The 60,948-nt window shown below is 41.9% G+C and overlaps 4 protein-coding genes across 6 annotated transcripts; 3 read left to right on the top strand and 1 right to left on the bottom strand.

Annotated features, from left to right (window-relative positions):
• Positions 1–3,884: 3,884 nt before the first annotated feature.
• On the top strand, positions 3,885–30,369 carry bcl9l (bcl9 like). Of its 2 annotated transcripts, XM_041940312.1 has the most exons (10): positions 3,885–4,175; positions 18,026–18,062; positions 21,884–21,957; positions 22,304–22,716; positions 24,736–24,858; positions 25,217–25,391; positions 25,559–25,643; positions 26,032–28,438; positions 28,525–28,779; positions 29,101–30,369. In XM_041940312.1, the coding sequence occupies exons 4-10, from the start codon at positions 22,392–22,394 to the stop codon at positions 30,291–30,293; spliced, it is 4,563 nt and encodes a 1,520-aa protein (XP_041796246.1). In that variant the 5' UTR covers positions 3,885–4,175; positions 18,026–18,062; positions 21,884–21,957; positions 22,304–22,391; the 3' UTR covers positions 30,294–30,369. The 2 variants fall into 2 exon arrangements, with proteins under 2 accessions (XP_041796246.1, XP_041796248.1); XM_041940314.1 differs by lacking the exon at positions 18,026–18,062.
• Positions 30,370–30,960: 591 nt separating this feature from the next.
• On the bottom strand, positions 30,961–33,954 carry LOC121608894 (C-X-C chemokine receptor type 5). Its single transcript, XM_041940315.1, has 2 exons — positions 33,882–33,954; positions 30,961–32,266 (listed from the first exon to the last, which is right to left on the bottom strand). The coding sequence occupies exons 1-2, from the start codon at positions 33,912–33,914 to the stop codon at positions 31,196–31,198; spliced, it is 1,104 nt and encodes a 367-aa protein (XP_041796249.1). The 5' UTR covers positions 33,915–33,954; the 3' UTR covers positions 30,961–31,195.
• Positions 33,955–35,109: 1,155 nt separating this feature from the next.
• Positions 35,110–47,258, top strand: ddx6 (DEAD (Asp-Glu-Ala-Asp) box helicase 6). Of its 2 annotated transcripts, none has more exons than XM_041940977.1 (14): positions 35,110–35,229; positions 36,009–36,631; positions 36,748–36,811; positions 37,675–37,779; positions 38,781–38,910; positions 39,617–39,763; positions 40,110–40,204; positions 40,336–40,458; positions 40,555–40,683; positions 40,968–41,084; positions 41,578–41,641; positions 42,802–42,903; positions 43,022–43,201; positions 44,055–47,258. In XM_041940977.1, exons 2-13 carry the CDS (start codon positions 36,432–36,434, stop codon positions 43,195–43,197), a joined length of 1,452 nt encoding a protein of 483 aa, XP_041796911.1. In that variant the 5' UTR covers positions 35,110–35,229; positions 36,009–36,431; the 3' UTR covers positions 43,198–43,201; positions 44,055–47,258. The 2 variants fall into 2 exon arrangements, with proteins under 2 accessions (XP_041796911.1, XP_041796912.1); XM_041940978.1 differs by having other exon boundaries at positions 35,166–35,220.
• Positions 47,259–47,435: 177 nt separating this feature from the next.
• On the top strand, positions 47,436–54,385 carry treh (trehalase (brush-border membrane glycoprotein)). The gene is made up of 15 exons (XM_041941101.1): positions 47,436–47,518; positions 48,210–48,310; positions 48,397–48,544; positions 48,629–48,716; positions 49,138–49,238; positions 49,397–49,489; positions 49,661–49,777; positions 50,036–50,158; positions 50,238–50,287; positions 50,827–51,027; positions 51,129–51,346; positions 52,731–52,842; positions 53,160–53,272; positions 53,364–53,417; positions 53,743–54,385. Exons 1-15 carry the CDS (start codon positions 47,436–47,438, stop codon positions 53,878–53,880), a joined length of 1,740 nt encoding a protein of 579 aa, XP_041797035.1. The 3' UTR covers positions 53,881–54,385.
• Positions 54,386–60,948: the final 6,563 nt, after the last annotated feature.

The following is a 60,948-nucleotide window of genomic DNA, read 5'->3' as shown; positions in this document are numbered from 1 at the left end:
CCACTCCTACATGGACCTAATCCAAGAAACCAAGCTGTCCTTCTACTGCAGAGAATTGCCCACATGGGCATTTAGGTGTGCCAGCAACCTAGATCATAACACAAACAAGACTGTGGAGATTAGATTGACTTCAGCAAGAACCCAGATGCTCATCTCTCCATGTTAGTCAGCAACCTTGTGCACACAGTCGATTAAATGCATCAAAACCTTTCAAGTTTGCCTGAAAGATGCTTGTCCTGTCTCAGCACTGGCAGCTCAAACATGTCACATTAACTTCTGGTTTAAATCCTTATCAATGAAAATCCGCTCAGCATCCATCACTGCTCGGTCCAGCTCTGCCTCCTTTTCTGAGCAGTTTATCTGCTCTGTGTCTGCTGGCTGCCCTCCATCAAACACCTGCATTATTTTAAAGTGAGGGCAAGAGGAAAACATGATTGTTGCTGACTTTGCCCATCTGGGAAACCACCTGTTTGAGATACCAGACCTGTGCATCAGTGCCTGCACCAGCCACCACGGCAACCGCTTCTACCCAATTAAAATTATGCTCTCACCAAACACACATGCACACACACCACTGTCAGACTGAGTGAGCAAACAAACAAATCTGCACATGGCTGCTGGTTATTAGATTATTCGAGCTATTTATCAGTGTCAGCCACTGATGCATCATTACTGTTTTGTGCTTCACTGCAAACTGAGGTTGACACATTTCTGTTTGAAGAATATATGACTGATAATCACAGTGTTGTATGTCAAGACTGTTGCAGTGTTCCAGTATAGTATTTACTTTCAATGTGATTTCATTTTGTCACCTCAGCTCTTTCTGTGTTACTTCCTTTAATGATATGTGCAGTGTACTGTTTGCAGAGACTGATGCACAGCCTTTTCTTCAACAGCAAATATCATTAAATTATGGCTGAATTTCAGCATGAAAACACATTTCATGCAGTTTCAACATGCACCTTATGCAGAAATACATGTATTGCATACTGGCACCAGCCTGGCACAGTTTCATTTATCTGACTTGGAGAAAACAACCTGAGGATGTATGATACTTTTGTATAAAAGCACACACACACACGCACACACACCAGAGCACCAGCTTTGTCTGTTGAGAACATGGTGTTCTCAGATGTGCTCTGTTTCCAGTTTTGAAAGCAGTGGCAGAGATTGTAGGTGAAGGACTTGACCTCTTGCTACACACAATGGCAGGGGTAGTGTTTGTCACCACGGAAACCATTCGTTTCTTGGCAACATTCCCATCATCGCCAGCTGACTCTAAAATCAAATCTAATGATGGGATTCCAGCAGTTGACTGAAAGAAGAATGTTTGCGAGCAAAGTGCTGGTTATTAATGTGAAAACGCACACAGGTGGAAGGGAAAATAATGATGAGCCACAGACAACTTTTACGGTTCCTCCCCAATGGGTCTGCACGGGCTTCTTGCTACTGCAGTCAGGTGGAAGACAAAAATCAGACATTTGATCTTGAATCCTGTCATCTGTAATGTTCTTGAATGATAAGCATGAGGAGGGCTAACGTATGTCTGCATCACTAAATGTTAACCAGCAGCAGCATGCAGCTGTAGCCACAAGTTGTTTACTTGCATTAGTAATTCACCCATTCAGACTGACCTCTGCACCTCTCAAACTGTTACATTTCTTAATTAGCCATTTTCACCCAACTGTTCAGCCTAAAGAGATGAGGGATGATCCTCCCAGCTGTCTACATCAAGTAGATGTTTGGAGTCTATACAATCAGCCTCTACATTCAAAGATCCACGAGCCATCACTCCCTCTATAACTTCATTTTTGTTTCAGATCTCTTTATTTGCACATAATGTTATGGAAGGTCCTCCCTTAAATACATCTCCCTGCTTATTTCTTCCCTGTAGCGCCATCACATTCCCTAAGGGTAAACCAATTTACATTCTTGTTTTGCTCTTCAGATCCATGCCAGTTTCCATGACAACATAGTTTCACTTTCTCATCCTCTCTGTCTCACTCTTTCTATCTCCCTTCTCTCTCTCTCCTGTTCTCTCATTCCCCACTGCTCCTTTCTTATGTTCTCTTGACCTTCCTCCAATGTTTCATTTTCTTTCTCTCCGAATACCGGGGTCCAAATTCCTCCTCTCCTCTCATTTCCTCACCTAATTGAGCTCATTCCTCTGCTTGCCATATACCAGCAGAGAATAATGGACTCAGATAAAACATATCTCGGGGGGGGTGGTGGGATAGAATTCACAGCATCTTTTTGCATTTTCATCATAAAGTACAAATTCAGCATAGTCTGTCTGTGGGGTGTTTTATTCCCTCTTAAATATCCCCAGGCTGGTCTATTTGCCAGGAGCGATGCCTAGAGCCTAAAATTATAGAATCAAAACAATGAGCAGCAGAGTATTCTCTCGTTTGATTAAAACAATATTCTCGTCTGGCAATTAGTGAGTCTACACAATAGGCATACACAACTCAAAGGGAAAAAGCACAATTAGAAAAAAAACAAGATGCCTCCATACATTTCCTTATCCTTTCATTTAGTTGTTCAAACAACAAAGGAAGCTTTCATCCTAAATCAAGTCCGAGCTCCATTCTGATTCGGCTTATAACAACAGAATAATGTGGAGTGCAGATCTCTACCCAATGGCATAATTAAAATCTCAAGCTATTTAATTACTCAATGATTAAAATGCCTGATGCCAACAGGTGTGATAGCACGTCCTCGGCTGATAAATGCCAGTCCTTTCTGCCCTGTCTGGAAGGAGAAGGTCATGAGGAAGGTGGTCGGTTTCCTGTGCGACTCTGACCAGTCTGTCGCTCCCTGTCTGCAGGTCAGGGAGTCGCAGCAAGTCACCTCTGTGGTTGACATTATTTTTACTGCTCCATTCTGACCCGTATGCACCGTTTCATTCCTCTCCCTCTCAGTGGAAATCATTGCAGCTCTCTCCTCAAGGATCTAGCACTTGTACTGTGTATGTTCTTCCCTGATGTTCAACTGGTTGCCTCGTGAAAAATCAGAGTAGGGTGTCTTACTCATCCTTTCACCTACATTGTGGGTGGTCTAGAAACGTTAGAGGAGCGGCTGTTGCAGGTGCAAATCCTTGCAGCAGTGGAAACATCTGGAGAAGGAAAGCTTATAAGATGTGCTCTCCTGCTGAACAATATGTCAATGTTCCCTTCATTATAGCAATCGGGGTGAAGCGTGTTCTTCACTGTATGAACCGCTGCAGAAAAGCACACGCGCCCTGCCCGCTTTTCACACACATGCATTGTGTGAAATATTTGCTGAACTCACATCTCACACATGTTCACTTGAGGTTATGTTGCCAAGCCCACTCCTGCTACCCACACCACCAGAGGGAGTATTCAACTGAAAAAAAGATCAGGTTTAACAGTGCAACAACTGGATCTTCACTTTGAGCAACTTTATAATGGTTCCCCCAAACCTAAAGCGTCTGAGCTCAGTTTACAGTGTGTCTGATCGACTTCTGTTGAGAATCTGAAATCATACGGCCCTCTTGTGCAGGACGGGGTCCATTAGAAAACTGATCTGAGATCTGAGACGGTAAGGGTGATTTGCTGGATCAGATAGGAATAATCAGATGGTAACAAAACACCTAATATGTGCTTTTTGATTGATTGACTCTCGCGCGTTCCAGGAAAGTCACCCACTGTGCGTTTTAAGTCTAACAAGATTTAATTTCAACGTGTTGCCATCTGCTTTATCTGAAATTAAAAATATTACTATAATAATTTTAAAGAGAGTGGAAAAAAATCCGACCCTCTGCCAGCACACAGGTCCAGTATGACATATCAGTACAGTGACATACGGATGCCCGTGTGGCCACACTAATTATTGTCAGCGGCTGGGAGTGATATGGACTCGCAGAGAAATGCAACGTCCTGCCCTTCTACATCTTGAATAGTGGGAGTCATGAACCGCTGCAAGGTGACGCGTCCTCTGATTTCAAGCGAAACTTCAGCCTAGACACGCCGTGTTATTTATCACCATCTGAACGTCCGTCAAACTGCACCAAGCCCCTTTCTTATCAAACATCGGGATCGGGACCGTCTTGCGCAGTGGTACGGCGAGCGGAGCAAGCGGTGGCGGCGGCCACTCCGGGGAATGTCGACTGGCCGTCAGTCCTGACATCGGCCTCTTCTGATCTCAGACACCAGGTACAGTACACAGCATTTCAAAACACTGTCACTGCCGAAGCATGCTAGCTGTTCGCGTATTTCGGAGCTGTCTTCCTTACGTGTGGACTCGTATAACTTTCTCTTCTTTTTATGAAGTCTTCGGCTCGCTAGCAAGCCAATAACAAAGTTCAAATCCCGTTAGCTAGCATTGGTTCGCTTGCAGATGTGTGCTACGGCAGCGTCAGTTTACGAGCAAGTAGCCTAGCGAAGACATGAATTAGCATGCTAAGTTAGCCCGTGGACCTGGCTGGCGCAGCAAGTCTCCACTCATGAGCGCTGGGGTTCACACCAGGGGCATGTGTCCTTAAATTCTCCTAACAAGAATGCGGTGCTTGCTCCACTTTATGTTTTCGCGGTCTCAGACTGCCGAGAAGAACATTTCAGTCCAGATGTGTAAATTACTAATATTAGCTTGTCAGCAAGCTAATCTGACAGACGCAGCTCGAAGCAGCATTTGAATGGTTTTGTGCTAAGCAGCTAAACCGCGTTCGGAAGGTGACAGACGTAACGATACCTGTCAGTTCAGCACGGACCGGGCATGTGGAGACCGAGGTGCAGTCAGTGCTGCCGCTGCTCGACACCATCTGCCGCTCTGCTGTCTCCGTGGCCAACGTTACCTGAATGTAGAAGAAATACATCGATGTCATTACAACATATGTTATTTTAGTAGGCATTTCCTGCCCCGCTGTGATTCACTTACACAGAAGTCAAGCGCACTGTGTAGCTGGACGTCAAGCCACAAGTCAGGCTTATACCTGACAGCAAAAATGTTATGGTGGTTAAAGTTAGTTGTAAAATTGGCGTGCTGATGCCACTAACAGTTTGTTCCGGTATTAAAATCGTGTTTATTCTTATTTTATAGCTAAATGCTGTCATACAGCTTGTGTTCTCCTCTCTCACACACCCTTTTTTCCCCTCTCCCTCTATCTCTGGATGTATATATGTGTGTGTGTGTGTGTGGTCCCAGTCTAGTGAACTTATGACAGCCCATGACCCTGCTAGTTCAGCCTGTTGAATATGGTGTGATAATGCTGCACTTGAACCTGTTCACAGAGAGAGATACTACAGCTTGTCTCTTTCCGTGTGTGTGCACAGGCGCTTCATGCTGTTTGTGTATCTACAATATCCTGGTGAGCTATATATAGCACAGAACAGAGTTTGCAACTTGATCCGAATTGTCTTTCAGAGCCACAGTACACTGTGCCTTGCTTTCAACTGGACGTGAAATGTCTCCTAGTTCAGAGCATCTTTCTCTTTTCTGGCTTTTATTGTAAAGGGCAGTCCAGTGCCTACATGCAGGCCTTTGTGCAAGCCTGTTTTATTTATTACTTTTGTTTTTCTTGTATGTGTTTAGTCCTGAGGTATCCCTGTAGATGAGGTTGTAGAGGATAATGATGGAAACTTTGTGTGAGACAGGTAATTAGTATGTCAAGGCTTCATAGACCAAATATTATTTTGTTTTTAGTCCATCCAGTGCTCAGCACTTTACAAACTGCTTGGCTATTTTAGTAAACGATAGATAGATAGATAGATAGATAGATAGATAGATAGGTAATTTATTCTACTCTGTTAGGGGAAATTTGTTTTAACAGTGTACACTTCTGTGCACCTTTCTTGGCTAAAAACAAGTGTCAGAACAGGTGATGCTGAATCAGTCTTCCTGTCACAATAAGAGGACCAATATATCTAGAACTGTACAGTAAGTTCCTGCCTCTTTTGTTTTGTCCACAGTTGATTTGAATGCATAAGCAGGTGGCAGCCAGTGCATGTCCACACAGACTGCTCCATTGCAAGCGGAGACAGATTTGGTGAGCTGCTGACAAAGTGTTTCTTATCTGGTTAGGTGATCTGAGAACTTTGGGGTGAGTTACAGCGAGCACTGCTAAGGTGAGCTATGAAAGAATAATGTGATATTGAGAACGTTTCCACACGACAGAATATACTAAGACACGTAAGTGCTGGACTCTATAGGCCCGGTGAGAAAAAAAAAAGCAAGGCCCCAGTCTAATCCCTGAATAGAGAGCACTTGCATTATGGTTCACATTAATATCTGAGTGTGTGGTGTGGTTCTCTACCTTTCTGTGTGCTTATCTTTTGCATATTTTTGCATACAGTTTTTGTCGACAGAAGTACTCTGTACACACTGCTGCTGCTCATCAACCTTTCAGATTACATTAATATATGTAGTCACAGCAGGCATAGTCAGATCAGTGCATTCAGGCACTTTAACTTCAGTTTGTTCCATCAGGTAAGAACAATACCATTTGAACTCAGGTGTGCACCAGATAAGCACACTGAGACCATGTGAGCACGCAGGTCTTGGTCCATTTACAGGCAAACTGTGGTGCTATTTGCTTGGATTTAACCCCCAGACACTATACACAGTTTCATGGTTGCCAGAGGCCAGATGCACATCTCTTTTTGTCAGCACTTATTTATGCTTGGATGACCTTGCATAAGGAATTGAGTCTCAGTGGATGCTTATATTAAGATATTTCTTAACTTTTCAAAACTGATGTGAACACAAGAAAATGTATGATTTACTGTAAAATACAGCCAAGGGCATGGACTGTATAAAAGAAGCTGACGTAGCCTCCTGGGTCTGAAAAGAAGCCAGTGCAGAAATACCTTAAATCTGCGTTCTTTCTAATGGCCAGCAGGGGGCGATTCCACTGGTTGCAAAAAGAAGCTGCAGTGTATAGAAGTCTACTAGGAAAAAGACCCTACTTCTCACTTGATTTATTACTTCAGTGAACATTTTCCTAACGAGTTTATGGTCTCAGTTGCCAGATTCAAGTCTTCATCAACACAGCATGATGTTTATTTTGTAAACTATGGACCTATTTACTGTAAAATAGACAATAAGGCAGGGTGTGCTTTAGAGTGTGGCTGCCTTGTGATTGAAAGGTTGGTACCACGGCAAGCATGTTGCCGGTAGAGGTTTTGCATCTATTGTGTCCTCGGGTTGATGTGTGAGAATATTTTCATTCATTGATGTCATAGTTATCCAAGGAATCAAGGGCAACTGGACCTGGTCGTAGAATCATCCAAGGGGCATCTTCAGTTCTAACTGACTGGTGGGGAGTCCCAGGTATTTAACCTCTGTGTGGTCATTGTTAAGGCCATTGATACCACCTGAGTTGTAAGTTCTCCTGGCTGTGTGATGTTAGTCGTTGGATTCACCTGAGGCGTAGTGAAAAGTGTAAACGACAGTCATTAGAGTTGTCACATGAGGCCAACTGTGAATAGTTGTTTAATCTGCTGGAAAGAGATGAAAGTACAGCATGGAGGATATGTAGAGTTGTAGAACTCATTTTCTGTTGAGGGATAGTTTCTCTATTTTTACATAAGTAGCCTCTCTCAGTCCTCTTTAAAACTATCAGTCCTCCGTATCCAAAATATGCATGTTGTCGTCCTCGCGTGTCGAGTGTCCCTTGTCTTTCAGGTGTAGGTAAACTGCTGAGTGTTGACCTGAGGAGTTGGCCTTCCTGTGTTGAGCCATGCATTTGTTTAATGGTTGTTTAGTTTCCCTGCATCAGGCAGACTGCAGGCACTAGATTGCTTTTCTTGTGATGTGGTGTGCGGTCTTTCAGGTGAAGCAGTTTCTGTGTTAGTGTGTTACCGGGTTTGAAAAGCACAGGGATGCTGTGTTCATTGAAAATCCTCCTGAGCTTCTCAGATACTCCAGCCATGTATGGAATGACATGCATTTGTTCTTCTTTTCTTCACCATCCGCGGTGTTGGTGTTCTTCCTGAATCTGCATACCTCAGATGTTTGTGCTCCTTCTGTGAGGCCTGGACACTTGTTGGTAGACTACCAGCTTGTTGTTGCTGGATTCTGATAACTCTGGTGTTGAGTCTTTGAGTCAAAAGAGTAACTATTGATCTATGTGTGTGGGTTTCCTGTATACTACAATGTGGAGGCGTCTGTCCTCTTTAATGTGTATGGCACAGTTCAAAAAGGCCACGCTGTTCCTGACCTGACCCACGTGTCGTCCACATATCTAAACCTGTGGCTCGGTGCTGTTACCGTAAATGATTTCAGGGCTCTGCCTTCTACTTGTTTAATGTAGAGGTTGGCCAAAATGGGAGATACTGGTGGGGCTTGGCCAGTATGGCTTCACCAAGGTGGGCCATGGGCTCACCTCAGGTTCTTTGTCAGATCCATCCCTCGCTCCTCCCCAGCTCTACCCTCTCGTCCAAGTATGATCACAACCAAGATGACCAAAATGCCAAATTTGAGTTTGCGTAATGAAAAAAAATGTGGGAATGTTTATCAGAGATAACAATGTTGTTGATGGATGGGGGATGTAGTGAATGTCATGGTCATTGTGACTGGACGCCACATTACAACTTTAAAGTGCCTCATACATGTCAAAATACTTTAATTATGTACCAGAATTTGGGTATTTGAATTACTATAAGAGAATATGTGTTTGATTATTATGACATTATATAAAAATCATTTGGACATTCTGCAAAGGCATGGTGCTTTTTCTTTGCACATGCTCAAACTGATGAGCTCAAAACTGCTTTCCTGCTTCCAGCTTTCAAGCAGTACTTGATAATCATGCAGTATCTATTCTTTGGCTAATGGTGCAGGCTATAAACAAAAAAACAAACCAATACATTAAGCAAGTGATAGATAGAATTCTTAACCAAACCTGATAGGAAGCAGACAGATATTTTACATCTGAGTGTTTTGAACAGACCGTTCGTTGTGTATAACTCTTAGCAGGGCTAAAATGCTTGTAACTGAGAAAATGTCGGAGAATCAGTGCACAACATTCGAAGTCATGCACTGACTGCAGAAAATCACTAAGTTACTTATCGGTATGTGAATGCTGAACCCTTCACAAACTGGTAGGTGCTTGTTTGACTTGTACTGTCTGCTGTATGAATGCACAATAGTATTTTCTCTTTGTACGGGTCTCATGGAGCTCTGTGCGGCTTTAACAGTGTATACCATTATTCCCTCTACGCAGTGTGTATTGCAAATTGTATTACATACAAATGCACTAACAAACAGGCTCCAACTGGGATTCTGCATCCAGGTGGCATATCTGTCATCACCTCGATCCCCTTAAGATTTCTTGTCCTATGGTTTGTAATCATATCATTACTTACAGTTGATATGTAATATTGTAAAACCCTCTCACTATTGTACCCAAGAAATAAGTTGGAGAACATCACTTTCAAATTAAGGTTGGTTAGTTTACACTCTCTGTACAGAGTACATACTGTAAATTAGCCGGCAAAGGCCAAACATGTGCAAACATTCTGATGATGTTCAGGTAATTTCCCATCTTGTTTATGTCCGTTGCAATAATTGCATGTATGCTTATTCAATGCAAGTGAGTTCTCCTTTCTTTGGTTTTCTTTCACCTCTTTTCCATCCTAAGATTCTCACAGCTTCCATCATTGCATCAGGTCAGGACACCTACATTCCTACGTCTGCCTTGACCATTTTTATTCAGTCATGACCAGTTAAAACTCGATGTGGGGTCAGGCTGGATTGTGGATTGGACTTGTGTCAATTTTGACATTTCTCAAGTTGTAGTTCTTCTGTCCTTCAATTTGGCTAATGTTAGGGTAAGTTATTTTAGGTAAGGTCGGGTTATGTTTATGTCTAGTTTAGCGTTGTTATGGGAAGAAGATGCTGTGTGCAGCTCCTAATGCTCCCCAGGGGAACAGCCAGATTAAAAAACAAAAACAACAACAACAACAACCAACATTGTATATAAATCATGTGTGGAGGGTGTTCTTACACTGATTTCAGTGATGATGAGCTCTGGCCTTTTGGAAAACCCAAGGCTGCATCTGATTGGACAGACTGGTCTCCTCTCGTGAGCAGACTGGTAGGTGTGTTTTCAGGTTGACACTGAATGGCTTCTGTCCATCAGCCTTCCGTTTTCCAACTGCTTCTGTGCTGTAATGCCTCCCCTCTGTCTGCACCAAGGCTGCAGTTTGGTCTTTTTCCTTGCTCTAGTTGGCTTTCTTCCCAGAATGTGTTGGAAAGGATACAACCCTTGACCCTCTGTACAAAATGAGCCCAGTACTTCCCTGTCCCTGAGCCGAGGCTGAACCATGGACTATAGGTGCCGACAATCTTTTCCATTTTCAGCCTGTTGATGAGATGTTTACCAGTGTTTCGATGGAATTGCCAACAAATCCCCTGTAAATTTGCATGCTTTCCACAAAATTTGCGGTGTCCAGCTGGTCCAGGACACATACGACACATACAAGTGCAATATCCACCATTCTGTGGCAAGCACATATGAATACGAGGTAGTCCTGGCTTCACTGAAGTAGTTAATATTTAATAGTAGTTATCCCTACTTTTTGTATGTTTCATAGTGTTTTCCCCTGGTGTAAAAAGAAGGTAAATCTTTGGTCATCTCTTTTGTCATCACTGTTCAGTGAGGTCTGTTACATCAAAAGGCAGCAATGCTTTGAGATCTTCACAAATGTCTCACTTTTCCTTTTTTTTCTGTGGCCTTTCCTGTGTTGCAGGCCCTTCTTTCTGCACATCGCCTACTGGTTAGCCTATTTACTCAGCCCCATGACATGTTTTGTTGCCACAGCAACCTCCCACAACCCCCCTAGTGTGCTGATTTTTTGTTGGCTGTCACCTGTGTGCTGTCCCATAATGCACTGCAGTGTACCCCCAACAAGTACTACTTTATGAGCAGAGTGAGCATTGTGAGGGAAGCTGTGCAGATCACAGACTTGTAAACAGTTTGTCGATGAACTTCCCCCAAAGAAAATTTTACCCCTCTATCAAAAGTGTAACATTGGACCAACTGATTCCTTCTCATTTTTAGATGTTTATTCAATTTGATGCTGAACTGCAATAATTCCTTGTTATGCTTACAGACTGAAGCCTTCCTATAACACAAGGCCACAGAAGAACAAAGCTCATGTTGAGAGAAGAGAGCAAGTGTGTGATTGAAGGAAAGGGGAAGGAAATAAAAAAAAAAAATGCTATGGCAAGGACTGTAAAAATCAAGAAATAGATATGGAAGGAGGGCTGAATGTGGCCAATAGTCCATGAGCAGGGTTTCCCAGCCTGTTACTCTCTTAGCAGGCCCACTTGAATTCTTTGACCAAAAATGCCAAACACGCATTATATATATATATGTGTTTTTTTTCCTCCTGCAAGACTTTTGAACAAGTTCCAGTTGTGTCCTTTCGCTGCGTACAGTCTCTGACAGCATACAAATATAGTCTCCTCTCCACTTAAAAGTTATGAGTTTTGAATGTGCAGCCTCTGTGCAAGAAGCACTCACATTGGCTGCATCAACACCAGAAGATTCCTCCAGGATGGAGAGTAGTTTCTCACTGCATAATCTGCAATCACTTGCTGCATTGTCAGGCACGGGTGGTTGCTGCTTTCCAATTAAATGACCTTTCAGCGGTGACATTGTTAAGAGAGCCATGAGGGAAACGTTTTTTTTACCCTTTGATTTTGTGTGATTGCTACAGAAGCCTGCAGAATCTGAAATTTCATTCATCAACGAGAGTCGAAAGGCTGTAACTTATTGGGCACAGCCACCAATAATCACTCAAAGTGTGCTGATGGCCGTCACTTGGAAGCAGTTTCATCATTTTTTCTCCCAGTCGGTTTTCCGTGAGTGAAGATTGGCAGGGGCTTGATAGCTGATTTGACTTCTTTAAAGCGAGCAGAGCGCGCCTGTCTTCATCCTTGTTGGTTTTTCTGGTTTCATGCCGTGCAAACAGGGCAGTAGTTGACAGAAGAAGCATTCTGTTTGCCTTAAATTCCAGCTTTGTGTTTTTCCTCTCAAAAATGTGCTGCAGTGATTTCACAACAGCGCACTATAGATGTCAAACAGAGTCAGTTGTGATGTCTGAAATCTATTTGCAAATCTTTTTTCTATGTGCAGACAATTCTCACTGAGTTGAGGTTTTATTTTAATATAGCATTTAATAATGTCATGTACCACTTGAGCATATGTAATTATAAACTCCTTATTAGGCTAATCTTAACTTTCTATGTTGCAGCAGAGAAACCTCGCTTACAGCAGCTGCAGTGTGAACATGGAGGTCCGTGTTTATTTCTACTTTCCAACAAATAACGGCTCTGTCCGTTTCACATCAGATTCACGCTCCACTTCAGAGTTGATTAATTTATTTGAGGAGACTCACAGGTAGATTCACCCGTAGAATCTCAGCGAAACACGCTGCAAACATGCTGCGATTTCTAACTCAGTGATAAGTGGTGAAAAGGGTGACAATTTTGGGCTTGTTTGCGACCTTTGTGTGTGTACATGAAGGAAGTCATTACACCAGCCACATAAACCACATTACATGTGTAACATCAAAACAGGCGAGGACAAAGCCCGTCAGAGGTGTGTTGGATTCTTTATTTGAGCAGGTTGTAACAAACCAGAAGTGTATGTTAACATATTAGGAAGCATTGTGTAGCACGGTGAAAAAGATGTTTACATTAATACTTTTTCCAAAAAAACTAAATCTAGTTAATAAAATTTAATGGTAAAAAACAGATAAGGAAAAAAGGACAGAAGAGGAAAGTTTTAATCTTTAAAGTTATGTTTTTCGGTGAGGAACGTGTACAGTGATAACTGTGATGAATGCATTTTGTTGGACATCTTTTTGGCTTTTTTGTGAGGCAGGTCTGTCTGTGTGTGAGCTGAGCCTGAGTGAATCCTTCTTGAGAATGCAACTCAGAATCAGGAACTTTGTCATCACTTTAAAAGCAGCTAGTTTGCTATTTCCTGCAGCGCATATCCGGCACAGACTTCTTTAATACTTGTCAGAAAATGTATGCACAGTCCTTCTGGAGGATGCTGGCCAGACATTCATCTGAAGTATGGAAACATGTTGATCATGATGTGGTTGAGTGGAAACTATGCATTAGGATGTGGTGGGAACTCATTTCCAGTGAAGACATGAAAACACTCATGGAAACAATGTCAGATATGAATGAGAGAGAGTTCAAATGAGTAAATTTGCATGGTTACCTGAAAACGTTTTGATATGACAGGACTAATCTTTAAAAACATGCTGTTATAGTTACAGCACTGTTTATCAGTCATGTTGTCCACTGGCTCTTTGGAGAAATGGCTGTAATACTCTTGCAGCAGGCTTCTCCCAGCTGTGTACATCACATTGTTTTCATGTATTTGTGCCTGTCACATGAAAGAGTTCCTCTGAAACAGCTGAAACTGCTAACTTTCACTGTCATTACCAGCCTTTAGACAGAAACACACAACCTGGACCTCCAGCTCAACCCAGCAGCTGTCCTGTGGTGAACCTGACGGGAATGACGCCAGTGGTTGTCCTTTTACTTTACTTTACTATAATAATTGATAAAAACTGAAGGAGAACTTTTTAGACCCTGCAGGGATGTGTTTGAGAGTCCATCAGTCATACATGTTGTGTTAGCCATGGCCTTGTCCTGAATTAGAGTACAGAGTGGCCAAGCACATTTAACTTATTTGCCTTCTCTTGGGCTTCATTTCGACTGGCGCCATGTGCAAATGCAGTTTGTTAAGCAGCTGATGTCCAAAAAGTTTCAACTGTGCATCTCTGTGTTACTGTGTGCGCTCCTGCGTCATACACATTATTCATTCATCAGTACTGTTAAACACTTTGGCCTCAGTGTTTACTGGTGTCGGTCCACAGAGCAGCACTGTGGCATCTGTGTTTTGGACTTGGCTTAGTATTTTGTTCTCACTGTTGGCCCTGACTTCCCAGGGCTCTTTGGGTCTATTAATACCAGCTCGCTCTAAAAATACAGAGTACTGTGTGACCCACTGGGACTAAATAGGAGCTCAACCTCTTACCGTAGGCATACTGACATACACACACAGTTATAAATTCTGATATCCTTAGAATACAACATCCCAGAGTGTTCAGCTGAAATAAAACAAATAGAACGTCAGTATTTTCCACGCAAATACCTTTTGGCAAATTCCTTCACCGAACCCTCAGGCCTAACTGAGGACAGCGATGTTTGCTTCCACTGATGTGAAGGAATTTAGGAGTGTGTGTTTGTGTGTGTTTGCCTGCTTTGTGTGTATATGTACTCATCGTCACGGCCCTAAGCGAATTGGCATTGTATGTAAAGACCACATGCTATGGAGACTAAGACTCATTGAATTATTTCCCTAATTTGTTTGGAGCAGTGATTGGATGCATCTGGACAACGTCCAACGGTCAAATTGAATTTGTTTCCCAAACAACTTGTGAAAATGTCAAATGAGGAAAGGGAAATGGAGAACTTTTTATGCCCTAACACATTTGTTGATTGGCTAACAGCTCAGCTTCGACCAGTTGATATCTGCTGTAAAGGGAGCAGCTCCAGCAACATGTTTGATTAAAGGTTTAATAAGCATCTCACATACTTCAAAGAAGACAATAAGACACAGCAATGTGCATCAGAGCATGAACATAATAATGCCAGCCCTCGTGCTTTTGTTTTCATTTTCTCTGCTGGCTCTCGGTCTCGTGAGCACACGCTGATTTGTTTGTGAGTGCGTTAAAATAAACCACCAGTTGGATAATTTCTTTGAATTAATAAAGCTATCAAAGTATGAATGCACTTTGGGAGAGCTGCATTAAAAAACCATGATTAACAGTTTTTAGTTGGACTGGATTCTCTCAACGAGATACTTCTTTTTGATAACACATTATGAACACTGGCTATAATAAGTTGTCATGAGTAAGTTTGTCTGCCTCTGTTCGCTGCACACACAGTGCTGTACGAGGTGTAAGACAAAAACTTTTTTGTTGCAAGCAATGACAGCAGCCTGTTTAATCCTAGCAAACAGCGATTATCTCTCCTGCCTCAGTTGGAGACATCTTTTCTATTTTCTTTTTTAAAGGCTCCACTTTGACATAAAAATGTTGAACAGTGTTTAATTCACTTGTGGTGTGAGACATTCTGAAAGTCTGAGTAAGCTGGCGACTCTTTCCTCCATTTCTTGTACTGCTGCAGAGTACGAGCTGCTATGGAAGATACAGGTGGGACTTTACAGGCCTTGAAAACCTATTTTTGCAAGCAGTTTTAAACTTTGATTCCATGATTGTCCCATGATTTGTTCCGACAGGAACTCCAAACAGAGCTTTCTGTATTTGTTTCTGTCGGAACGATGCATATTGGCCTGAAGTCGATGTTGGAAAAAGGTGATGTAACATACGTCTATTAAAATCAGTCGGTGGGTTGTTTGTGTATGTTGTCAGGCCTATCAGTCAGATCTGGTCGATCCATACTCTCAAAGCCCTGTTACTCAAAATGTATGTTTGATTCTTGTTGGTCATGAATATTCAAGGTGTTTAAGATTTGAAAACGAAGTTTTAACAGTAAGAATTGGCACATTAAATGTAAGACACAAAGATACTGGTTGTAATGTCCATAAAAAGTGAGGCTGGACACACCAGCAATATGCTGAAACATCTGTCTATGTAACATGGGCTTAAATTCCAGGAATGCCATGTAATGTCCATTACCGAGGGTAAATATCCTGTGTTTTTTAGCTACAGCCAGCTCGACTAAAACTGATCAGGAATCAATAAGAAGAATCGATAATGGCATTGGTATCAATGAAATCTTCTCAATTCCCATCCCAACTTTACACTGAGAGCTCTTCCAGGCCGTCAGTCTCTACTCAGTGTGCATTTGGTTTGCGCAGCCTGAGTGAAGAGCAGGGTTTCTTATCACATCTGGATAATTTGGCTTTACAGAAGCAGGTATCAAGAGAAACATTTTTTGATTGTGTGCACAAAATAGTATTTTTCCTCTTAAATTACTGTAATCTTTTGTACCCATAAATATTTTTATGTATATTCATTTTCTCAAATGAATACCATCAAGGTTTCCAGCGGTAGCCACTGAAGCTGCAGGTTGTTGTGGGTAATCTGGACGGTCAGGGAGGAGCACCCTCAGTGTTAGCAGCAACTATGTTTGAGTGGAGTGATGCCTTCAAGTGACTTTTTTTTATTGCTTTGCTTTATTTCGTTCGCTACATCCACTTTTTTTTCCCGTTGACACACTTTCTCTTGATGCCACATGGAGCGTTCAGCTCTACATGGTTGCTCTCTGTTTGCCACTGAATAATGCAGTGCAGAGGCAGTGAAAGTTGTGAAGTTGGTTTAATACAGTTTTATTTACTGTGATGCATGGATGTTTTTTAGTTGTTACGCACTGTGTTTTCTCTGACAGCCCTGAAATGTATTTTACAGGATGGCAGATTGTTTCTGTTCTGTTAATTCATGCACACAAATGGTTAATTGAAGGGCAAACATTGCTAATTTTTGTGCACATTTCGCTTCTCCTTTTCCTACCCCAATATGAAAATAGCTAAATCTCTTCCTCACCCTCTTTTCAGTTGGCAACCAACAGAAATGTGCATCACAGCCAGCATCTGAAAGGGAGTGGGATAGGCGGCCCAGCTGAAGAAATCATTGTTTCATGGTTCATCATCATAGATATATTATAATGACAACAGCTGTGCTGTATTATTGGCTGTACCTACATTAAAAATGTGTAATTAGAGAATAAGCTATCTTCTTAACTCTTTTACTCTGCCTCTGCCTCCCTTCAGTGTCCCCTATACTGTGTTTTGATATAGCTGAATTCACAGCATAGGATGGATCAGCTCCACTGCCATACAGACCTGATGGCTAAGGTCTTTGTTTTGCCAAACGTCCATTCACCCTGATCACACTAAAGCACAGAGCCGGTGTTTTAAGATGTACACGCTCTGGAGGCCGTTTTGGAAAAGCCCCGCTTCTGGGGGACGGAAGCGGCATTTTAGTGTGGGTGAAGGGCTGAAATGGAGAGATAAAGATGCTAATTCACTAATTCAAGTATCTGAATGTGGATGACTCATAATTCTGCTCTGTGACAGGCCCCTGATCTCTTTTTCTACACCACATGAGCCACAGTAAGAGTGGTCTGAGAGCAGGTATGGTCAGGTGCCCCTGCACCTGCAGACCACTTGAGCAGACAAGTGGTAGGTTCTGGTCTGTTTCTGCCTCAGACTTTCACCACATGAGTATCTTTGTTGGTTCTTGTCCTGAGGTCTGTGGGCTTGGTTCAGCATCATTTAGCATCTCATCCACACATGTCCGTGTGCTGTGGGCACACACTACTGGTCTTTAAACCTTGTATCTACCACTGTTGTTACATTAAGCCATGGCATAAGCCATTTTAACAGGCTCAGGATCTCGACCTTCATCATGAAATAGCTTTGGAACACAGTTTAAATCTGAGTATTTAATCAGCGTGAATAGCACAACAGACATTGATGAAGGCACCTGTCTGGGTCTATTTATGAAGTATTGCTGACAGCTAATTCTACCGACTACAGTACAGGGCTGTTGTCTCACACATGAACCAATAAGGTACTCGGCAGCCCTGCACTCATCTGGTTACACCTTAGTATGAATTACGTTCTTATTTTCATCTCGCTACTGTGAACTTGCAGGTTAGCATGTTACCTACTGATCAGTGTACGTTTGAGTAAATCTATGAGTCAAATGTCTTCGCAGTATTTAAGCCGTTAACAGCGTGTGGAATTATTAACATGCAGTAATTTTCATGTGTTTTCTCGGTCATTGGTCACCTGCTCCTCAGTATGGGTGATGCCGGGACCTTGATTAGTCAGTCTCTGTACACACAAAGGTGTGTGTTTGTGTGTGTGTGTGTGTGTGTGTGTGTGTGTGTGTGGATTTGTACATTTCCAAACTGTGTCAGCACGCTCTTTTGCACTGTAAGACTTGTGTCTTAATCAGGTTTCCTCTATCCATCCATCCATTATCTCTTGCTGCTTGTTCTTTTCCAGGTTGCAGGAGCCTGAAGCCTATCCCAGCTCAACTTGGGTGAGAAATTCTTCAAAGACTTTCACATTCAGCGTCAGATGTTGGGTATTTTACCTCTATTCCTGTCTATCTTTTCTATTGGATGAAGGTCTTAAATGGTTGGGTGAAGAAGTGCAGTTAGCATTTTGGACCCGCAGATACAAATATAAGAGCACATTTTCTTGCCATTGAGAAGTTGTTAAACCTTGAGATGAGAACTACAAGAGACCCTGTTTGATAAGGGAAGCCTCAGTCTGTGAGGCCAGATGGAGAGCTGCAAACATGCAACATGAACACAAACCTTGACTGAAAATGAACGTTCAGCCGCGCTTTGGCAGAAAGTGTTTGACTCGATAAGGGGGAGGGAAAGGGAGAACACCTCCCTTAAGGGACATTAACTTTGATTTTACAACCTTGAATTCATTGCAGATTAATTGCATAGCAGCCAGGCTGATTTGATTTAATTCCATCATTCAAATGTCACCATAATTAAGTACCAATCATGTCTCAAGCTTAGCTGTTAAATGTCTTGTGTTCGTGCGTTGAGGTCAGCATGTAATGAATGCAGATGACACCAATTAAGTTTAGTGTTGGTGCCTAAGGTGTGTCTGATTAGTCAACACCTTTTTATAAACACAAATGAGAGCTGATGGCAGAACAGATTTTGCTTGTATCAATATACAGCACAGCACACATAAAACATACTGAACCCCTTTGCATATTTCTGTTTTATAGCATTGACTCAAAGCGAATTTGAGTTGTTTTTTTTTAGTGCCTCCATGCCGGCGACAGCTGTGGCCAGAAGCATTATGCTTCTGGATTGTCTGCCCGTCCATCCATCCCTCCGTCCGTCCATCCGTCCATCCCATTCTCGTGAAAGAGACGTCTCAGCGACAGCGCGAGGGAATTTCTTTAAATTTGGCACAAAAGTTCACTTGGACTCGATAGTTAACGAATTAGATCTCGGTGGTCAAAGGTCACGGTGACCTCACACAACACATTTTTGGCCATATCTTAAGAAGTAATATGCTAATTATGTCAATTTCACACAAATGTCTTATAGGATGGAATGATGTAGTGATGACATTTTAACACTTTTCAGGCCATTATTCAACACTATAACTCAAGCATCCACCTTGAAACTGCGCTCATTGTGTAGATCTTCTGTGTTGCCGGGTTGAAGATGTGTGTGAAGCATCCACGTTTTACAGTTTGTAGCTTCTTGCAGCAACATCCATATTTGAAGCATTGTTATCCACCACAAGCTCATTGTTTTGGCTTGTATTGAGCTTCAGATGATTGTCGTTGCACCATGTGATGAAGCTCTCTGTTCTCCTCTGGAAAAATAGTCTCTAATTAAGGACAGCATGTTTGTCACTAGAAATGATTCACTGGAATCTTAAATTTCAATATAGTGAGAACTTTCATTTAGCTAAAAATAGACTTAAATACCTTTAACTAATTCCTTCTTCACTACATTTTTTTATGATGAGTCTGGACGGACATGGATGTAAACTGCAACTTGACTGGTTGTCTGGAAGACAACCGCGAGGTGGTAATTCTAGTTTACACTGGCCAAGAGAAAAAAAGTCACCAGTGGCGCAACCAGTTATTTTGAGAAGTTTCATAATACGTTGAAAGGAGATCACCTGTGTGTAATCAAGGTGTGACAGAGGAATTGTGGATTAATAGGCCTCAAAGTGATAACCTGTGTCCTCATATTACTTACTAATTTGTGTACTGAAGTTAATTTGTACACTGAAATTATTATTTTTTTAATCTTATGCAAAAACTTCTTTGTAATCTAACCTAAACTCTTATAAAGCGTGACGTTTTTTGATTGTATTCCTCTGTCTGCAGTGCACTGAAGCATTTTTCTCCAGATGTTGCGACAGAAACTGGCTCTTGAGACTCTTCCAAATAAAATAATTTTTGAAGCCTGTAAACAGCACTATACAAATACACTTTCTTGGCTTGAATAGGGAAACCTGCTATGTTTGAGAGATGTGACTGCACAACAGTTCAGTTAAACATTAATGTGCTCACCAAAAATTTCTAGTCTCACCAGCACCAGAAGGTCAAGGAATAACATTTATTACATACCATAACATTCATCAAGGGCAGACTGCTTCGCACAGTTCTAGTCATTTTCATACTTCATTGACCCTAAAAATCACTCAAAACTCTCAAGTAAAAACTGATCCAGTCTGAAAAAGCTGCACTAAAGTCACCGTAATGTTCCTTGTGGCTGATTACTTAAATATAGGCTCCATGCAAGGCCTAACTCCAGGTTTACAAAATGTTCAGATGAGACACAACATTTACATTTATACTTCAATGACTTGTACCTGCTTCAAAGTTCTTTTACAATTCAAACTGGACTCAGTGTGACGTCTTCAGGCTTTTCCCTTGTTGATTATATCAACTACAGAAATGACAGGCTGTCTCTGGGATATCTACTAGACTGGTATTCACTTTAGATAGGCCTATCTTTTCTTAACTGTCCACTTGAAGGTCAGCGACTCACCATATGATTAGTCTGCCTCCACTTTGTGTTGCACAAAGCAAGTGAGTCACACTTTGTCAACAGGAGTGACGTCTGACTGTCCCCGTTTGAGTTAATGAGTGATGAAGTCCTCAGCCGGCGAACAAGGCACCTTTCTGTGCTGACTTGAGCCTGTGTTAGTTAATGACTAATTACAACATTGTGTTTACCGTTACCTGTCAAGGTGAGTTTGTGGTGCAGATGGTTCTGCTACAGCGTTACAGCCGACCTGCCCGACTCGGCTGTGAGCAGTGGTGGGATTGTGTCATCGGCCAAAAATGTAAACCAGTGGAAATGTTTACACGAGATCTGCAATATGTCTGCCAAATATCTCGGCTAGCTGTTTTTGAACAAGCTGTGATGACTGTTTTGACCAACTATTGTTCACCAACAACAGGTGTGGAAGGGTCCTGTTGAGACCTGCAAATACTGAAGAACTGTTTAACGCTCCGTGCATAAGCGCTTTTGTGGGATAGACAGCAAGAAAACTTCTGCACAGCCAGTTTGCACACAAATTCTTCGACACACAGACGTACATGCCAGTTGTAAGCGTGAAAGTCAGAAGCTTGGGGTTATGGACACAGGCAGGTGGCAGTGTCAAGAGGGCGTCAGCTTGCAGCTATGGACTTGAACCCAGATTGAAGCTTCATGTACTGTGACGTGACCTCCATTCTTAATGTTGAGCTTGAGTCCTGCTGAGTTTAAGGTTGTTTGTATTCCTTAACATTACCAGTAAAGCTAGAAGTAGATATCAAAGAGCTTGCGGCATAGACCTCGTCATCTTGGCTTTCAGGTCACACTAAAATAGATTAAAAACAACACCACCAAACCCTTTAGGTCTAAGTTAAATCTGTAATGAGCAGGTAATGAGTTTTTGCCTGTTAGTGTTTAAACTCAAAGTGTGAAACTGAGAGAACGAGCCTCTGTGAGTGAGGGAGGGAGAGACAGGTATTGCTACAGACAGTGTTGTGGAATGTGTGGTGGAGTTTTTGTGGTTTGCACAGTGTTTGGCAGGGGGAGGGACCTAAAACACCGCTGAGCTACTTTTGAGTTACAGATCCCTCCCCCAGCTCAAGCTCAGTCTTTGCTCTCTTTCCCTTAAAGGAACAGTTACCCCACAATGTATCTTTGGCCTCGGTCTCTTATCAGTCTTTTGGCATCTTCTCTATCTATCCGTCTTTGCTCATGAAGTTGATGTTGACCCACAGGCTGAATACGCACACACTGACAGATAGCACTGACTGTAAAGGTTGCTATCTGGCTGTGCTGATGATATTACTCTCTTGGTGTCCCCCAGGTCCCTGTGTGTTCAGTGAAGTGTCCTGGAGAACAGCATGGCAGTGTGTCAGTTGAGCGTCTGGGTGAGATGAGGTGAGTGAACAGACTGCAAAGTTTGCTTTAAAGGCTTGACCCTGAGCCAGAGAGTGTTGCTAATCATCCACTCAGTACAGGCTCAATATCAGGTTTATTTTTTTTGACTAAGACACAGTAAACTAGTAGAACTATATACTTATAAACTCTGTCCAGAAGCAACTTTCAGATGAATTATTTTATTTAATGACGTTTTCAAATTGCTGCTCGTGCAGTGGTCAGATGTGTATTACTCCAAGATCAGTCCTTGTCGAGAAATTATCTGAATTTGTCTTTGAACTCAAGGGCCCAATACAGAATTTTAGTCTGGATTACCACTGATCATGTTTTTTCTTTTCTCCATCAGTGTCGCCTGTTAGCAATGTGAGCTCCACTGACCAACAGGCACAGATATTCTCCATACCAGACCTCTGCTTCAATCACCAGCCAATCAAATGCACCAGGACAATAAACTGGCCAATCATGGCAAGCAGGTCACCACTGACAGCCGGTCACAAATACCCAGTATAACCCAGCAGGCTCAGCAGCAGCAAGGACCTGCTGGCCACCTGGGTCCAAAAGGCGTCAGTGCCGGGAGCCATGGAGTCAAAACCAACCAGATTTCCCCTGGCAACCCTGGACTAAAGGCTGTCATCCAATCAGTGAGCAGTGTCGGAGGGATGCTGAAAACCAAATCCAAGCGGGAGCGGAGCATCTCTGTGGACTCTGGTGAATCAAGAAATGCCATTCCTCCAGCCCTGGAGACAGATGCCAAAGGAGGTAAGGCATGCATGCTGGGATGTATAGACAAGGCGTTTGTGTTTAAAGTAGTTCACTTCCTCACACCCTCCTATCAGCCAAATCTTAACCCAAAATACCAGATTACGTGCATACACCTCCTCCACAGCAGGAAGTGAATGTAAGGACCGAGAGGACAGAAGAACTTGTTTTCTCTCTTGCTGAAATGCCCTGACCTTTCAGTGAAGCGTCAGAATTTCCCCCTGGCTTTTGATAGTTTGCGCCATGCCTGCGCTGCAGTGACGTGTCCCAGATGAAAAAGCATCTGGGCTCTCTGTAGAGCTCAGAGAGAGAGACAGGTCATGAGGTTGCGAAAACTTTGTATGCCTAGAGAGGTTGTTATTAAAGCAGGAGACAGTGGGTGGGAAGACGTGGAGGCCTTTTTGTGAGTGTCAGTAAACATTTGTGTTGATGTGGTTCGGTACAAAGTGTTTGATGTGCATTTGTTTGCTGTTGCTTATTTAAGTGTCAATGTGGTCACATGAGCATTTGACTGCAGAGGACAATGTGATTTTGTGAAACTCATCTGAGCTTCCTGTGCATGACTTCAACCTCCTCTTTAAACACTCACGCACACAAAAACACACACATACTCACACACACACACCTTGACACACTCAGAAGCAGAGGTGTGGCTCCAACACAAAGAGCGACAGAGACTGAAAGAGGGAGAGAATGAAAGATCGGGTGGATCATTTGAAGGGAAATCTCTCCTGGCTCCATTTGACCTCCCCTCTACACACACACACTCACTCACTCACACGCTGTCTCATTCCCTGTGATCTGCATGTGGAAAAACAAAATTGCATTCAAATGAAACACAAGCCCCCCTCCTCTTTACTCCAAATCACTCATCACCACCAAACTGACAAAACCTCGTCAGTGACAAATCGTCTGAACTTGGTAGCAGGCGTGGCTAAATAGCTGACTTTGTTGTTAAGATAAATCAACTGCTGGTAACAAAAACATCACAGAAGACAAGAGGTCAGCTCTTTCACACTGCCTCTGTGTATCAAGGTATGAGTCCTCCCTCTGCTGTCCTTTTCTCTGTATTGTCACTGCAAACTTCCTTCCTTACTGTACATTCACAGCCTGAAGTCTGTGGTTACACAAGCACATCTGGTCTGTTTATTGAAAGATTTCTACCACAAAGTCAGTTAGGTGTTGAGTATTGAAAAATCTTCACTGATTCTTCTCTAAATATGTGACAATAATCAGGGATATTGCCAGTAAAAGAATACTTTTCTTTCCTGTCACCATTCAGAGTTAAACTAACCATTGTATTTGCTGTCAGAAGTTGGTTCTGCCTCTTCCACTGCAGGTTGCCTTATGGAAATGTAAAAGCTGCTACATATTTCTTGTGGCGTTTTGCACCCACTGCTGCACAGCACACAAATTCATAATTACACCACGTGAGAAGGCTCAGCAAATGATTGCAGTGTTTAATTTTCAATGCAATTGATTTATTTTTAACTAATTCAACTGTATAATTTTTAATATATTTTAGTTAAGATAAAAATTATAAATCATCTTATTTCTATATTTATTCATGGAAGCACAGAAAAAAAGATAACATGACTGTTTCAGCATTGGTGCATAAACCAAAGTTTCACCTTATAGCTGAAATATATATTTACATCACATGATATGGTACCTTTTACTAAAATTACTTTATGACAAAGCCCATTTGATGATTGATTTAAAGTGATTCTGACATTTGACAATCTGACGAGATTTAAGGTCATGTGTTACATTTGTCAAGGCAGCTGTAAGATGGGATCCTATAACTTCCAGCAGGTAAGGCAAACTTCATTAGAACAGATTAGAACAGCAATACATTAGCTTCTGGCTCTGGAAAATACAGTGGTGAGTTCAGATTAGTGATTTTTTTGTTATTTAATCATTAGCAGTGAATATTTGATAACACTGGTAATGGCCTTTGAAGGGACAATACTATGACAGTTCTTATCCAAGTGTTGATGTGTGTGTATTATCCTCTAGAGGGTGTTATGCGCAGTAAGCGGCGCTGTGTTCTGGAGAAGAAACAGCCATATAGTGGAGATGAATGGTGCTCCGGACCGGACACGGAGGAAGATGAAGACAAACCACACACTGCGACCCACCGTGAGTCTGGCTACCTCCCCAGAAGGGGAAACACATTGACAAACACAGTTATGTCATTGTGACCACAACTGTGAAGGCCTCATGAACTACATGTAGAAATCCCCTGCTGCAGTTTTATTTTGTCTGACAGCAGCAGGTTAAAGATGTAAATTATCCATAGCTGTTTTCAAATCTTGCACACACACTGAAAGGAGGATGTCAGCCTGGAGTGCTATGCTATCCCTTTACTTTACATGTGTTTTAGCTCCATCTAGTGTTTAGATGTTGTATCCAAAAGGATGTACTGACATTACAATTATAAAACAGCTATAAACCAATTCTAAACAAATCAAACCAGTGTGCTTCTGATTTTTCTCAGGAGAGCGTGGGCTGGCAGGTCCTATCCAGGGGCTCTCTGACCGCCTGTCTGCGGGGCCCATGTCTGAACCTGGGGGTCCTGTATTGGGATGTGGAGTGGGACCAGGGCTAAAGGCAGAGCCACCTCAGCCTTCACAACAAGTGGTGTATGTTTTCACAACCAGCCTAGCCAACAGGTGAGAACTGACAGACTCTGACTCGTCAGAAGAGATGTCTAGATTTTCTTTGTCTTATCAATAGCCTTGATTTGTTTTTTAGATTTTGATTAGATCTCCAGTTCAACACTGAATTATGTAACTGCAGCGACCATTTAATTTGTAATATTGCTCTATTTGTTTGACAGTGCTGCAGAGGCAGTGATGAAAGGACAGACAGATTCCATCCTTCTGTTTCACCAGCAAAATGTTCCACGCACCAAGTTGGAGCAGGTCAGACATCTACAGCTCAGCAGCAAATTCAACAAAATGTCAAGTTTGTGTTAAAACTGTTAAACCATTAGAAAGTAAAAGTGATTTACCACAAGAGAGACCACAGGTGCGAAGTATGTGGGAAACTTAATTTCCTTAGCTATTTTGATCTCAGATACCTCTTTGTTCCTGTTTTTGTTAGCAATTGTTATGACTGCTGTGAATATTTGTACAGAGAAAATGAAATGCACTGTGTTGTTTTGGAAAATGAACAAATTGACAATATGCTATGAAATATCATAACAGTAATAAACAATAACACCAATACTACTAATAAAGATAACAATAATATATTTGTCAGCATAATAATAGCATTTTAATAGCCTTTAATAACTTTTGTCTGCCACAGGGTCACCCATCAGGGAAGCTCCCTAACCTATCTGAGAAGGTAAACTGCAGCAGCTCTCCACCCACAGGCACCCCTAAATCCCAAAGTGGAACGCCACGGCCAGCCTCTGCAGGAGTTGGAGGCCCATTGCATCCTATAGGGACACCGTCATCAGTAGGACACTCTGATAATGAATCCTCTCAGACCAGACCTGGTGGAGCCTCCAGCAATAACAGCATTATCACCCATAGGTTAGAGGGAGGGAGCGCTGCCACACCTGCAGGCCCAATCCCTGGAACTGGAGATGGGGAGGTTGCAGGGGGTATGAGTCTTCCTGATGCTAATGTTTCTCCCTCGGAGAGTCCCTCCATCCTCTCTGCACACCTACAGAGTGATACAGGCCAGCGGAGTGTCCCAGGGAAGTCAGATGGTCTTTCCAAAGAGCAGCTGGAACACAGGGAGCGCTCTTTGCAGACATTGAGAGATATAGAGAGGCTGCTTCTGCGCAGTGGGACAAGTGGAGGCCCTGGAGAGACAGGAGGCTCCAATAACAATGCTAGTAATAATTCCTCCAACCTAAATAATAACAACAATTCTGATAGGGGTGCTATTCTTGAGGACAGTGACAATGGTACAAATAACTCTGGAAATCGCAGTAGTGGTAATATGCTATCCTCAGCCTTGGCTCCGATTGGTGGGATGAAGAGATATGAAGAACCCCTCCAGTCCATCATTTCTCAAACACAGTCCCTTGGTGGACCTGCCCTTAACAGTCCTCAAATGGACTCTCACCATAACCACCCCCATCACCAGCTGTCTTCGCCTGGGGTCGACATGGGTCCCTTACTTGGACCAGAAGGGCTTACACCAGAGCAAATTGCGTGGAGGAAACTTCAAGAAGATTACTACCTGGAGAAGAGACGGCAACAGGAAGTGCAACCCCCCACACATCCCCAGCACTTTAGAATGATGCCTGAGATGGGAATGCATGGAGGTCCTATGATGATGAGAGGACCCCCTCCTCCCTACCACAGCAAGCCTGGAGACCAGCAGTGGGGTCCTGGTAATATGATGGGAGGAGGAATAGGTGGCAATGCACGAATGATAGACATACACCAAGATGGACCCCGTGGCCCAAGGTTCCTGGGACAGATGCAAAGAGGGCCACCTGGGGGAGGTGGTTTTCCAGGTAGTACAGGGGGAGTTTTATCAGTGGAGGGTCTAGGACCTCAAAGGCCCACCAGGCCAGGGATGATCTGGCTAGATGATATGCCTAACAACATAGGTGGTGGAGGTCCCTTTCATGGCTGCTACCCTGGTGGACCTCCTCAGCACTTGCAAGGTGACCCAGAGCATTCGTTAACACATGAGGAAATGTTTCGCATCATGGAGAAAAGGCAGATGCAGGGGATTCCCAGGTTTGAACTAGACAGAATAGCTAAACAGCAGCAGCAGGGCAACCTTGGCTCAAGAATTATGGACAATGCTGGGGGCCCAGACTTTCCTAATTTGGGAATGGGCCGGGGTCCACCCTCCACTCGAGCTGACCCTATGGATTTTCCTGGCTCACGGGAGATTATGGGCTCTCCTGGAGGAGGTCCTCAGATGAGAGACTTGGTGGATTCTCCTCTGGGGAGCAACCTTACAATGAACATGAACCCACAGATGAATGTTCAGCAACAACAACAGTTGATGCTATCTCAGAAGCTCAGAGGAGGTCCTGCAGGAGGGGGGCTTTTAGGTGACATGTTTAGCCCTGGAGAGATTTCACGAATCAGGGCTTCACAGAATGGAAGAGGGGGAAATAAGGGGATAATCCCAGGACCTGATGGGACCTTTCAGTTTCCCAATCAAGATCCCTTCTCTGGAGGACAGGTGGAAGGGTCATATCTTCAACAATCTGGCCCTGAGATGTTTGGGCCTGACCAGCAAGGTCCTAATCAAATGGGAAGTACATCACGGCTTAGCCATATGCCTATGACTGGAGGCCTCAGGGGAGCAGACCTCAGTCCTAGGCACCCCTCTGACCTATCAATCAATGTTAACCCCCTGATATCTCCTTCAGTGCCTCCTCCTCATCAGCTCAAGTCTCCATCCCTCAACCAAGAGGCATCTCCTCTCCTACCTTCTCCCTCAGCTCCAGGACTGAAGTCACCCTCACAGATCTCCACTGCAGGGCATCACCCCCCTCTTCCCCCTGCATCTGGTGCTGGGACTCCTTCCTCTTCTTCCATGAAGTCTCCCCAGGTAATGGGGTCTTCCAACCTTGTGTTGCACTCTCCGTCTGCCTCTCCTGGACGACTCAAGTCCCCAGCCATGGCTGTGGGTTCTCCAGGGTGGGCGTCTCCTAAAACAACTCTTCCAAGTCCAGGTGGTCCAACCAGTGGTAAGATAGTGGGCAACGGAGGAAGTAGTTCCACTGAGACAGGTACATTCAGAATCAAAGGTGATGTCGGTTTGTCATTAATGCTGTTCCTTATATTGCTGTGAAATAATTCTTTTTTTTCTTTGCAGGCCAATCACTTCCCCCCAGGAGTTCCAACTCTACCCCAATTAGTCAGCCAGGATCTATGAATCCTAGTATGCCATTTACTTCCTCTCCCAATGCCCTTCCATCTCAGAATCCTTTAACTCTTATCATGTCTCAGATGTCCAAGTATGCCATGCCCAGTTCTACTCCTCTCTATCATGATGCAATCAAAACAATCGCCACTTCCGATGATGAGATTTTGCCAGATCGACCTCTTCTATCTGGTGTCAGCATTGGAGGTAGGAAAACAAGGACACATTGTTACACAGACAGAAAACCCCTCATACGGTTTGACAGTATGCAGCGAGGAAGCCGTAGAATGGGTCTTGCTCCGTGTATCATTTATAGATATTGTCAAGCTATCAGAAAAAGATCAAATGCATGAAGCGTGTTAATTCATAGAAGGATTTTATAAGCAAACACAACACTTATCTCTCAGCCTATGGTAGTGCTGTTTGAAAACATGACTAGACCTCCATGTGTTGAGAAAAACTGCAATCTATTTTCAAATGTTAATACTATGTTGTTTTTTTCACATGCTGGCCATGTTTTATCACCAGGAAACATGGGGAACCCCCAGACATCTCAGATACTTGTCTCCCAGGGCTCTGTTGGTCCTCACAGTGATCCACAAAGCCCCATGGGTATTGTAAGCCAGGGTCAGCAGCACCTGTCTCACGACGCCTCTGGACCTGTGCTTTCTTCCCCGAACCACATGGGCATGCCTACCATGAACTCTGCCATGATGGGAGGAGGCGCACCTGACGGAATGGGGCCCTGCAACGATTCACCGATATCTCAGAACCAGATGGCAGGTTTTCCTCGCATCCAGCAGCCTCCTCATGGGCCCATGCACTCACCTATTGGAGGAATGTCACAGAATTTCTCTCAGTCTAATGAGGATATGCTATCACCTCAGCAGTTACACCTACTTAACAAAGGTCATCCCCTCCAACGCCCCTCTCACCCCTCAGACTCATTTGCCTCTTTGCCCATGGGGGATGGCCCAGATCTAAGTGAAGTCATAAGACCCACTCATACAGGGATCCCTGAGTTCGACCTCTCCCGCATCATTCCTTCTGACAAGCCCAGTAGCACTCTTCAGTATTTCCCAAAGAGTGAGCCACATCAAAATCCACATCAGGGGCCACCATCCCAGCAACCTACCCCACAGCAGCTCCTCAAACAGCTGTCTTCTTCTGGCCCTCCACACAGCAGTGGCCCTTCATCCAACCCCCACTTAGCAAACCTGCAGAATATGATGGCTGAACAGCAGCTGCCACCTCACCCTTCACACAGTGGAATACGCCAAAGCATGGGCATTCCTCAGGGGGGCTCCAGGGGTATGGTTTCTGGTGGGGGAATGGGTCCCATGTGCCCCCCTGGACATATGATGGGAAGGACTGGCATGGTGCCCCAGCACCAACTCCAGCAACAACAAGCCATGATGGCTAACAGTCTTCTCCACCATCCTTCCAATCCGTACGCTGGCATGATGTCCTCTCAGCAACACCCACACAATCTGATGGCACAGCAGAACATTATGATGATGCAGGCCAAGCAGCGAAGCATGTCTATTCCAGGGGATCCTTTTGGCCCCCAGGGTCCTCTAATGTCCCCTCAGGGTCCCATGATGGCCCCTTCCCACCCACATTCTGGTATGATGGGCCCCCAGTCTCTCAGACAGCGTGGAATGTCTCTGGACAGTCCCATTGGCTATGGCCCGGGAGGTATGGCCAATATGCCATTCTGATCCAGCTCACATAAATTGTAAAAAAAAAACAAAACAAAACATGTGTCTACTAGGCTACCTTGCCATTGTGTCCAAGTTTTTTCATTCATGTCGTTTCAAAAGAGGAACTGTATAAACAATAAATCAGTGATACTCTTCAAATTTTGGATAACAACTAATTTAAAATATTGAATATTTAAAAGCACTGTAACAGTTCAATAACAAATCTGAAGCCATTTTCTAAAGTATTGTAACATATGTATATTTCAAAGATGTGTGTATTTGTTGTGGGAACAGAGTGGCAGTCAAGAGAGGAGTGCCTCAAATTTCTATTTGTTTTAATATCATTGATTTATTTTCTCCAACTACCAAATTGTTGTGCAAAGTATATATATATATATATATATATACATGAGTGTGTGTGTATATATATGTTACGTGTATATATATGCGTGTGTGTGTGTTTGTATGTATATTTACAAACACACACACACACGTAAATATATATACATATATATACTTGCTGTATATATAAGATGCAATTTGTGATTGTTTGCAGTTGTTCTGTATAACTGTTTTAATAGAAGTCTAAAAATAGAATAATACTCATCTCTAAGGTGATTTTAGTTTTGGTTATTGTGTTGTCAATTCTTGTTGTTTGATAACACTGACACGGGGACATGGTGGCTGTATATATGAAGTTTTTATTACATTTAATTAGTAGTTGCTAAAATACAAGAAAAGGCACATTTCTGACGACAATAACATTTTTTTCTTGACTGGGTAAATAAAACATCTTTTAAATGCAATCATAGCAATGGGTACTATATTTTCAGAACATCTGATAAAATTTTCCATCATTACAAACGAAATACTGTAGAACAGAAGCATTTAAATCACAGCTGACATTGTAGAAGAGTTTATTAGATGAGGATGCTGGTGGTGGTTGTTACTCCATCAGAACTGGGCGGTCGACTGTGACCCTGAGCTCTGATGAAAGGCATACAAACACGTCTGCAGCCGAACTTACAAAGTAACTGTATTAGCTCATTGCGAAACCGCACACCAACAAAGGCATATAGGAAAGGGTTCAAACAACTGTGTGCGAAACCCAGGCTCTCGGTTACAACAAGGGCTTGTTGCAGTATGCCATAGGATTCGCAGCTTTCATACAAGATAACGGCCTGGTCCTCCATAGTATGTATCACTAAGGTGACATTATATGGTAGCCAACAGAAACAAAAAACGAGAGTGATGAGTAAAGCCAGTCGAATTGCTCCTCGCTTTGCTTGGCTTTTCTGACTCTTGAACAAAGTAACTACCACTGCTGTGTAACAATAGCTCATTATAGCCAGGGGCAGAAAAAAGCACACATGATGTAAAACTCTGATGGTCATAACCCAATTGCTTGCATGATTGCGATAATCATGAAAGAAACAGGAGAGTCTAGATGTGTTTGTGGATTCCACGTTCACCGTAAGAAACACAACATTAGGCGCTGATAAAGCCAAGCAGACCAGCCATAATATTGAACATGTTAGGTGCACTGTTCTCTTACGTCGACTTTGCATGCTAGTGATAGCGTGAACAATCGCCAAATACCGATCAAACCCAATGCAAGCAAGAAGGAAACTTGCACAGAGGAGGTTAAGTTGTTTCATCAGGCCCATCACCTTGCAGAGAAAGTTGCCAAAAAGCCATCCAGTGGCATTCTCAGCTACACTGAAAGGAAATGTAAAAAGGAGCATGAGGTCTGCCAGGGCGAGGTGCAGTAGGTAGATCTCAGTGATGCGCAGGAGGCGCCAGCGTCTCAGGAGGATGGTCATCATCAGGCCATTCCCTGCCACACCCAGCAGAAAGGTAAAGATGTAAAACGCTGTATGGAGCCCGGTGTGAAATGTCTGCGGGTCCATCTCAAAATCACACTGGTAATCTGGCTCATCTGTCGGATAAGCGTAGTCTGTCCAATTATACAGGTCTCCAGTGTCTGCCAGCTGTAAAATATAAAGGGGGGATAATGTTCATTTTAATCGCTTCATCACAGTTAGAGAATCAATTTGTTTGCTGTGGGATAATACGTAATTGAATCATAACATAAGCTTGAATAGCTTTAAATCTCTACTTTGATCATGTTCTTTGCTCCTTGCAGTTTTCTCATTCAAATTGTTTGACAGGAAATACTGCAATATATTTTTCACTTCCCCATTACAGTAACCAGGGGAAATTTTGGGGTAAGTATGCCAAAACATCCTGCTGTGGTTGTAAAGCCTACTAATGCCTCAATAGAAATGACTTTTTTTTTTCTTTCCCCCAGTCAACAACTGAAATAATATCTGGTGAAGAAATCACAGCAATTAAAACCTGGATTGTGGCTAGTTGGTCCAAAATATTTTTTAATGGCAGAATGTCCTCTAAAATTGCTTCTATAATTTTACATATGAGAACAATGAATGCGTCCACTTGAATTTCTTGCATTCAAATGTAATATTAGTAACAGATTGTACTTTGCTTGCAGTTACTGCAGCATTTTGTGCAACTTTCAGAAAAAATAGCATCTTTGTGTAAGACAAAAGTATAGTAAAGTTTTAGATTTCTATATATTCATGATACTTTTCTTCTGTATCAGTTTCCCTTCTCATAAATGAAAAATTATGTTCCATGAAGCGAAACTTAAAAGTTGAAATCTATTTAAACCAATTACAATTTATATGTAATCATCGCTGCCATTCCTGTCAATGTTATTATTGAGCCAAAAGTTCATAATGGCTACTACATTGTACTATGTATTATGTTCTTATATCACAATAGTTTAACAGAATTATGTCACGTAATTTCCTCTAAAATCAAAAATCAAAATCAAAGTTGATGATTCATATTACAAGCAGTGAAGTTCATCAGGCAGATATGTTGTGCTGAACAACTGTGATTTTAAATTAGAAATAATAACATAATTGCATTAGTGTTCTCTTCGATTTAATTTTTTTTTACTTATGCATCAGAAAAATGGAACATATCATCCTATAGTGCCTTTCATGACAGCCTGTATACAGTACGATGTATGAAAATTTTCTTCCCCGCTCATTTTCCTATTGACTCAGTAGGAAAGTAGCAGTACACACACTGTAACTCACGTCTATTTGGGTGTATTTTTTCCGGTTCAGTAATTCAAGCTACTGTAGTTGATGAATTTATGTTTCTCAGCTTACTGTAACAGTTTAAAAATCCTGTAGTTTAGCCTTAATCATTGGAAGCTGCTGCGTGTTGCATGTAACCTTAAGATCTCACTCTTTAAATGCCAGATGTTGCAGCCGAAGCTTAGAAAATGTTTAAGAGTTATGCAATTGTGTCTTAAACATATTAAATTAAAAGGTGTCGGTTAGCAGTTAAAGGACATTACGTTACAGACTAAATCACAGTGAGACAGCCTGTTGCTTACTATGACACCAAATCTTTTTAGGTACAAATTTAACATACACACTTGCCAGATTTAAACATCTAAAATAACATTTAGAGCAGAAAAGACCTGCTATATGTGCTAGTATAACTAAGATAATAGTTCTCTCTACAGCAATTTACCATTGGCTTCATTAATTCTTAATTATGTCTTACCTCAGAAGCTGTGAAGGTGATTATTGCAGCCATGTGGGTAAATCTTGGGCTCTTGAATGTATAGTTTACACCGTCGTGGTGAAATGCGCTTGTACTTCCTGTTTGAGCCAGTTCTTCTATATCTGCTATGCTGATTTCTTTGTTGGGGGTGTATTTGGTAGACACATGAAGTCAAAACAGGCAAAAGCTTTATAGCGAGCATGCAAGAGCAGTGATGCAAGTCTAAATAACAGCATCCTGTAGCTTCTGTCTAGCAAGTGACAATTATTCTGAACCAGTCAGATTTATTTAGATATTTCTGACAACAACCACACAACCTTACAAATATTATCTGAATACAACATCCAGCCATCCTCTGATAATAAGATAATGTTGGTTAGAGGAATGGCCTTGTGACCAGAAGGTCTAATTTTCTTTGGTAGCTAGTTGGTTTGCTGCATAAATTCACCCCCCCTGGGGGGACTGATATGCCCCTGGTGGGTTAAAGGTTAAAAACACAGCTGTACATGGACATTCAGTTAATGTGATGTACTGATTCCTGTTTTTCATCTGACCCATGGTGACAATAAGTCAAAACCATGTCCCCCTAATTATCCACATGCCACTTTTTAATACAGAGCTTCTCAGCTGTGAAATATGTCAAATGTCAAAAATGTCAAATTGCTTTACTAATGTCATTTTTATGTTGGTCTCACAACCCTGGTTTTAATATGATATGGGATAGCGTGAAGGTTACTGAACTGTAAGAAGATTAAACTTTTATTTGTCTATTAAAGATCACAATATTAAAATAGTTAAAAAATAATAATAGAAAATATAAGTGACTGGGACAGAAACAAGATGTCTTGCAGTAATGAGACTACAAATGAAGCATACCTCATCAGTCCTGGGGTGGAGGTGCTGCAACTGCAGATTGTTTCCTGTGGGTTTTTATCTGTGACCATAATCTCTTCACATCTTCAGATCTAATTTGATTAGAAAAAAGGATGCATATTCATGTGAATGTGAAAGCACTCCGTTTCGACCGAGGGCAGATGGCAGGATGCCCCTCCGCACAAGAGATCAGAGTCAGAGCGGGTACTGACAGGCTTCACAGGCAACCAAAATAATGCTTTTGTACTTTAGTCACTGAGCTATGCACTGAGTCTGAATAGGAGGTTATACTAACGTTCAGAAAGTAAATCCTTGATTTGAAATGAAATCAGCTGATTAGTTGGATGGGGGCGGGTTCAAATACGAGTGGAAGCCATCTTGAACAGTTGGTTGACAAGACTCTTTCGTAGTCAGCTAAAAATTGAGTACACCTTGCAAACACCGCATAGGGAACCGGTTATTTCAGGTATTCAAGGTAAATGCGTGCACGTGTAAACGGTTTCTACTAATGGATAGTTCTTAATCAGATATTCATTATTTCGTGGGGACTCTTTTATTTAGCGGCAACTTTTATTTAGCCATCGTTAGCCAGTTTATGTTAGCATGCTAGCAGACCTAGCACGGCAGTGGCTTCGGCTGAACTCGTTTGCTTATAATCGTTGATTGTGGATATCTGAATTAATTTTGTGTGTAAGCGAACATTGGAAAATGTGTGGAGTATTATTTGCGCTAGCGTTTTAATAACCGACTTGGATAAATATTGTGAATCCGGTGTCGTAACGTTGACTACCTAAACAGCACAACATTAACACGAAGCTTCATGTGCTAGTTAGCCAGATGTCGCTGGCTAGCAGAAGGGTAGCTAGCTTAGTTCCCATTTAGTTAATTTGATTAATGTAAGAGACAATTCTCCTGGTCAGTTATGTATTCAGGCATGTGTCCACTAAGTTAGACTTGTAGAGTTACACAGTCTGAGGTAACTATACGGTAATCTAGCGTTACCGATGGGTTTGACTATATCAACGATGTTTCTACATTGTTAGCAAAGGTTAGCTAAGTTATATCCACCTACTGTGTCGGCTAACTTTTGACGTTAGGCCAGCTGCCTACGGTCAGTTTCTTAAATACTGACTTCGTATATCTCACTATTCTCTTAATACAGTCTAATGTATTTTGCTACACAGCGTCATCCAGTTGTTGTGTTGTTTTTCCGTCGGGTACACTGTTTCTAACATTTTGTCTCCAATGTTTCAGGGTTGGAAAACACTGAGAAAGGACGCAGCGGCTCAGTTATGCTACACGGGATGGCTAGCTAAACAGTCGGCGAATACTTGAAAGCTAGCTAAGCCCTCCTGGTGTATGATTTTCCAGATAACAATGGCAGAATACATCTATGCTAAGCCCCAATTTACTAAATAGTTCTTTAAAAAAATAAACTGAAAGGAGGATTTTTTTCTTTTTTTTTTTTTTGGGCAATTGATGTCCCAGAATCAACAGTATTGTTGAGGAACCTGCTGAGACATATTTGAACAATTTATATTTGGATAATTATTATTTAAGTCTCAAGAGAGAAGGACAATCTTAAGTTTTGAGTGGTCCCAGAAGAGTGGACTCACTCAATATAGAGACACTTTGAGGTTTCATTGCTATTGAACAGAAAAGTCAAGCTAAGTAAAAATGAGTACCGCCAGGACAGAGAACCCAGTGATTCTGGGCTTGTCCAACCAGAATGGACAGCTCAGGGGCTCAGTGAAGCCTGCTGGAGCACCAGGTGGAGGAGGGGGAGGAAGCTCTCAACAACAGCAACTTAATCAGATGAAAGGCGCGATCAACAATGGTAATTCCCAGCTGGCCCCAACAACAAACGCTGTCATCAAGTAAGCTGTTTAATTCAAGATATCCAATAATGTGTACTTGATGTTTTCTTTATGTTGGCACAGTTATTACTGTCAATTCTTTATCATGCTTATGACAAGAACTTTACCCTCCACAGGCCTGGAGATGACTGGAAGAAAAATTTAAAATTGCCCCCAAAAGACATGAGGATGAAAACTTCGGTTGGTACAACATAGTTCTCCTTTTATTAAGCTGAAAGTCAGTCAATTCAAAACTGTTCCGCTTTCACTGTTTTAATTACTTGACAGGCCCTTTTGCTAGTTATGTCATTGTTATTGAGTCTTTTTTTAACTGTTTTCATTTAGCATTTATTCACAATATGAAGCCAGTGTTGACCCAACAAGTACTGTGATTTTGGTGACCTTCATGTCATGCCAGCAAATCTTGCTAATATATTACGATTAATTATTTAATGAATCCTACTATGAAGAGTAGGATTTCATCATACATACTATTACCATAAAAAAGGTGTTGACTGACAAAACTTGTGCCTTTCTTCTGTGTTCTTTATCTTAAAAGTGCCCTATAATATACATGCATTGTTTACTATTATGTGGTAACTATATGTTTGCTGTTATGCGTGAGACGGCATTCTGTACTATGATCTCGGGTCCTTGTGATATGCAGTCATTATGAATAATGTACTTGCAGAATAGTCAAAAGAATGCAGCTGTTGTACTCAATTGTGGTAATAACATCATTCAAGTTTTCATCTTCATTCTAACTTGCAGTGGTCCAATTAGAGCTCACATTGTAATTTACAAGTTTTAGTTTAAAAAATGTTTTTATATTTTCTTAGCTGATGAGAGTGCTACTACTTTTCAATTTGTTTCAAGCAAACTACTCATTTTTATTGGAATTTGTTTCTGAAATCGATTTCTCAAGTCTGAAGCACTTTTTTTTTCTTTTTTTTTTACTTTCTCCCCTGCCATTGTCAGTAGGACATACTTGTTTACAGTTTACAAACCCATCTTTTTACATGAACCACATGCTAATTAATCTATCATTTTTATGATGGTTACAGGATGTGACTGCAACTAAAGGCAATGAGTTTGAGGATTATTGCCTAAAGAGGGAGCTGCTTATGGGAATCTTTGAGATGGGCTGGGAAAAGCCATCTCCAATCCAGGTACATTCAGACACTACTGATGTCTTTTGAGAGCAGGACAAGAATTTGTCTTTGTGCTTAAGGAAGTGCACATTTGCGATTTATAGAGATTTTAGATTTATATAGAGATTTTAAAAAATCCTGACAGCCATCCCAGTACCTTGACTTTGACATAGTATGATAAATTTCATTGACACCTTTTGCTAAACGATATGAATACTTGTTTAATAAAACAGTCATCTTAATTGCTTATGTTAGCATTGGGTTTGGTCTTCAGTCAGACTTGGGCCTGATGCAGCAAATAAGAAAATGAGCCTTCACACTTTAAAGGATTAGCAGACTATATATCATGATTTTGATGATCCCTTGAGTTGAACTGTAGCATCATCATGAGGTTGACATCTCTGATTTTGTGAAAACATCTCAACAACTGTTGAATTATTTGCCATTAAATGTAGTACAGACATTTATGGTCCCCAGCATATGAGTTGTAATCACTGTTGTGACATCTGACTTTTCCTCTGGTGCCATCATTAGCTCAAAATGTTGTCCAATATTTAGGTTTGTGACTAAATGTTTGCAAAACTAATGACATTCCCAGCAGCCCCAGGTGTAGGTTTGTGTTTTTGTCCAAGTTATTAATTTCTCATGCTAGCATTTTGGATTACGTTCATGAACATGGTAAACATTAAATCTTCTAAATATCAGCAATACTAGCATGCTAAAATTGGCATTAAGCCCAAAGCACCACTGTGGATAAGTTGCATCTAGCAAGGGTTGGCTCAATGCGTGTTTGACCTGTGTTGCTGAGCAGGGCATTGGTCAGCCAATGAACTAGGACTTTAAACATTTATATTTTGCTTTTCATCCAGTTACTCCACATGGTACTTTGAGTGACCAAACCTTTTAATTAAATGTTTGTCAGAACAGAAAAAAATGGTATTTGCCAGAAGTACATTGACTGTACCCAACCATAAAATGAAGTATTGTGTATTAATCTTTTGTTACTCCTTTCTGCTCAGGAGGAAAGTATTCCCATCGCACTGTCAGGAAGGGATATCTTGGCAAGAGCCAAGAATGGCACGGGAAAGAGTGGAGCCTACCTCATTCCCTTACTTGAACGCATTGACCTGAAGAGGGACTGCATACAAGGTGAGAAAGTTTGTGTAAATGTCAGAAAGTTGACACACGACTCTTGCTTAATTTCCGTCAGACTCATTGGGGATGAAAATGGAATCTAAAGCAAATGACGAAATGAGAATAAAATCAATTCACCTACTACTGCTAATCATCCATAGCCATATTTGTGGTACTTCAGTAACATCAAGCCATGGTTATTGTATGCAGAGCTGAAACAGTAGGTCTATAAATTGATTAGTAAATAGACAGAAAATAAACAAGCATCTATTTAGATACAGCATCTGTTATTTCAATAATGTTTCAAGCAAAATTCAAATGTTCCTGCCTCGTCAATGTGAATTGGTTTCCTAGGCCTTCTGTGATAGTAAATTGTGTGAATGGGTGAGTGTGGCATGTGTTTCAAAGTGCGTTGAGCGGTTGGTTGACTAGAAAAGCGCTATGTAAATGCAGATGATTTATTGATAATGAAAGTAATAGTGCAGGCCTATTTATATGATTATGTTCAAATGGAGTAATTGAACATTAATTGAATGATGATCAGCTCTGTCTAAAATGGCGAAAAAAATCTGTTTGCACGGTATATAAAGGCATCGCACTAATCAAGATATTTAGGACATTGTGTGTCAATCTTTCATTAATGGTTTGGAAAGCTTTGTGTCCAAAGTAAGGTCAGGTCAATCAATGTTGGAATATCAAAGAAGTATTTCTGTTTCTCCAGCTGTGGTCATAGTGCCCACCAGAGAACTGGCTCTGCAAGTAAGCCAAATATGTATCCAGGTCAGCAAACACATGGGTGGAGTAAAGGTAATGGCAACCACAGGTGGAACCAACCTACGTGATGACATCATGAGACTTGATGAAACAGGTAAACTTAACGATCTCCACAAATTGTGTCCCCTGATGTTGAGATTAAGACATCTGCAAATATAAAATGTGCAAATGATTGAAATATGGCAGCCATTCAAAACACAGTGTCTGACTGAATACTGCCAAATACATACAGTATTGGAGACAGCTGAATATTGCCAGCCAGTACGACAGACATGGTCCTTCACATAGTGTGTAATGTGAAGTATTTGCATAATCCTACACTGAAAGCTAAACATCTAACTCCTCTAAGTGATAACACTCCCATTTTTAGTGCCAAGCCTGTTTATCTTATATATATATATATATATGTGTGTATAACCAATGTTTGGTTTATTTTACAGTACACGTGGTCATTGCCACTCCTGGGAGGATTTTAGACCTCATCAAGAAAGGAGTGGCCAAAGTTAATCAAGTGCAGATGATTGTTCTGGATGAAGTGAGTTAAATAGTTTATTTTTCTTTCTGTTTGACACATATTGTCTTTTTTCTTTTTTTTAAAATAGGAATTTAAAGAGTTGTTTAAGAGAGCTGTCATGAGTCTTTCCCCCACATCTCTCTGCTTATCAGGCTGACAAACTCCTGTCTCAAGACTTTGTGGTTATGATGGAAGAGATACTGGGCTTCCTGGCCAAACAGAGGCAGATCCTGCTTTATTCTGCAACCTTCCCTCTCAGTGTGCAGAAGTTCATGGTACATTTTTCTCATTTATTAGCTGATTAACATCCAGCCTTTATAATCACTAGGATAACTTGAATTTAACAAGTCCTGTCTTCACCTACTTTGTAGACTGCACACTTGCAGAAACCGTATGAGATCAACCTGATGGAGGAGCTTACACTGAAGGGTGTGACTCAGTATTACGCTTATGTAACTGAAAGGCAAAAGGTCCATTGCCTTAACACTTTGTTCTCCAGGGTAAGTGTTTCCTTTCTGCACTTCATGATCCAGTTTTAATTAACTTCAGCTGTGTAAAAGGCCAACTTGACTGCAAGCTTTTCATGCAAATGGTTGCATTGCAAATTTTGAGCAAGGATGTTGTCTTATACTGTATAAATGGTGTTTTTATGATTTGATGTATGTATTTTTTTTTACATTTGCTTTGCTGTTTGTATAATAAATGTATTATTGGATACCTTAAACAAATGCATGGAAGCCTCACAATTGAAACACTGATTCACTGTTGGTGCTCTTTTTTTCAGCTCCAGATCAACCAGTCCATAATCTTTTGCAACTCCTCTCAGAGAGTAGAGCTCCTTGCCAAGAAGATTTCCCAGCTTGGTTATTCATGTTTCTACATTCATGCCAAGATGAGACAGGTCAGCTCAAAGTAGTCCCTCAGAAATATCAGCTTTACAACCAAAATACACCGGTGGCAATGGCTGCATGAGCCTCTACTTGATGTGCTGCCACAGTTCACACCAGTGCTCTATTTCTGGAGCGTTGCTGCCACTGCCAGGATGTTTTCCCCATGCAAAACTGTACATGTTGTCCAGTTACCCAAGTGCCATGTTATTTCTCAACTACTGTTACAGGTTGCCTCAAATACATGAACTTTAACGTTACAGCCTAGTTTTGTGGCACAGCATATACTTAATGCAGTATACAGCACGAACAATAGCAACAGAACTGCATATGCATGACATGGTGCTTTTCCACAGCTACAAAAATGATGTGTTGTACTGCAGAATTTGCTTCATGAGGGTTACATGACATGCTGTTGTGTACTGTCTTTGTGTGAAATAGATGCCTGTGACTAGATGCGAATGAATGTGTCCTCTAAATGCACTTTTCTCTTTTCTGCTATTCCAGGAGCATCGCAACCGTGTGTTCCACGACTTCAGAAACGGCCTCTGCAGGAATCTTGTCTGCACTGGTAAGTGGTAGAGCCATGTGCACGTACATCTGCTGTATTGTACAAGTATAATTGTGAAATAGTGTAAAAGTGGGTTTGCTGCAACCAGAAGCGTCTGTGAGGCTGACTGCACATCACCACCTGACTTGCTTTCCCAGCTTGAGCCATTATTTTCTATGCAGAGACTGGCAATACACACTGCTTGGATTTTGAAATTTCACCACTGAGCTTATAGTTCAAAGCATTTGAGTTTCAACCCTGTTTGCCACTGACTTTTCAAAGTGTATCCAATCAAATTACACTTGACCTAGATTCTTGAACACAAAATGTCAGGACTTGTGAGAGATGTAATATTTGTCTAGTGTAAGAAACGTCTATTGGCTTCTCTTCAGCATTAATTTCAGTTCTTGTTTAAAAGTCCTGTGATGGCATATCAGTTAAGCTAATGGCACTGACTCATATCCAACATAGCAGTGAGTACCACTCATCATGTCTGAGAAGCCTAACTTACCCAAGTAGTCTGTCATTGTCTACTCCCACAGCCTTTAGTGTGTTTGTACAATGTGTGATGCATCTGCAAAGATTGTTTGGCTCACTCAGTTGTAGCATGGTGGGTAAATCTTTTTAAGTGGAAAAACAACAGGCTGCTCATTGCGTGCAAAATCTGCCCACATAAACGAAACTGCACAGAGCAAAGAAAACAAAAGGTAGTCAAAGCGGTAGTAGCAGTATATGCACATGGGATGTCACGAATTTCAGGTTGTGTAGAGATCCATAGAAGGTCTGGTTACCACATAGCTGTTTTCTGGAATTACCCACTGCAAAATGGAACAATGGAAGCATTTTGATTAGTTTAGCTAGCCAGCCTGAGCACACTGATTAAAGCCAAAAGGACGGGGGGTGGGCATAGTTAGAGCACGATGCCCTCATGTTGCCTGTAGGAGAACACCAAACAGTGCACAGTTGGCATGCATTCTGGTGAGAAGAAAGTGAATCTAAAGTGAGAATCATACTCTGTGCTCACACATGCACACAGATACTTTTGTCGTGCATTGTTTGAAGTGTTTTTTGTTTGCCGGAAGTTTGCCGGAAGTTCATATTCTGCAGATATTGAACATTTTGTTCCAGCTGTATATGTAGGTGTTATACGTTTTTAATTTCTTGCTTTTCCCCCCCTCTAGACCTCTTCACAAGAGGAATTGACATTCAAGCTGTGAATGTTGTGATCAATTTTGACTTTCCCAAGCTGGGAGAAACGTACCTACATCGCATTGGTAGATCTGGTAAGAGTTTTTTTTTTTTTTTTTTTTTTTTTTAAACTGCTGCCTCTTGTGCAAAGATTTATTTTAGGTCAAACAATAATGTAAAGACAATCATGTAAACCCTCACATCCTTATTTAGGCCGCTTCGGACACTTGGGTCTAGCCATCAACCTCATCACTTACGATGATCGCTTCAACCTGAAAGGGATTGAGGAGCAGCTTGGAACAGAGATCAAGCCCATCCCTGGCATCATTGACAAGAGCCTATATGTGGCAGAGTACCACAGTGAGAGTGGTGAAGAAGTCAAGCCATGAGCCAGTAAGTACACATAGACAGCTAATACGCACAAGTACTTATTTTTTCAGGATAATTTAACTGCTTCTGTTTTTCCAGTTTGTCTTTTTGATGTCAGTGTGGCTATTCCACACACAGACCAGGATAAAAGAGATTTGGAATTGGACTGATGAATGGCAGACATCACATTTTGCTGTGCTAGTGCTCTGCTATTGAGCATGCTGTGTCATTGCTGTGGCTTACTGGCATAACTAAATGTGATTTACCCACTATTACTGTCATTACTGAGATGGTGGTTTTCCTGCTGTGCCAAGTAAAAATGTTCCCTGTGAGGAAGAGTCTGTTAGCAAAGGCAATCTTCAGTGCTGTAAGACAGGAAAGATGCAGGAAAACGAAAACTAAGTCCAGTTCTTTTAAAACTGGTCTTTAATGCGGTGGTTGTGACAGCTGCAGTTTTTCAACTTGAGAAATTGTGTTCAAGCCCTTCAAAAGTTGTCTGACCTGAAGTGTCCTCGAGCCAGACACAATCCACCAGCTGCAGGAGAGATATCCTTTATGACATTTACAAGCGCTTTCTGTTGAGAAAATCAAAAGTGAAGGAATCACACATGAACAAAATGCTCACACTGTCGGCCGTCGTGAAGGTGAGAGCAGTGTAATGCTAGAGAATCAGCTTTTCATCAGATTTACTTTAGCAGACACTGATCCATTAAGATATGAACAGATTAGATGGTTATTGGGTAATAGAATAGACAAACAAATAGTTTAGGCTGTTCTGTAGTTACCGCTAGGGGGGACTAATGTAAACAGAGCTTGACTTGCATAGTTATTTGAATACAATCTGGTCTAATTGAATTTTACTCTTCTCTCTCTCCAGATCAGTCCATCCTCCATTCCCCTTTGTACCTTTTTCATCCCCCTCTGTCTTGGAGTTTTTTTTTTTTTTTTTTTTTAATGTACAGTTTGTCTGTCTTCCTTTTTTGGATGCCACCATAAGGAATGTGTATTTTGATGGACGCGTTTCGGAAGAACTCATTTGCCCTTTATAGGGCTCAGTGCTGCACCACCGACACCCTGAAGACATAAGCACCGGGAGGAAAGCGTGGGACCAAGTTGAAAATGTATCACTTCACATTGTGACGATTCATATCCACCAATGACACGAAGCCAGCACCAACAGATCTCTACATGAAACCCTCCATTCTCCACTTTTTAGTTTAGAAGTTTTAACCAATTTGTATCAAGTGCCTTAACAAGCAGTTCAACTCGTTCAAAAGTAATAACCCTTCATTTTCTGCCATCTTGCTCACATCATACAGCACACACTCACGTTCACCTAATTGAAAATTTGTCACGCTAATTTACTGTCCGACCACGTAGGTGAATCCATAACTGTTTTTGGTTGTCTCATGCGTTTGAAAGGAATGGACACGAGTCGGAGTGAGGCTGGTCTGAATTATCTTTTTGCTGGCTTAGCTGCACTTCTGTCTGGCTGACGAATCAGGACAAACTTGGATTTTCCATGGACAGAGATGCTGGATTTTTTCCAAGAGACAGCCAGACTGACCAGTTGCTTGTGTAGAAGCTTGTGCTTCTAAAAGACCCAGACCCTTTCCTCTGTCTTCAGAATCAAAACACTAAAAATGAAAGAGCAGCCACTCAACACCTTGAGTCATGAGGATTCCTGTTTCGGTGGAGTTTAATTGTAGGGAACGCTTTTTCTTTTATGTCCTGTGTTTCACTTTCCTATGGATGGCCATACTTAATGTGCGAGAAGTGCAGCCGACGTGAGTTGCACCTTACACCTTGTGTATATACCTTCATTTTAAGATTGTTTTAACAAGTTCAAAAGGCTGGCTGACAAACTGAAAAACTCTTTCCCCCGTTCTCTCTTGTTAGCACTGGATACTTTCCTTAATTGTCAGTTTGTTTGATCTGCAATATTGGCCTGTGAATTTATTTATAATTTTAGAAATTGCAGAATTTATTAAAATCTAAAACATTAAAATGACTTTGTACATGAAACGTTTTGGAGGCAGAGTTCATCACTTATAATCTTTTAGCCCCTCCAAATTTGATGGCGAGTGCAATTGTTCAAAGCTGCACTTAAACATGCAGAGATTGTTTAAATTGTTGCCCGTATTCTCCTGCGACCAGTGTTAACAAGTGTTCAGTCTGGACAGATGGCTTTGTTAAGCTTGTGCATTTGATGAATTCTTTGTTGTCACCAGCCTTAACTTGTGAAACTGACTCTTGAGACACTCTTAAGATCTCCAGTTACAGTGAGTGTTGTTGGAAGAGAAAATAATATTCTGTCATGTAGTAGTACTACTCGCTGCAGTGCAGCTGAACTGGCAGAGAATTTGTTTTCTGGGGGAGGTATTAGCTGTTACGTTGATCTATGTGCTCTTTAAGCACAGCTACATTATTTCACAAATGTTAGGAGGAAGCTGTGGATTTTTTTTTCCCCCCTTTTTTTTGAAGAATGTTGGCCGAATGCATCAAAATGAACCATATATTACCTAAAATGTAGCAGGAATTCATCCTCTGTGCGTTGCAAGTTAGCTGGCTTTATTGGCTAACAAAAGATGCCTCACTAAAAACAACCTGAGCAGGTTGGGCTGCACTTAAAACACAGAGATGGGTTCATGCAATAACACTGACTGCACTGCTTTTTGTACACATGATGCCCAGATGAGAGAGAAGTGCATGGTGGTGCAGAACATTCATAAAAAAAAATTGGCAGGGAGGGGGAATGGGCATGAAGGATTACAAATTACTATTGGTCGGACTGCTTGTTTAAAGATAACTTGGGCACCTCTGACTGCCGAGTTTATGGCTTATTTCTCTGCCCTTTATTGCTTTGATATTTTGGGTTTGGGTTACAGTTGCTTTTTTAATTTTTATGCAACATGACAACCTTATTTTGCATTAAGGCCTTCTGACCACTCGTTCAGCTAAAACCTTTTTGCAAATAAGGTTCCCTTTGTTATGGTGAGATGCTCTCTTGACTGTTGTAATCAATGAGAATTGTTATTGCACATTTAATTTAAGCTCTTTTTAAAAGGTTACAGTGTGACAATATTGATAAGTTTAAGATAACCATTTTATTTCTCATTGGTTAGGACTGTGATCCCTGTTCTCTCACTTCTTCTTGTTGTCGCCTAAATATTTGCATGTCCAATTTGGCTGTTTTGGCTCACTGTTTGGGAGGGAGGGCTGCATTTGTTTAAAATACCCAAATTAAATTAAGCATTAGTTGAGTGAACAGGGATCTAACCATACAGGCACTTGGCAGCTGCCTGTTTCTTGTCAGCCCACTGGCAGTAATCGCCACATCCGATGCTTTCAAGGCTAAAATCAACAGTCCTTAAAGATGACGTGTGTTACTCCCTTTGAGGGGACGCTGCGTTACTGCCAGTGGCTGCCATTCTGAGAACCTTGAAGACTGAGACAAGAGCATCTTGCCCCACATTGGGTGAATTAATTGGATATTTTGTGTCACTAAATTGTCTCACTCTTAAAGGTCTTTTTAAATTTGTGGGGTGGTTAAATTCGTGCTCTTGCTGCCCTGATGCACAGGTTAATCCTCTCCCGATCGCTCTGACACATTTAAGATAAAAACAGCTTTTGTGTACAATTTGGCCGTCCGATCACTTTTCTGTCGGGGAGGATTTGAGAGGAGTCCCTTAAGGATTGCTTTCAAAACTGATGCATCAGTAAAATAATGTGGGGAGGAGCCTTTGGGCTTTACAGAAACAGAATAATATGATGTAAAGATCCAAAGTTACGGTAATGGGTATAAAAAGGTTTGGAAAAAGTTGCCCTAAAATTTGGATTTTTTTTTTTTCTCAAATGAAATGTTCATGTGGAGAACACGTTACTTAAAAAGTCTCCAAATTTAAGTGAAGAATTTAAAGCCTGAGTTCATTTTTTTTTTAATTTGATGGAAATTTGGTCGTTATTGGATTGGCAGATTTTTCAGTGAAGCTAATTTTACAATGAACTTCAGTTTAAAGGATGTCGATATTATTGGATACGATTTGAAAGTTTTGTTGAAAATAAAGCTCACTGAAATTTATCGTGTCTGAAGCTTTTGTTTTCCTCTGCCATCGCTGCAGCGTCCCGTTAATCAGCTCTTTCAGAGCTAGGTGTCGGTGTGCTGCTGCTGTTGTGTCTTAAAATGAACTGTGACCTGGAGGCGGTTCTCAAACCAGACCTGCTCACGATCTGCTGTCACTTCAGCTTAAAGCTCAACATGCATAACCTGGTGGTGGTTTGCTTTTCATCAGTGGTTCTTTTCACCTGTGTAAAGACTGCTTTTCCACCACCATGTGACAGGTGAGATGAGTGCCTGAAGTCTTTTTTTCCTAAAATTGTTCATATAAAAGAGTCTATATTAAGGCTGCTTCCTGTTCTTGAACCTCTTGATTGAGAGACACTTCTGCTTTAATTATGTCTGCAAAACGGAGCAGTTAATCAAAAACATGTCGCTTGGCACCGCGGACAATCGTAAACCTTTAAGCCTTTTCATTTGTTTGCCACCAATAATAATCCATCTGTTCAGTATGAAATGACTTGTATTCTAAAATACTGGACTACATCCTTTTTGCCCAATGACTCATGATTTTCTGTCCTTGTGTAGAATTTGATTCATACTGTGTTTGGATTTTCTGTCTTTGAGCTGTTTTGCTCTTGATTAACAATGTTCGTGCGAAACATCAACTTCCTGCTGCTGAATCCTCTTCTTCCTCTTGTTTAAAAAAAAACAAAAAATAATGTTAGTTAAAAATGTGTCTGCTCCGCTGCCTCCTCCACACAGAAAACAGACATTTTATTTCTAATATTCGTGTTTTATCTCCTTCAGCATGTAGTAGTTGTGGGCAGACCTTTGCCCTCGCCTGCTTGTTTAGTGACAGTGATAGGGGGTTTTATTGCTTCAACTCATAACAAGATGCTGGTCTACTGTACTAATACACATGTGGCCTTTATCACATCGGTTTAATAATTGACAACTATAAATTAATTTCAGTGAAATATACTGCACTGGGCCCATCTTACATCAGGTACAGGAAGCCAAACTGTTTGATGATGACAAGTACTTTGTTGACATGAAGCTGAAGGAAACTCCTGGTAAGTTAACACCAGTAAATCATCGTTTTTTTCACCAGTCCAGTATGTGGCTGCTTTTTTCCCCTTCTTTATCCTTTTACCTGCAGATGCTGTTTTGTCCGATTTTCGCAACCTTTCACGCGGATCACCAAACATGATCGTCCCGCCTGGCAAACTGCAGGAGTTCCTCAGGGCACACTTTGAGGAACCAGGGACGGAGTTCGAGTCCTGGACGCCACCAGACTGGCATGACAAGTGAGATCCACTCATCTGAACACCTGGACTCGGATAGGACTGTGACTTTTTAATTGGTTGATGTGAGCTGATTTTTATTTCTAGGCCAAAGTTCCTGGGAGGAATAGCAGATCCAGAACTACGGAATTGGGCTGAAAAAATACATAATCTGTGGAAGTCTCTCGGCAGAAAGGTGATAATAATAAAGCAAATGAGCAAACGGTTGATTAATCACCCAACTGTTCGGTAATGTTATAATCATAAGTAATTTTTTAAAACAAAAATGCTAAAAATTCCCTGGTTTTAGTTTCTGTAATGTAATTTTTTGCCTGGTGTCTTTGTCTTCAGTGATTGAATATCTTTGGATTTTGTTCTGTTTGGACAAAAGCAATTAGAATATAACAAACTGTGCTTTAGGAAATCGTGATGCACATTATTCACTGTGCTGATATCTTGTTGACCAATTCATTGTAAAGGTAATGCAGATGTATCTTTGATGAAAATATTAGTTGCAGCCCCGATAATGATGTTCCTGTTGCAGTATGTATTTCCAAACACCACGTCCGTGTATACTGAGTCCAAAGATGTGAAGTTAAAGATGGTTTCTCCTCCAGATCCATGCTGGTGTTAAAGATCACCCAGAGCTCTACTCACAGATATACGCCCCGCATCCTGTCGTCGTGCCAGGAGGGCGCTTCAGGGAGCTCTACTATTGGTGAGTGAACGTTGAAGCCCGTCTCTCAGCTGTCTGAAGTTAGAGTCGAGCGAGGTCAGAGCGAGGCGAGATCAGTCAGACCCAGCCAGGGGTGTCGGTTGAGAGCCCGCCGAGGTGCCTCGTGCAGACAGTGACGTGAGCCGCTCTGTGCCCAACAGGGACTCCTACTGGGTCATCAACGGGCTCCTGCTGTCAGAGATGACAGACACAGCCTATGGGATGATTCAAAACTTCCTCTACCTTGTCAACAGGTGAGCCTCAAAGCACCTTTCATCTTCCATAGCACTTAAAGTCCAGCTTGCTGCAGGTGGTTCAGCAGGCTCATTTCGAATTTAGCAATCTCAGTCATGCACTTTGGATATGGAGATCTCGGGGAGGATTTCAAGATTTGCAGAATAAAAATGTCTCTCTCACTCCTACAGATATGGCTTCGTTCCAAATGGTGGGCGGATTTACTATGAAAGGCGCAGTCAGCCTCCATTCCTCACTCTGATGGTGGAGAGCTATTATCAAGCAACCAAGGATGAAGAGTTCCTCAGGTGATATTTAGGCCTGAGCTGATGTCCTGCCAGACACATTATCATTCTTTATCTGCCTCGTGTCTTTTCCAGAACAGAAAAAAAAGGCATTTAACATCAAAGCCTCAGTGCTTGTGTCTCTCTGTGCCTCTGGTGTTTCGGTTTTCCTGACATGCTTAATTAGAATGTGACACCCCAATGTTGGTGAGGATACTAAGGCCTGTGTGAAAAGTAGTCTGAATTAAGATAATGCTCTCTCTACAAACTTGCACGGTTTAGAGAAGCTTTACCAGCTCTGGAGCAGGAGTACCTCTTTTGGATGCAGAACCGTTCCGTGGCTGTGAAAGTAAACGGGGCAGAGCATGTACTGAACCGGTATCATGTGCAGGCGGGCTTGCCCAGGTACGTCTAATAAAAACACATTTAAGATATGTTGGTATTCTAGCAGGTGCGTTCATCTAAGCTAACCATGTCTTTCTAGGCCTGAATCCTACACAGATGATCTGGAATTAGCTGAAGGACTCGCTGATGGTAATGACTTAGTGTTGAGCAGGAGAAATATTTCCCCACTGTGGTCATTTTATTCCATGAGAGAGAGAAACTGAATGTGTTGTAGATTATGATGGATTCAAAGATCATCTGTGCAAAACAGTTTCCTTCTGAAAATACCTCAGCACCATGCTTTGATGAATATTTAATGTTAAACACATTCATTCTTTCACATCGCTGCTGAATTTGAGTGCAACTTTTAAGAAAAGATGCTTGAAGGAAAAAATTCTGCCTCCACCAAAATGTTTGCTCTCATTTCTGAATAAGAATAGATATTTTTTTTTATCAAATAGTCAAGGTTATTGACTATTAAAGTTATTTCTGCCTCCTCAGAAGGAATATTTGATTTTTTTTTTTGTTTGAACTGCAAAACTGAAACAAGCATGTTATTCAAAGGCTGCATATTTCAATTTTTCCTCATCCTGTTAGCCATCAAGGCGTGCATGAAGAAATGCCAAATTTTAGATACTGATTTGTTGTGGCTCAGCAAGCGAATTCATGTTTTATTTTCTTGCCCTCAGACACTAAGGAGCAGCTGTGGATGGATTTGAAAGCGGGAGCAGAGTCTGGTTGGGACTTCTCATCCCGCTGGTATATAGATGGTGACGGCCACAACAACGGCACCCTCAGAGAGACCCGGACCAGTCAGATCCTGCCGACCGACCTCAACGCTCTGCTGTGCCTCAACGAGAAGACGCTCGCTGCGTTTCACAGGATACTGGGTGAGTACATGAGCAGCCATTGACCTTGGAGCTCACTTTGGTCTGCACGCTTTTAGCTCCTAACTGGTGTTACATAACCGTGACGAGCTGTTTCCTGACAGGTGATGGTGACTCAGCTGCACTGTATGACCAGGCTGCAGCCTGCAGACTGGAGGCGATGGAGTCTGTGCTGTGGGATGCTGAGAAGGGAGCCTGGTTTGACTACAACCTGGTGACGCACACCAAACACGTTGAGTTTTACCCCTCCAACCTGGCACCTGTTTGGGCACAGTGCTATTCTCGGCCTGAGATGGGAGAGAAGGCAGTGCAGTATCTGAAGGTTGGTGGGCATTCGAGGCTTCACTGCGGTCTCAATTCACAAATGAATGTGGAAGAATACATCGTTTTGTCTATTTAAAGGGTTAGAGCTGTGCAGGTGCTGTAGGTTTGTTTTATTCGAACATGCTTTGCGATCTCTGCCTCCGTGCCGGCACAGTGGGGATGTATAGAAATTTACTGAGATTATCCAAGCTTTTAAAAAAACACGCAGCTTGTCTTTACAGGCCCACTGCCAACAGGAACTATTTTTTAAGAGTAAAGTAGTTCCAATGAAAAAGCCAAAACAGCCAAATTACTAATTACCCTATCCAGAATCTATCAGAGACAGATGCTTAAAACCTGGACTGTCTGGCTTGATACCATTAGGGGTAAGTGAGACAAAGCATTCATCGACCACCTTATTAGAATAACCCGTACACTTATTTTTTTACTGACACAATAGTTAAAGGTGGTGTTGTATTGGGCTACATTAATATTGAGAGGTGTTTACAACCTTCTGTCACCATCACCAACTGTGGCCAAACAGATAAGTGAATTAACTGAAAATGATAGGTGTCATGAAAGATGCATTGAAGTGACCACTGTGTGTATGAACTGTATTTATGCCATTTGTGTGAAAGAAGTCTTAAACCTGTATTTATCCTGAGAAGGTTGAATGAGCATGCATGATTTTTTTTTTTTGACAAACGTCAACACCGCTGCACACATCTGCCCACATGACAAGTCTGAATCTGTCGGCCACTGCAGCCCCACTCTAACAGTTTAGGCTTGAAAGTCAAACTGAAATTGCAAACATATGTGCTCTGTAGGACGCTTGTCCTGTGTTGTCCCTTGAGAAAAAAATCTGAAACCAAAAAGGAAGAAATTTGCGTATTGAACAAACCACCGAACCTTTTGCTGCGGCTCAGCTGCGGCACATTAAACAGCAGGGAAACATGGCTGCACATGTCGCTTTTGGTCCAGTCAGATGCTGTGTGGTCTTTACTGAACACGCTGTCTTCACACGAGTGTCTTTACTTTGTCTCTGCTACGGTGCAACACCGACACGTCCCTCAGTCGGCTGAAAAGTTCCCAATTTTTCTCCAAGCACCTTTTTTCTTCCGTTTAATAATAAAGTTTCTACAAAACATTTAAAAAACACGCTGACATTATTTTTGACTACAAAAAGTGAGAACTGAATGTGATTTCAGACATTTTGCTGAAGTGCCTCTTGACAGCTGTCGAGGGAGGAGAAGTAATTCCTCATCTTATTTCTCCGTCTGAATCCCACCTAGCAGGATGTTACAGCGGCTTCATGAACTGTGCTCATTTGCTCCAGCAGATGGCGGACACATACTACGCTGCTTTCGTCCATGCATGCTCTTATGGTTGCTTTTGCTGTACAGGAGAGTGGTGCTCTCGACTTCCCCAATGGAGTCCCAACGTCGCTGAGAGAGACCGGGCAGCAGTGGGACTATCCTAACGCATGGCCTCCTTTACAGCACATGCTCATCCACGGTAGGGACGATACGGTGATCTGCCAGTTTGGCCGTCAGTTGTTCAACACGTTTGCATAACAAGGGCTGAAAATGCTCAATGGTAGAAGGGTAGCGGTTTTAATGATTGCTCTCTGATCATGTTTGTGTGATTAGGACCATCTGCTGGACTGAGGGACCCAGTTTTAGGCGTGATTATGAGCAATCACGCCTAAAAGGGCCATGACTTCATCAAATATACTTAAAGCTCAGAGCTGTTCAGTTTCAAATCCAATCTTTTGGAATACAAAATGTCACTTATCTAATGTCACTTGCACTGAAATCTTCTTGTGTTTCCAGGTTTATCCAAACTCCCTTCAGAGGGTGCTAAACAACTAGCATTTGATCTGGCCCAACGCTGGATCAAGACCAACTTTCTGGCACACATGAAGTATGACGCCATGTTTGAGAAGGTGACTCCTCCAAGCTTTCAGTATGTCAGAGGCTGTGCTGTGCAGTGATAAGGCAGCTGGCTGAGAATGTGAATTTTCTTCCTCCTGACAGTATGATGTGAACGGAGATGGCAAACCTGGCGGTGGGGGAGAATATGAAGTTCAGGTATGCCCCTTTCATGCGCTGATGGTAAAAGCTAATGTGCTTATAGTCACACAAGTCTTTCTAATTTCATGCAGAACGCTGTCAGTTCTTTCTGCCTCACTTCTGCTTCTTAGCTTGAGCACATTTGCATGCTCATCTGCACATTTACTCTCACCACGTCTTTCTCCTGATCCACCTTCTTTTTTTGTGTCATTTTCTACCCTGTTGGGTCTTTTTGTCATCGACTTTTCGCTTTCTATCAACACAAATTCATTATTTTTTTAATTAAAGAGCCAAATAAAAATTAAATCATCCTCGTTGCTCTGCTGTGTTGCCGTCTCTGCAGCTGGGTTTCGGTTGGACCAATGGCGTGGTCCTGCAGCTCCTGGACCAGTACGGGGCGACTCTCACCTCGGGAAGCAGACGTCTGTCTTCTGTTCTCCTCCTGCCTTGGGTCATCTCAGCCACTCTCATGCTCCAGTGAATCAGAGGTGACAAAAGAGCCTGACTGGAGGTTGAATTTTATTATTTCCTGGTTTCACTGCACTGACTCCCTCCCCACCCCACTGACAGCCTTCAAGCAAACACAAAGTGACATTAAAAATTAGTCTTAATTGTGCATATTCTAACAGGGTTTGATATTTTTCTGTATGATCAGTTTCACTTATTTGCAGAAGGATGATTTGATGTATCATAGCTAAGAATTCCCTCTATGAATAGTTTAGTATTTAGCCTCAGATATCAGAAGATCCAGATCGTGCAGGCACTTCTGGACTCTCTCCAGTAATGCAGGCTGTTAGTGTTTGCTGCTGCTTGGCTCTCAATATTAACTTGTCCCAAATATTGAACTGACATTCCAGACAGTCATTCACCTAATTCAATTATAAACTTTATTGCGGAACTGTAGCTTAACTCCCCGCGAGGCCTTCTATTTGCATGCAAACTGAAGTTGAAATGTAAACGAGCTCATGTGAGAAATAAAATGTCAAGTGAATGCATTAATGGTGTTTAAAACACGGCAGTCTGGCTCCTCAAGACAGTTTTATTCAATTTCTACATGCAAGCCCAGGAATTTTAGATAACGGTCCTGGTATGATATCACATGTTTAATATAGTGATGAATTCCTGCACACTGTCTGCACGAAATGTATTTAAAATGCATGCATGCATGCGTTTTGGTTATATAAGACATGGCCAGTATGTGACCAAAATGTTGCATTTTCATTTCATGAATTCATCTTCCTACACACCTCTACCAAGTGTACACTAGACAATATTCAACATAGAATTTCTCTTCACTTAAAATTACCTTTATTCTTTTTTTTGAAGAGACGTAGTATAGACATAGTGTGTATGGTGGCCGTTTCACAGCATTACCACCAATAGTGACTCATACATGCTGTTTTCTGTGGCTGCTTTAAGTCACCCCTTGTTCTGTCATTCGAAAGCTTATAATGCAAAGCAAGATGTACATGCACATTTGAATGCAGGATGAGAATGCCACTAATAATGAAAATGTACAGAGGGGTATGGATTGAATGGATGTTGCAGAAAAAAATGTGGTCCCCGAAAGGCCACCATAGATATTCAGTTTTACCGTTTTGACAGTACTTTGACATTATGGGTTTCTGTGTTTAGATCACTGATGATCTTATTTTACTCCTGTTTGAACTGAAAACTTCATGAAGACACATTTGATCTCTCACAAATGCAGCAATTTAAAATGAAACAAAGACAAGTTGACTTTTCTTTTTGTTCTGCCATTTCTCCTTGTTCTAAGCAAGTCATTCCGTCTGTGCCGTTCTCTGCTTACATCTGTGGTGAAATGCAGGTCAAGCATGAAATTAAGTCCATACAAATATTCAAATGGCTGTCAAAAAAGCAATAAGAAATTTGCTTCTTAAAGGAGAAACTGCATCCCTCTTGGCTGTGAAGATATGAGGCCCAGGCAGGGATTTTACTGCATCTCAGTCTCTCCTTAGCATGAGTGCACACAACAGATTGACTGTGCAACTTAAATGGGCAAAAGACCAATAGGTGCAGCGGTCCGTGCGAACCCACAGATCACACTCTAGTAATGTGCTATTGTGAGTCTCCATCTACAAGTCATATTGCTGGCTTTTTATTTATCACCACGTATAGCTGTGACACCCGTACAGTAGCAGCCGCGTGTATTATGCTGTGTTTAGAGAGGTTTAAGCAGCAGGCAGCAGTCATTATGTTTTCAGCCCTCGCTGACAGCAGTAACTCAAGTAGAACCTGCTCATTTTGATAACTCATACATTACCATGCTGTTTTAGCAGAACTGCGCTGCGTTCAGTTAATGAGTTTGAGCTGTAAAGTGCGGGAGAAGTGGTCCGGCAGTTAAGTGGCGATGAGGTGAAACAACAACGTGTTTGTGCGTGTACGTGCGTGTGCCTTCTAATTACACCAAGCCAAGAACGTTATTCTGAGAAGCACGTTCCGTGGGCGGTCCATGAATTGTAAAGCAGCGGTGACAAGTGCATTACATGTTGTTGTGGAAGTAAAGGTCAGGGTGTCTCGTCCTCACCAGTCATCCAGTACCTGCCACTGCATACAAACTAGGATGTAGGAACACATAAATTTAGTTTTTGTTCAGAAAGTGTGTCACGTTTTTGACCAAACCCAGAATCTCAAGTTTACAGAGAAGACGTGTTTACAGTCATGTTTGGCGCTGAGTTTCCGTCTGCCCGCCCATTCCTGTGCACGCGATATTTCAGGAACCTTCCCTTGATCGAATTTCTTCACGCTTGACACCAACGTCCACTTGGACTCAAGGATGAACAGATTACATTTTGGTGGTTAAAAGTCTCTGTGACCTCACAAAACACATTTTTGGCCATAACCCAAGAATTAATTCGCTAATCGTGACAAAATTTCACACAAATGTCTCACAGGATAAAATGAAGTGATATTTTACATCCAAAAGGTCAAAGGTCAGCTTCGCTGTGACATCATAATATTCTGCGCTTTTCCGTCCTTTATTCAACACCATCACTCAGACACAGAAGGCAGATTGTGACCATATTTCACGTTTGTGAAACGTCCACATTTTGCAATTTGTAGCCTTTTTGCAGTGACAGCCATATCTGAAGCATGTTGTCCGACACAAGCTCATTGGTTCTGCTGATATTGAGCTTCAGGTGATTGTTGTTGCACCATGTGATGAAGCGCTCTGTCAGTCCTCTGGACTCCTCTGGAAAAATGGTCTCTAAGTGAGGACAGCATGTTTCTCACAGGAATCATACACTTAATACCTTTTATTAAATTATTTTCACTTCATATATTTGAGTCTGGACAGACATGTATATAAACTGCACCTCGACTGAGTGGTGGAGGCGAAATTCGAGTTTATTCATGTGTCTTTAAAATGGTACATGTATATCTACCTCAGGATTTAGATATAATGCTCATACTACAGAGGCCAAAGCAGTCTCTGATTTCCATAATGAGATAAGATGTAGGATGATGTGTGAAATCTTATCAAACCGCTGCCAAAGTGGAAAAAAAGTGGGTGCGGAGGACAACAGAGGTGGATTCACAGCTCTCAATGTGTGTGTGGCTTTAGACAGAGGCCTGTGCTTCATTACTGTTCTCCGGCTCAGCCTTCGCTAGCCCCTGCAGCACACATCACAAAGACTGCTCATTATCCACTGAGTCCTGGCGGTGCCGCTGAGACCCGCTCGGTGCTGCAGGAACCCTGCTCTGCGCTGCCAGGATAATCCCCACCCCACCCACACACCCCTGCAGCCTGTGAAGACCCGCGATGGGCTGTCTGTCCTCTGATGGTGAATCAGAGAGCGTTGGTTCCTCGGCTACCGCTGACTCCCATTCAATCGGCTCTCATCAATAACTCATTGAGGGACCATGCTTGTCTTCCTTTGTAATGTATTTGCCTAATCATGACTGTGGCCTCCACAAAAATTGGTTTGTCTCCGGCTTAGCAGCTAAATTGTTTGGCGATTAGGCCAACTCCGTGACCTCTAAACTGGAAGGCTTGGCTAACTGAAGGTATTATACAGATAGATATGAGAGAGCTTACTCATATTGATTCTGCCCTGTCCAGAGATATCAGACTTTTTATAATCAATAGCTCTCGAGGAATCGGTCATATAGAATTTCTCCTGCTTTAGAGGAGATTTAAAAATCCAATCTGATGCAAGGAAGAGCCATCAGTGAGAGAAAATGTAATATTGTCTCAGCTGAGCTTCACCTTTGGACTCCCGAAAAAAAGAAAACGGCATCAAAAGCAGCTTGTTTGCCAGGGCTCTGTCATATTTCTCTATGATATTGTCAAGCGCAGCTGTCGGTATGTTCTGGCTTTATTATGAATGACTATATGACATTTATATGTTTTATGTTAAGGTTGTAAAGAGCTCAGTTTGGTCATAGCTGTAACTACGCAGCTAAAACAGGATTAACGTCGACATTGAAGTATTTCTCTAGTACGTATTCCTGACTATATATACAACAATTTAAGTTTGGAGAGGATTGTATAGGTGTGGTTTAATCAGATTTAAATGATCTGATTGGTGTGCAGATGTATGTTACAGCACCTCTTTCCAACTGAGCCTCGTCCAAACCAGTGAGAACAGCTCAGATACAAACAGAGTTGCTGTGTAAAATAAACAAAAGTTTTCTAACTAATAGCATGTTCTTGTAGTATCATGTCATGAGAGAATAAGTTTTCAGGACCTTTAAGGTTTGTGAAAACGGGTTATTATCTTTAAATCCCACTTTTTTAAATCCCATTAATTGAATATACCTTTAAAATAAAATGAAAATTTTTAGGGCAGAAATATAGAAATTCTGTCTCTGGAAGGTCTTGTCAAACCCTTATTGCACAGCTCCCATCATTGTGTTTCAACCATTTTCCAGACATCTCAGAAGGATGAACACACAGTTGGACTATTTGATGTCCCTCCTCCTGTCCAGAACATCCAGGACTGTTGCTCAGACGTACCACTGTGAGGCGGTAGAGCTCTTTGCTGTATTGTGTGATACGCCTGTTCTTCCCCACTCATGCCATTTCGCTCTTGTGGGCATACAATCGATACGGACACCACAAAAGCCTATCACCATTTGCAGTGCGGCACAGTGTCCTTGCATGCTGATGGAAGGCTTTTATGCACTTTAGGCACTTTGCATGCTGAAAGAAAAAGCTAATCACAGTCTCAGATTTTGTCTTCAAAGATGTTTTTTTTGTTGTTGTGTTTGAACCATAAGCCAGAGAGTCACACACAGTATTTCACTCAGATTTTTCCATTATCCAGCTGAGTGGGATGTCACTGCGATGACAGGCGCAGATCAATAGTGTGCTGCTGGTCAGGACTTGAATTGTTAGACTGAGGGCTGTACCCTCTTCACCATGAGAGGGAGATGGTTTTGTTTTATTGGAGTAATTGAGAGTGATAATGCATCTTGTACATGCCAGAGAGAGAGCGAGCTTGTGTAAGGTTTTCACTTTAACGCTTTCAGCATGCTTTCATCGAAAGATGAAAGCTGGCTGGGCTCGCTGCGTAATGGCTGGACGTAATGTGTGACAAAAGCGTCTGAGCCATTTCTGCACGCGGCGAGTCTGACTGCATGGTCGTTCCACCGTGGGACGCAAACAAGTCAGTCAAACAGCCTTGCAGGGGAGGCAGTGCCTGGTGAGAGGGATGAGCCGGAATCAGGAGGGAAGAGAAAGGAAGGGAGCGAAAGAGGGCACGCAAGGAGTCTTGTTTATTACAGCTGCACAGATGGCGCAGCAGATGAGATGGGAGGGATAGATGGATAGATAAGGAGCGGGAGTAAGACAGGGAAAGAGAGAAATGGCACGAGAGCACGTGTTTGACAGTTTACATAAGGAGCGCCGGATTGGAGAACTTCCAAGGGAAACACTTTAATATTTATTGTTCTGTGGCTGGTCGGAAACTTTCTTTCCTCCTCCAATTCGTCAGCGAGAAAAATGGCTGAGGAGCTGCCTGTGAAATATTAATTCCGTTGCAGAGATGCTGAAAGTAGGAAGGATAGAGCGGCATATGGTGGCAGATCCTGAGGGAAAGAACACCGGGACAGAACAGTCCACACACGAGAGAGGGTCGTAGTAGTGAGGACGCGAGGAGGAGGAGGAGGAGTGCAGGAAGAGGAGGAGGGAAAATAAAATACTGGGAGGAGGATTCAGTGGAGCTCATGAGTCTGCATTTGCAAGGGAGCAATATTTGAATAGCCCAGACTTTGTGCTTTGTAAGCTATTATTCCAGGCAAAGTCAATATTCATCTTCTACCAGTCACTCTACCAGTGATAAACACAGAGGTAATAAGAGGAAGATGACATTTCTCATTTGTATTAAAAAAAAAGGCAACCGACACAGAAGCCTCACAGTTCTCCTCTCTGGTTTTAAAGTTCAACGTTAAAATTCAGATCCTGCAGATTTTGGATAAGTGATATCTGTGAGAGGTTTTAGATTTATAACATGATAAACAGGACAGAAAAGTGTGAGCATTATTAAACGGCAATGTGTGATTGTGCTTTTGACATGAGTGCAGAGACATAAAGAGATACTCGTCAGTGATTAGACCCCATCAAGTTAACGACCCCCCTGGAATCTGCACACACAAAACGGAGCATATGGCCTCTGGTAGTGTACCTACTGCATGATTCCCTTACATTACAAAGAGGAATAACATACAGACATCTGGTATACAGTATTTTTAAAAATGTATAAGTTTACAGTAGACGTTCTGTCTAAACACACTGGTGTTGCACAATTAAAAAGATCATAAATACGGGAGAGTTTAGTGATAGTTTAGCTAATGTTTATAATTACATAAAAAGCTAATTCATTAATAAGTGGCTAATTATTACCACTAAGTTCATGTTTTCTGATATTCATTGAAAGTGAGTTTGTGAGCAGCTCGTCCATTTACTGAAAAAGAATTAACAAAAAAAATTGTGCATAATTCCCAAATCCCATTACACCTAAACGTGACCAGATTTAAAGCACTACTAAAACCTAACAAAGACGCCAGCCTCCCTCCCAGCTATTGCTTATTATTGTTAATTAACACAGGCAATAAAATCATTACTGAAGCTGTTGCTAATAGAATTAAAGCCATTACACCATTTATGATACATCATGACCAAGCTGGATTCAGAAGAAACCACATAAAGCAGGCCAGCAAAGAAACAATTGAGTCAGATGCAGAAAAGACATTTCAGTCCACACGAGGTTAAAGCTACGACTCTCAAATCACCACAGTGACGGGACTAATCACCATGATTTACATTATACAGGGAGGTGAGACAGGCCCACTTTCAACTCCTTGCTGCAGGTGAGGGTTGGAATAATCACATAATTAGAGCGCAATACCAATGGACACACAAAACAAGTTTTTATGCAGATGATGTGCTTTTGTGTTCACACCACATGCAGAGCTCATAACAAGAAAATAATCCATTTGATGCCTTCTGCAAAGCCTCAATCTACACTGTTAACTATCCTGAGTCCACAAACCTACTCCTTATCATGGACAGTTAGCTACAGTC

Source organism: Chelmon rostratus, chromosome 7 (assembly GCF_017976325.1).
Source record: "Chelmon rostratus isolate fCheRos1 chromosome 7, fCheRos1.pri, whole genome shotgun sequence".
Classification (NCBI taxonomy): domain Eukaryota; kingdom Metazoa; phylum Chordata; class Actinopteri; order Chaetodontiformes; family Chaetodontidae; genus Chelmon; species Chelmon rostratus.
Note: the sequence above shows the minus strand (reverse complement) of the source record. Positions and strands in the feature narration are given on the sequence as shown.

Excerpts from the sequence above, each read along its gene's own strand:
- bcl9l (XM_041940314.1), top strand. The coding sequence starts at position 22,392 with ATGCACCAGGACAATAAACTGGCCAATCATGGCAAGCAGGTCACCACT. Across the intron at positions 24,859-25,216 it reads ACCACACACTGCGACCCACC|GAGAGCGTGGGCTGGCAGGT; the intron begins GTGAGTCTGGCT and ends GATTTTTCTCAG. Across the intron at positions 28,780-29,100 it reads ATCTGGTGTCAGCATTGGAG|GAAACATGGGGAACCCCCAG; the intron begins GTAGGAAAACAA and ends TTTTATCACCAG.
- ddx6 (XM_041940977.1), top strand. The coding sequence starts at position 36,432 with ATGAGTACCGCCAGGACAGAGAACCCAGTGATTCTGGGCTTGTCCAAC. Across the intron at positions 39,764-40,109 it reads CATGAGACTTGATGAAACAG|TACACGTGGTCATTGCCACT; the intron begins GTAAACTTAACG and ends TTTATTTTACAG. Across the intron at positions 40,205-40,335 it reads AGATGATTGTTCTGGATGAA|GCTGACAAACTCCTGTCTCA; the intron begins GTGAGTTAAATA and ends TCTGCTTATCAG.
- LOC121608894 (XM_041940315.1), bottom strand. The coding sequence starts at position 33,914 with ATGGCTGCAATAATCACCTTCACAGCTTCTGAG. Across the intron at positions 32,267-33,881 it reads TCACCTTCACAGCTTCTGAG|CTGGCAGACACTGGAGACCT; the intron begins GTAAGACATAAT and ends TATATTTTACAG.
- treh (XM_041941101.1), top strand. The coding sequence starts at position 47,436 with ATGCATAACCTGGTGGTGGTTTGCTTTTCATCAGTGGTTCTTTTCACC. Across the intron at positions 48,311-48,396 it reads GAAGCTGAAGGAAACTCCTG|ATGCTGTTTTGTCCGATTTT; the intron begins GTAAGTTAACAC and ends TTTTACCTGCAG. Across the intron at positions 53,273-53,363 it reads ATGACGCCATGTTTGAGAAG|TATGATGTGAACGGAGATGG; the intron begins GTGACTCCTCCA and ends TCCTCCTGACAG.